Raw genomic sequence first — 67,750 nt, forward strand, 5'->3', positions numbered from 1 at the left:
TTGACAATGAAAGTATGCCACTCAAAATATTATTTATCCCTGTTTTAAAACTCGAGCTCTGGCACCTCTGCAAATCCCTGCTTCCCTCTACGAAGGGCCTATCTATTTACTTTTATGTTGAGTCATCATCCTCTTATTAAAAAGCACCAGTTGGATAGCACCATTGTCATTTGCATGCATTACTATTAATTTACATTGAGTATGATTGTGACTGGATCTCTTTTGCCATGAATTACAATGTCTAGTCAGTCCTTGATCTTCAGGGGTGCTCTGCATTTATGTTTTGCGGTCTCAGAAAGGGCTAGCGAGATACCATCTTGTTATATCATATTATGATTGTTTTGAGAAAGTGTTGTCATCCGAGATTTATTATTACTGCTCGCTAGTTGATTATGCCATTGGTATGAGTAAACATGAGAGCTAAATGTTATTGTGAATATGGTTAGTTCATAATCTTTGCTGAAAACTTGAATGCTGGTTTTACATATTTGCAACAACAAGATCAAACAGAGTTTATAAAAGTTTTTTCTTTATCACTTTCGGTTTGTCAACTGAATTGCTTGAGGACAAGCAAAGGTTTAAGCTTGGGGGAGTTGATACGTCTCCAACGTATCTACTTTTCCAAACACTTTTGACCTTGTTTTGGACTCTAACTTGCATGATTTGAATGGAACTAACCCGGACTGACGCTGTTTTCAGCAGAACTGCCATGGTGTTATTTTTGTGCAGAAATAAAAGTTCTCGGAATGACATGAAAATCCACGGAGATACGTTTTGGAATTAATAAAAGATATTGGCGAAAGAATCAACGTCAGGGGGCTCACACCCTATCCACGAGGGTGCAGGGCACGCCCTCCCCCCCCCCCAGGGGCACGCCCCCCTACCTCGTGGCCCCCCTGGAGCTCCACTGACCTCAACCCCAACTCCATATATTCACTTTCGGGGAGAAAAAAATCAGAGAGAAGGATTCATCGCGTTTTACGATATGGAGCGGCCGCCAAGCCCTAATCTTCCTCGGGAGGGCTGATCTGGAGTCCGTTCAAGGCTCCGGAGAGGGGAATCCGTCGCCATCGTCATCATCAACCATCCTCCATCACCAATTTCATGATGCTCACCGCCGTGCGTGAGTAATCCCATCGTAGGCTTACAGGACGGTGATGGGTTGGATGAGATTTACTATGTAATCGAGTTAGTTTTGTTAGGGTTTGATCCCTAGTATCCATTATGTTCTAAGATTGATGTTGCTATGACTTTGCCATGCTTAATGCTTGTCACTAGGGCCCGAGTGTCATGATTTCAGATCTGAACCTATTATGTTTTCATGAATATATGTGAGTTCTTGATCCTATCTTGCAAGTCAATAGTCACCTACTATGTGTTATGATCCGGCAACCCCGAAGTGACAATAATCGGGACCACTCCCGGTGATGACCGTAGTTTGAGGAGTTCATGTATTCACTAAGTGTTAAGGCTTTGGTCTGGAACTCTATTAAAAGGAGGCCTTAATATCCCTTAGTTTTCAATAGGACCCTGCTGCCACGGGAGGGTAGGACAAAAGATGCCATGCAAGTTCTTTTCCATAAGCACGTATGACTATATTCGGAATACATGCCTACATTACATTGATGAACTGGAGCTAGTTCTGTGTCACCCTATGTTATAACTGTTGCATGATGAATTGCATCCGACGTAATTGTCCATCATTGATCCATTGCCTACGAGCTTTTCACATATTTTTCTTTGCTAAGTTACTTTTCCGTTGCCACTGTTACGATCGTTACAAAACTGCTACTGTTATTTTTGTCACCGTTACCGTTAATTCCATACTACTTTGCTACTAAATACTTTGCTGCAGATATTAAGTCTTTCAGGTGTGGTTGAATTGACAACTCAACTGCTAATACTTGAGAATATTCTTTGGCTCCCCTTGTGTCGAATCAATAAATTTGGGTTGAATACTCTACCCTCGAAAACTATTGCGATCCCCTATACATGTGGGTTATCACCCGGGCTGCCAAAGCAGTGCCGGTGCCCGGGCAGTGAGGCCGGAGCGACCAACGTAGCAGCGGAGCCCGAGCTGAGACAGTCGACGAGCCTGATGCCGCCGGGGACGAGGCCGGTGAGGTAGACCGCAGGGCCGCCGTGCAGACGTGGCGGAGGCAGGTGGCGTGGATCAATGGGCGGATCGGCGCGCGTATAGCGGCTATGATGGGCCGCCGCATGGCGCGAGATAGCCGGGTCGGGGCGATGCAGGTGTCCCGGCCGAAGAGGGCGGTGACAGTCGGCGTAGATTGACGAGCGGGCCGGCGCATGGACGACGGCCATGAGGGGCCTCATGTCGCGCGAGGCCGCCATGTCGGATTAAAGGCGCACGGGGGTCGATGGCAGTGGCGGGGGACGCAAACCGATCAAGTGTAGATCGGAAGACCAAAAAGAAAATGCCGATCAAAGCAACCAGCGAGAGAGAGAAAACCCGTATTAAAAGATCGGGCAAAAGACTCTCTAGGGCAGCCGGTCAACATGACCGGCGGATGAACCCTAGGTACGGGCTGCACAGCCCTCGGCGGCAGTCATGGAGGCCGACCGCCCCAGGGCGGCGCGCAGGTGCGGAAGGGGCGGCTAGAGTTTAAGATCGAGGTAAGGCTGATACCATGTTAGAAGGAAGAGAGAAAGAGATTGTTGCGGAATATGATGGATGTATTATTGAGCCTCGAGGGCGACTATATATTGAGTACAAGACTTGAAAGGCAAGACGCCTCTGATAAAGATAAGATTGAAGACAAGTTACAATTTCTAGACTACCAAATAAATGTATCCCAAATATATATCTAACACTCACAAACTTAAAGCTGCCCTTGGGCTTGAGAACGAATAGCGTCCGAGCGGGCCATTTCCAAGGAGTTGGTGCCGAGAGGGTGCAATGCTGCACATTGGCCTTATTAACTCCCCGCTGCCAGCAGAGGTGGGCATGGCGTGCTAACACGCGGATGCTATATGGTCAGAGGCGTGTGGAGCAGACATGCCATCTGTTGGTTCTCGTAGAGAAGAAAACTCTTCACCCTCTCGTTGATTTACATCCAAACTACACTCACACCCTACTCGTTTCACATCCGTCTCACATCTCGCAGCCTCTCATCGGGCCAAGCTTTACAATGTTTCTCAACGATACAAGCGTTAGGTTCGTTAGTGTTGCCATTGAAATCGACAGGAGTGTCCTAGGAGGTTTGTCATGGTCTACTCGCAGCTCTGGCGACCGACGCTTCAGGAGCCAAGTGCGACCGGCCAATGAAGTAATCACGGGGTCCACGCAGATGTGGTGCAACCTGGGCCGCTGGATCGAGTATATGATTATCCACACGAATATATTATTAAAGATAAGTAGATTGAAAGTTTTAAAAAAAAACATGAAATCCTATATCTAGTTAGGATCGGTTTAATGTTATCAAACCAGTCAAGGCCGTTCGTGGCCGTCGGCCGCCACGCAAACATGGTCGCCCCTAATTTTTCGTAGCCTCAAGCACTCAAGGCACGTCACTTCAATAATAGTAGTACAGCGAATATAGAAGTAATAAAAATTACATCTAGATCTGTAGACCATCTAGCGACGACAATAAGCACTTAAATGAACCTCTTAAAATACGCTATTAGCATGCTATTAATAAGACATTGTACATTAATTTATTTAACGAGACATTGCTTAAAACGCTATAGTGTGCAATTAACAGTGCTATAACGCATTATTTTTTTCACTGAGTTTGACAACAAGTCCGTTCTTATTAAATGTTGTAACTAACAATGTGGGCTTGGACGAAATCAACCTGCTGGGATGTCATATATTCCCTGTTGACTAGGATAGCACGAAGCTATCTAGCCTATCCGAGTTCGAGTCACAAAGTGACATGTGGTGCTTAAAGTCTCTTCTATAAAAATATGCATCCATGGTAGTTCTGGATGGTCTAGTTTTTTGGATGTCATATATTTATGTGCCAGTGTAATTGACAGTCTCACTTTTGAGAACCTTATATATACTTCCTCAGTTCCGTGATACAAGCCCTTTTAGCTTTTTCTATGTATGTTCAGTCATTTTAGTACATGTATGTAGTCAATATTTTGACGACACATTTTAGTATATATGTTCACTCATTTTATTATGTATGTAATTAAAATTTTGAAATAGCTAAAAGGTCTTATATTTTGAAATGGCGAGAGTCTGAGGATAATTAGTTTGATGCCAACATTTGGCATTACCAATACTTTGCTAGCCAACTTCCTGTGAGGTTGGCAAGTAAACTTGATAACCAACCAAATACTAGCCAATATCTGGCATTTGCCAAATGTTGGCATTGCCAATTTTTGGCATCAAAACAATCATGCTCTATATAAAGTAATATCAAGAAGATAATTGCACCTGATATCTCCACCCATGAGAAATCTAGAGATAATTAAGATATCGAGAATGCACACACTCAAAATTACGACAAAATGGTAGACGAAGAAAAAAAATGTAATCAACGGAAATCAGGCATCATCATGATCTAATGCTTATGTCTGCCAACTAGGAACCAAATGTCCTCCAGTCATTGTCGCATTTGATTGATCATTCCGCCCCCTTTTATTGGACACCAGGGAAGCTGTAATGAACCTTTCAGTTTCGAGCTTTCACTGGTAGAAAAATGGCCTTTAGTCCCGGTTCGCAAAGGCCTTTAGTCCCGGCTGTGCAACCGGGACTAAATATGCGCGACTAAAGACCCCCCCTTTAGTCGCGCCTCTTACGAACCGCGACTAAAGGCTTTAGTCCCGGTTCTCGTGGCTAACCGGGACTAAAGGCCCGTCCTTTAGTCCCGGTTCTCGTGGCTAACCGGGACTAAAGGCCTCCTCCGCAGGTTTAAACCTTGTTTTTTTGCGAATTTTTTTATTTTTTTTTATTTTCAAATTTCTGAATTATTTTAACCTCTAATCTCTAATCACCACCCCTCATCACTGCTCAATTTATCCTCTAATCTCTAATCACCCCTCATCATCTAACTTCCCGGACGGTCACCCATCCTCTCACTACTCCAGCCTGAGCACGCTTAACTTCCGGGTTCTATTTTCCCTCGTTTCCAAGTCTGCACTTGTTGTTTTCCTGACAATAGTAGGATGTCAATTTTATTAACCCTCAGTAATTTAGCTTGAGCATGAAGTGACACATTTCACTGTTTGAGTTTGAAACTATTGTTTTAAAAAACAATAATTATTTAGTAACACTAATATTTCTGGAATAATTAGTTTGACCATTGTTTGACCACTGTTTGACCAGATTTGACCAAAATTTAAAAAAAACTGAAATAATTATTTAGTAACACTAATATTCTAGAATAATTAGTTTGACCATTGTTTGACCACAGTTTGACCACAATTTGAATTTTTTTGCCTCTCCAGATCTTAAAAGCCCCTTATCTTTTTTTCTGTTAGGTTTTTGAGGATTTTGAAAATGTTTAACGGGGTCCCCCCCCCCCCCCCCCCCCCCGTTAAATTCGGATGTAACTTTTCGAGTAGATGATTTTTCATATAAAAAACTTTTTCATCCGAGTTCGTATGCAAAAGTTATGCCCATTTTAAGAAATTCCAGAGAGATTTTGCAAATAAAGTCGAAATTCATATTTGTTAATTTTCCCAACAACTAGACCACATATCACATGAGAAACTTATTTTATTTTATTTTTTTGACATTTCCATCATTTCTTTTGGTTTTTCTAAAACTGAAAAGGCGGTCGGGGGGGGGGGGGGGGGGGGGGGGGGGAGAGTTTGATGGGCCCTTTAGTCCCGGTTGGTCTGGCCAACCGCGACTAAAGGACTAACCTTTAGTCCTGGTTGGTCTGGCCAACCGCGACTAAAGGCCTTCGGGCCAGCCTGAGGACCTTTAGTCCCGGTTGGCCAGGCCAACCGGGACTAAAGCCCCTCCCGTCCGCCAGCTGTCGACCGAGCGCGCTGGGCCCAGATAGTTAATCGCGGGTCTCCTCCCGAACCGCGACTAAAGACCCCTTTAGTCCCGGTTCGATTATTTTGGGGACTAATGGGGGCGTATGGAAGCCTCTTTTTCTACTAGTGTTTGGATAGTTGATCTAAACAGATTTGTTTGATATATGTCCGATTTTTGAAAAGTGTGCGACAATTGAGGAAGTGATACATTGACCTGCTCTAGCTCCTTAGATTCTGCGCTCGGCATTTTTACTTCAAGAGAATCAAGACACGATCTATAAACTTGTAGGTGGCTAGTGGCTCTCCGGGGGAGGCGATGCTTTCCTCGTACAATGCAGCCTGTTGTGAAATCATGCTATCAATAGAGACCAAGCCGCTGCTTCCACCTAGAAGGTTGTCCATGTCATCGATCACGGGGATGTATGCACACATCTTGAAGCTTAGATCGATGTAGTTGCTTGGTCGTATGACGATGCGGTGACCATCGTCGACAACGGCGAGTATCCCCATCCACCCGGAGTACAATAAATTGGAAACCTTCAAGGGCAGGGAATACACATTGATTTGACAGTGTAGATCCCAGACACCGGTAGCATGGTCTTTCAGCAGCCAGACGTTGTGTCGACAAGGCGTCAAGCAAATCATCTCGGTGTGAAAGATGCACAGGCGTCCGCCAAACCCAGTCAAGCTGTAGCGATGGTGACTGCATCCTCTATCCATGACGAATGACGGCAACGACGGCATGGATCCAAACGTCTCATTGTCGAGGTTGAAGAAGAAGACGAACATGTCTTCCGACTGAGAGGCAAGCTTATGCCTGGCCAACCAATACACGTGCCCTTGCGTAAAGACGCTCAGGTCGTAGCGGTTGTCTACCCAGTCCAGCGGTGGTTTCTCTGGAGCACAACCCTTGGCCGGCCTCCAAAGCGCTGGGACGGAGTTGATCTCATAGACCTCGTATTTCACGGATTCCGGGAGGCAGCAGACGCGCACAGCTTTGTGCGTCATGGTGCGCGTGTCGTAGCCTAGCCCTAGGTGTCTGCTACGGTGGTCGCCCTTGTCCGGGCTCTCCAGGAGAGCTGCCATCCTGCCGGTAGACGGGTTGAGCATGTACTGCGTCCTTCCGGCTTGGAGGATGAAGAGGCCACGGCACTGCTGCGTGACGAGGCGCGGGAGGAGGTTGCCCGTGGGGCGGCCGCCAACATCGTGAGTATGGGGGAGCTCCATCAGAGTGGTACGACCAGGGTTATCCGGCGACCACACCTGCACTTTCGGACGGCTGTGGTAGGTTGAGCCCCACTTCTCCACGAAGAGGATCCTTGGGCCGCCGTAGCGGTTGGCGAGGCGGAGGTGGAGGTTGGCGAAGTCGCCGGAGGCGAGCGTGGCGGACCAGGTGCGAGAGAGGCAGCGGCATCTGTGCACTGCCTTGGCCGGCAACCGCGCCAAGATGTCCTCGATGACGTCGTCGGGGAGGACCGGGCATGGATCCTCCACGGACGACGGCCGCCGGCGGCGGGTGTTTGTTTGGAACATGCCCTAGATCGCGAGAACGATGGATTACGCACACGAGAAACGACGGAAGCACGCGAGAGAGATTGAGATCGACCGAAAAGGATTGCACAGATCGATCGATGCGCTTTTGTTTTGTTCGTTTGTTTGCGGTTTTATTTTTTTGCCCCGTATTCCCGTCCACACATGTATCCTCGTTTAGGTGGACCCCGCCATAAAATACAGGTACCAAGTGTACCATATACGATGCTAATTAAACCTGATTGCAATTTCCGCTGTCAATTTTTTGATGGGAGTTCGGGCTAACTTCTCCCCAAGCATTTGCAACTCGCTTTTTCTTTGAGACAATCTAACATTACTTGTATCAGTTATAAAACAAATTAATTATTCCTTCCGCTCTGGGCCTTTCATCTAAAAATTAACAAATTATTTCAGATAGAACAAATAGAAACACACATGAACAATAACGACCTTTGATAAATCTAAGGTTCTCCTCGCCCTTGCCGTCGGAGGGCTTTATTTTCATATGTTCTTTTGAGTTTTGTTAGAATTTGTATCCTGTTCAGAAAGACGGGACGGCATCGGCTCTCAGAAGGTGGAATAAGATTCTCCTCGCCTAGCCCCCGTTCCGGATGGTGTGTCTAGCATCGTCGGTGGGTATGTGGTGGTGTGTCGCTGGTGGAACTGTCCTTGGTGGATTTGCTCGGATATGGTCATAGTTCATCTACGTTCGTGTGTCTTCAAGTTGAATCCTTCCGATCATTGCTACTCTTTTTTGGCGATGGTTATTGTTCTGTTGCATTGGTCCTATGGTGCCTTAGCACGACGAATTTCTGACTGCCTACTACAATAAGTTTTGCACGGCTTCGGCGACAGAGGGGCGACGACGATGACACGCATTCGGTTCGCTTCAGTGTTTGTAGTCGTCGCTAGATAGTCTACGGATTTGGATATAATTTTCATTATTTCTGCTGTTTGATATACTACCAATTAAATATGAATAAATCAAAAGTTTCTTGTAAAAAAAGTAACAATGCAAGTCAGTCTGCAGAACCATTGCTCCGTTGTCTTTTTTTTAACACAGTACAGACAAAAACGCTATACATACGCAGGGGCGGAGCCAGGATTTAGATATAGGGGGGCCAAGTTAAGTTGATACAAAATAAACTCTACAGCAAGATGTTCTGCCTTGATCCTATAAAATTATGGCTACACTGTAGTAGTTTACCTTTGTGATTGCAATATAGATACAAATGTATAATAATTTCATCCCAATCTGCTAATTACCTTTGGGGTGCTTTTCTATCCATAACTGATGAACTAAAGGTTTCAGAACTAGTATGACAAGACAGCCAAAAGAATTTAAAATTTGGCATAAAATTTCACACACGTATAAAATATCTAAAATCGGACGTATAATCCGGAGACTCGGTGCTTATAAGAACTAAAATAACTTTCAGAATAATCATCACAACACACGAATTGAGAGAAATTCGCACGATAGTCGCTAGTGCTACGGCTAACCTTGGCTAGTTCGTTGGCCACACCGGAGAATTGAGGAGCCCAGCCTCAGGATAGCTCGTCGCTCTGTCGCGGCACAGCCGATTTAGCGATTTCGATCTGATCAATAGCACGGAGGACTGGAGCGGACGAGACCAAGACCATCTGGCCGTGGGCTGTCTCATGGGCCTTTATTCTCACTTTACGCTTGAGATGATGGGATTGGGAGGGGCCGAGTGCCTCTGTTAATTACAGGAGTTACCTTGCCTCAAAAAAAAATTACAGGAGTTACCGCTAATTATTTTCTACCTAATAGACTTTCCTTCGATCGCTTAGGAAGGGGGGTGCATACAGTCACCTTTATAAACGCACACACACTATCTCTATGAGCATCTTTGTATGGTTGTTAAAGAACACCAACAGCAGAAAAAGTTCAAACGAGAGAAACACTAAGATTGCCCACGGCCAGATGGTTCCTTTTTTCTAGCCAAATGTTTAATAGTGCAGTTGTGCAGTTGTACTATTTGTCGATTCCGAGCGCTTGCTCTTTCACTTCGTTCGATTGAAAGATGATCTATGATGGAGACATAGGAACCAGAGTCACGTAGGGAAAATATTAATACATGTGATTAGGGGAGTATATATACATGTGCTGATGTCGTCTCATTTTATTCTGTTCTAATTCTTTCCAAAAGCTACAACTTTCGAACCGATTGTCAGAACAAAGATCCATTTCTACCGTTAGGTTTCTCGCAACAAGCTCTTCAAAACTGGATCCCATATGAACATATTTCATTGATCTTTTTTAACAAGCAACTTTGATGATAGGTGAGGCAATTTTAGTGCTAAACAGAAGCAACTTCTTGCATCATGTGTATAGTGAATTTACCTAGCAATTATATTTTATACAACATAGAAATCATGGTTGACAACTTTTCATCATATATAGGCAACTGAGCATCATCGATAGGCAACTTTCGCATATGGAGGCAACTTTCAGCACAAAAGGATGAAACTTGCATTATTAAGGTGCATACAATATATATTATGCATACATGGTCCTATAATCATCTATCCATGTTTTACAAATGCATTGCAAATATTTCTCCTAAGTTGTCTACCATGGTTATAAAGTTGCCTATAACATATGTGAACTATATTAGGATTAATGTTAAAAACAAATGAGATAGGCAACTTCACTCCATTTAAAAGTAAATAATTAGCAATGGTAGACAACAAATTAGCAATAGTGAACAACTTTGAAACAGACGTATGTAACATCCATCAGTTTTCATAAGCAACATTCCTTCTACAAGAGGCAATGTTAGTGCTATAAATAGGCAACTTCACCACATTTTGTGTCATAGTTAATTTTGTTTAACACTCTTCCCCCTTTCTCACTGCTACTTCTAAGTTTCTACCTTTGTGCTTGGATTTAGTTGCTTCTAAAATGCCTACAATCATATGAAGTAGTCTAGTGTTGATGCTGAGTTGTTGTCATTGCTAGTTAGTTTCTTATCATGGTTACTGTAAGTTGATCGGCATTGCTATAGTTGCCTGCTGGTGATTCCCAGTTGCATGTCATTGCTAATTAGTTTCCTATAATACCAAGTTGTCCATCATTGTTGCTTAAGTCGTCTATCTTTGAAGCATAGTATTGGTATACTCCTAGTTATATTAGAGAAGTTAGAGGTGAAGCTAGTCAACTCAGTAGTCATGGTGGCCAACTTAGAAGGGCTTTCCGCTCATAGACAGTCACACTGACAAACTAATAAGAAGTTGCTTTCTTATAATACTAAAGTTGTCTCAGTAGCATTTAAAGTTGCTCGTGAAAAAAAAGTTCATTGAAACCTACCGATATGAGACCTAGTTTTGAAGAGCTTGTCAAAAGAAACCCAACGGTAAAAAGGGCTGTGAATTTTTATGCTCGAATCAAACGTTATGGCTTTTAAAATTTTTGAAACCCCTAATAAATGCACATGGAACAATATCTTATCCTTTTGTAGCTGGAATCTGCAGACTAAGTGAGCGACGGGGGATAGAGATCACATGCTTTTTCAAATAAAGTGAGGAATTCCTTTTTTGATAGGTGTGCTCGTTGCGTCCAACGAGTGCATGGGTGCCGTGTAGCCACACCCTTCCTTTTTCTAATATGGATTAGGGGAGACTAGCACTTTCCAAACCTGTCCAGCGAATTAAGTAACACCTGTTCACTCGCAAACAGGAAAAAATAACACTAGTCAGTTACCTTCCGCCTAATATTTTAATTTGCACATCACTCTCGTGCTAGTCCATCTTGTTGAGTTGATTTCTGGTTTACTCGGTATGTGTTGAGTTGTCTTCTTTGCATTCTCATTGCTTGGTTATTTGTATTATTTCTATTTATAGACCAGCTTGCTTTAAACTAATGTAGAGTATATTAATTAAACTAATCAATTTGCAGCTGCAGCCTGCCCAAGCTTGGAAGCACCGTACCCAACATATGAACTCGCTTTCATACACACCCCACAACTTAATGTGGATCAACATGGCTCAACTATGAACGGCAAAATATATACTATTTGTGTCTATATGTATTCCAAATGGCGCATGTATGAGCCGCCGTATGTAGGAGAGCCTCCACTGTCCACACACTACATATACACATTGCGCGCAAGTGGTTTGCATCAGACGGCTAATTAGCGTCTCGTTAGCTTAATTTGTAGTTCGCGCCAGTCAATCCACATAGTTACTATTATTCTTACTACTTAGCGTGTCATCTGTTAGGTTTTACTGGGTGACAAACGAACTAAGTGGATCAATTTGGTTTCAAGCATAGTTTTAAAAACCAAACCGGAAATTGAACCGAAAAGGTGTTCAGGTTCTTACCGGTTGGACTGCTAGTTCACGGGTTCGATTGTCGGTTTTTTAAGCAATAAAATAATATATGTTGCATAATATATTTGCTAATATAGTGTGAAACAATAGTCAAATAAAATTATTTTCATGCAGTGGACAACAAAGTAGCACAGTCGAGTTGGTTATTGGACCATCGGCAAGCCCCGCGTATTGCTCACACGACATGGGATCGAATCCACTTCTCCCAATTTCTATTAAAACTTTTTCCTAGTTTTTCCCGGTTCAATGGCCTGGTTCTTTCACCGGTTTTCTAGAAAACCGGCCGGTTCGACCGGTTTTCTCCGGTCTGATTGCAGAACGGTCTTATTAGCTTAAAAAACCGCTGAGGCCGCTGGTGCTAGTTTTTTCGGTTCGGCCGCCGTCCGGTCAGGTTATTAAAACTAGGGCTTCAAGGTTGATGTCAAACAATCTAACTCAGACGCCATATTCGTTTTAATGGAGGTTAATCACTAATGGTGTCTTTACCGTAAAAGTATATGTATACGGATCTTATGGATTCTGGATCTATTTTTCGTTGAAAATATATTTGGAGAACAAAGGTTCCTCCCAAGATCAAAGTTTTCATATGATTTTTATAGATGGAGGTTGTTCTTACCAAAGATAACCTTGCTAAACGTAATTGGCATTGTAGCAAAAATATTGTTTTTGTCATCATGAGTAGACAATTCACCATTTATTTATGCCATGTCCATTTACTAACTTAATCTGGCCCACAGTTCATGTTACTTACAATTTCGTACTGCCAGTGAGTATTCAAATTTCTATGTGCCCGTGCGTTTATTCACTTGACAGATGACAGACAATGATCGATCAGTTGGTAGCCGGTGCATGGGGTGCTGCCGGGAGCAATACTACAAATGCAGGACAGAGGTGACGAACGCAAGTACGATATGCTGACTGCTAGTAACAGAATAATCAAGAAGATGACGACAAGTGGTCGTTATCACTGCTGAACTCGTCTTAACTGAGGATTCTATCTAGTACTATTAGTACAACCTGCCGGCTAGTAGGCCTTAGTATCACTTGCCAAATGTCAAGGATCTGCCTATAAATTTGAGGCCCATAGACCACTCATCCACTCAGACACAAACTAAAGCATGATGAAGCACCTCACTGCAGTGTTCGCTTCTTTACTCGTGGTCGCCGGCCTCGCCACCACGGCTGCCGGCGTGAGGTTCGAGGCAACGAACAACGCGTCGACGACCCCCGGCGGGCAGCGCTTCGACGAGGAATACGGCGTGGGCTACGCGGTGCAGGTCATGTCGGAGGCCTCCTTCTTCGTCTGGAAAATCTTCAACCAGACGGCGCCCGAGGACCGCAGAGCCGCCATGGACGACCGCGTCAAGCTCGTCGTCAACTTCATAAACACCAACATCCTCGCCTTCGAACGCGACAGCGAGAGCAGCATCACGCTCAACGCCGGCTACGTCAACAACATCACCGGCGACGTGAGGACGCTGGTGACGGGGCTGCTGTACCACGAGGTGACGCACGTGTGGCAATGGGGGCAGCAGGACACGAACCAGACCCACAGTTGGATCTACGAGGGGGTCGCCGACTTCGTCCGGCTCCGTGCGGGCTATGCGGCGCCGTACTGGTTGCAGCCGGGGCAGGGGGACAGCTGGGACACGGGCTATGACGTGACGGCGTGGTTCCTGGACTACTGCGACCAGTTGAGGCCGGGGTTCGTGGCGGTGCTCAACCAGAGGCTCAAGGACGGCTACAGCGACGACGACTTCCTGCAGATTATGGGCAAATCGGTGCAAGAGCTGTGGAGGGATTACAAGGCCAAGTACGGTGGCTAGCTGATCCATCGATGTATTGGTTGTGTGCTTAATATCATCCATGTTTCGTATTTTCCTACCTTTTATGGCCTTTATTTCCAAGGTTTAGAGCAAATCTAGTAGATGCCCAATGAGTATAGCCTCAAAAATATGTATTGGAACAATCCCTATAAAAATTTATCTTTTGTTTCTACTATTTTATTTTATTTGCGCATAGAAACACCATTCTAACTCCAGTTTCACACCATAATAACTTCAACGTTTGTATTTAAGCACACAATTCAACAACATTTCAGATCCATAATTTTAAAGTTTTCAAATTCAAAATTTAAACACGACATATGATCTAAGAGCAACTCTAACTATTTCCTCCAGATAGTTTGATGGGTCCGGTTGGGTTGTAGATCGACTGCTAGGTAGTTGGTCAGGATAATAGACGAAGTTGCACATCAGCTACGTAACTGACCTGGGTTTCCCCAAATTAGAATTTTGTAGGGGAGCAGTAAGGAAGTTGCACGTCCAAAGTTATACATGCATTGCTAGGCAGTTGGCCATGGTCACTAGCAGGATAGGTGGGGCAGTCGGCCCTAAACAGGGAAAAGTGTACATTTTTAGGGTAGAGGAAGGTTCCACATCAATTACGAGGCAATTGGGGGTCAAGTGATAGGAAAAATGTGTACAACAACTATGACACGGTTGCACCTAACAAGGCCTAAATTGCACATAAAAAGTTCATCGAAATATATTCATGTGGGATCTAATTCTGAAGAGCATGTCGCGAGAATTCCGACAGTGAAAACAGATCTTAATTCCAATGCTTGGTACAAAAGTTATGAATTTTAATTTTTTTTATCATGAAAACTAAATGTGTTCACACCTGTTCACATGATTATCTATTTTTCTAATTATAGATTACGGGAGACCAGCACTTTCCAAATCTAGCCGGCCACTCGATGTTACACACATCTGTTTAATTAATCCCTGGTCAGTTACCTACTCCCTCTGTTTCTTTGTGTAAAGTGTATTATTTTCGGCTCGGTGACCAAGACGCATAGTTATATATACAGGTGTTAGGACAAAATTAACCTTGGCAAATTTGTTGATTAGTGGCAAGTAAACCAGCGAGTCCAGAAAAGTAAGGGATACATGCAATTAAGAAAGAGATCATTTTCTTCTTTTGATACAAGGAGAAATACAAGAAATTATGAGAGAGATACTATCCTCCTTTTTAAGGGATAAAAAGGGAATTATATTAATTTTGAAAAAATGCATCTTACATTGTGGAATTTTATGAAAAATAAATACACCTTATATAAAGAAATGGAGAGAGTATCCCCTAATATTTTAGTTTGCGCATCATCTCACGCTAGTCCGTCTTGTTGAGGTGATTTTTGGTTTACTCGGTGTCCCGTAGCTAGTGTATGTTGGGCTGTCTTCTTCGCACTCCCTGGTTATTTGTAAAGTAGTTTCGTTTGTATTATTTCTATTTATAGACCGATTAGCTTTAAACTAATCTACTGTATATTAATTAAACTAATCTATTTGCAGCTGCGGCCTGCCCAAGCATGGAAACACGGTACCCGACATCTGGACACCCTTTCATACATGCCCCAACAACTTAATGCCTGGCGTGGATCAACATGGCTCATGTATGAACCGCCGAATTAGTCGATGGTTCTCCATATGTACGTAGGAGAGCCTTCACCAGGGCCGGAGCCAGAAAATTTAACCAATGAGTTCACTCGTTGAGTCCTTTGCGGAGAGTTTGTACTGTATGAATTAAGGGAATAACAATGTGGAAGTTGTGTGGAAAATTTCAGGTTCAATCGATTTCTTCCTTTTTTCTATCCATGGCGTGGCTATGGTGCCACTCCCATGTACCGCTCCCCATATATAGACCGTTGAACCGCCGTCTTACGTCACCTAGGGCCGGCGTCGCTTCCATGCCGCCTCGCTTCCCTCCCTTTCTGAGTCACCTCCTCCATTGAGTCGCCGTTGCCCCAACTGTTCTCTAACCAACCACATAAAGTATCGTGCATGCCAACTAAACAATTTTAATGAGGTGGCACATAATTAAATGAAGAAAGAGATGCTTAAATATCATAATACAGCATCATATTAAATAATGTTTTACTTTATGTCATGCATAACAATAAATGTAGTACTCTGTGATACCAACATATAATATTATGATATTATAGATATAATATCATACACCAATATCATACATGATATTGGTATATGATATTCCCATTACAACCAGCAGCCTAAGGAGCAAGTGTTGGATAAGAATCAATCGAGTCAACCCAGGATACTTGGGCTTTTGGTTACGCTAATTACACTAGAATATTTTAATTGAGCTAGTCTAAAAGGCATTAAGCCTGTGCATTATAAGTTTGATGGGTTCAGCCTTGTTATTTTACTGGGTTCATACCAATCCGGTGGTGTCTCAGAAAAATTTCCGGTGTTCCAAGCACCTTTTAGAGCAACTCCAACGCAGCGATCCATTTCGTCCGTTTGCGTTAGTCTTAGTCCGCGCAGGCAAAAATCAGTGCCCAATGCAGTGATCCATTCTCATTTTCTGTCCGGTTTGTACCCATTTTCGACGCAAATTTGGGACACGTATGGGACCAGACGTTTTCTTTGTCCTCTTCATCCTGTGTCTAGCCTAGCCCATCATCACCCACCTCTCCATTTCATCTCTCTCCTTCTTTTCTGTTCCCTTCCTGGCCCGCCACACCCACCACCCACCCACCCACCACGTGCCAACGGCGCTTCCTCTGGCGCCCTCCAGTGGTGTGGCGGTGCTCAGCTGGATTCACGTAGTGGCAGGCGGCCGGAGGCTCTCATCCCTGCAGGAGCTCCTCCTCGCCGACGACCGTCCCGCACAAGCGGCCGGAGGCGCCCATCCCCGTAGGAGCTCCCCCCCTCCGCGCTCGTCTGCAGGAGGAGGCAAGCAGGCAACGCTCGTCCCGCGCAGGCGGCCGGAGGCGCCCGTCCCCTGTAGCAGCTAGACCGGCGCGGGAGCTTCTCCCCGCCAGCGCTCGTCCCCGCAGGCGGAGGCAGGCAAGCACCGCTCGTCTCGGCCGGCAGCTCTTGTTTCTTTTTTAAAAGAAAAGGCTATGTTCGCTTGAAATGGAGTGCTCGCGTTGGGTGCACAGGCCGACCCAAAACAAAAAGAGGACAATACCGTCCGCTTGGCCGACCCAAACAGACAAAACACAGGCAAAAACAGACACGATTTGGGTCGTTGTGTTGGAGTTGCTCTTAAACCCACCTACCCCGACACGGGGTGTGAGTGGCGCGACTGCGCGAATGGTTTAGATTGCATCGGGAAATATACATCACTCCGGCCCACAAACGCTGATATGCGCGGTGCATGTGAGCAACCTTCGGCTCATACTCCTACTCCTACTCCCGAGGAAGTACACCCTCAGAAATTTACAGAACCCTATACTCTCTCTGGTTACTCTTTTTTTAGTTTTTGAACCATACATGTTGGTTGAAGTTCAATGGACAACCCAAGTGGAACCTATACATTGCCAAGACCGTTGCGAAGGCACCGAGAAAGAAACAGGTGGCCCAACCGACCCAACAAAAGAACCGCCCAAAAAGGTTAGAAAAGGGTTCCGAGGAAAGAAGTGGGAGGAGGAGAGGGCGAAGCGAGAAGGTGTGGTGGCCAAGATGATGGAGAGGTTTAGATTGTCGATGGAGGCGACCGAGAAGAAGCTCAAGCTCGAAGTGAAGAAGTCCATGATCGAAGAGAATATGCGATGTTGAAAGAGAAGAAGGTAAAGATTGCAGCCGATGCAGAGGACGCAAAGATGTGACTATTGATGTTGAATTTGGCGGCTTTGGACGACGATGCAAGAACAATTATGCAAGCCATCCGTTTCAAGACATTGCTGCGGCAGAAAGATGAGTTGGAGAAAGCGGACAAAGAGCAGATGGAGGCGGCGGAGAAGGAGGTGGAGGCAGCCTACACGGCGGTGACGGCCGATTGAGCGTGGAGGCTCGAATTGCCGGTCCAGTAGGGCAGGTAAGTTTTTGCACGGACTGCCGGACCGATATTTTTTTGTGATCGGGCATGCGAAAACTAAGCATACTTGTCTCTTTTTGGTTGTGCTGGGCTGATGATGTGATCCGGCGTGTGCTATGGATCAGACTTATTTGAATTTTAAATTACCCTTTATTGGCGGACATATACATGATAGTTTTGGATGACGGGCTCTTGCATCAGTATCCGTAGACTGATTTTCTCTGTCCGCGGATAGATGTGGTGTCCGGTTTGCGGGTCAGGTTGGAGATGCCCTAAGGATTAGTCGACGATGGTTTTACTATTTGGAAAAATCGTAGATAAAAATGCTATATGCAAACTTGCACCTTGTATGCACCCAATAAACCTGGCCAAATGGGCCGGCCTAGTCATGCCAGCCCGATAGCCCGCGTACCTGGGCCCTCATGGGCCGGCACGACACATGGCTTAATGGGCCGTGCCCGGCAGGTGGCGAAGCTAGTGTCGTGCCTAGGCGCGAGGCTGGGCACGCGTGCCGGCACGACCTGGACAGTTTATTTTTTTAGTTTTTGTACATCACATTTCAGCCCATATAGCCCAAAAACAGCCATTCAGCCCATGCGGGCTAAATGTGCCGCCGGGCCGGCCTGTGAAGCCAGCACGCGTGGCTGGCATGGGCCGTGTACTTTCCATGCCTGGCTAGGTGGTACCGTGCCTGGCCCATATAACCCTTGCCGGACCGGCCCATCTTGCTAGGTTTGTATGCACCTGCGTCGGAGGGGAGCAGCAGCGATGGCTTCTCCTCCTCCTGTAGATCCACAACTCCCATCGATCTGAAGAATCCCTTTCTCGGTTAACCTGCGGTTCCTCCCTCCATGCAGCAACCCATGGAAGAGGGGCCGGCGGCCAAGCGGAGCATGTCGGAGCACCACCACGGCGCCGACGACGCGCCGTCCTTCAAGATGGAGGACCTGCCCATGGTAATTTCCATTCCGTCAGTTCAGTTCCTCTTTCTCGTCTTCTTGATGTGTTGCCTGTGTCTTCTCCAAGGACAACAGATCTGCAACTTTGGGACATAAAAGACTGGTGTTTTCTGGGATTTGTAGCTTGAGGCTTCCACTGTTTTAGGGTTCACTCTATCTTTTTTTCTAAGTGAGGCTCAATGTTCTAGGACATCTTTCTTAACTTGTTTTCGGCGTCAATCAGACATATTAACTTGCCTGAAAGGATCATGAGAGACTCAGTGAAACTGCAGCAAAAAAAATGCAGTTTGTTTCAGATTTCTCTTTCAAATATATGCACTTTCAGTTCACTGTGTTATAATGTCAGTTCTAGTCAAAATTCAACCGTCCTGAAAATACATGTCCTTTCTTGTTACAGGATGTTCAAGCTGTTATAATGTCGCTTCTGCCACTGAAAATGGCTGTGAGACGTTCTCCCTCTGCCCCAGATTTCGCTTCGAGACGTTCTGGCTTAACCAGAACGGTTTCGTTGAGGCTGTGCCCGGCCGCTGGCTGGAAGCCCGCCTTGCATCTCACCGATCCATCTCGGCGGTGGATGACTGGCACTTCTGCGTTAAGCGCACCCGTCAGTTCATGAAGGGCTGGGGCGCGAATCTCGGAAGGGACCTCCGTCTCCGTAAAAAGACCCTCCTTGACTCCATTCAGGCCCTGGATCTTCGGGCCGACTCGGTGGGCCTCTCTCCTGACGAGTGGATGCAGCGTTATGGCCTTGAAGACCAGCTTATGGTCATATACATCGACGAGGAGGCGTATTGGCGCCTTTGAGGTACCCAAAAGTGGGTACTCCAGGGTGACGCCAACACCGCCTACTTCCAGGCAATCGCCAATGGCCGGCGGCGACGTAATACCATTCCCCTTCTGTGGGATGGCGCGACGCTCCTCCAGCGGCCCGCTGACATCCGTGCCCATGTTGACGGCTTCTATCGAGCCCTGTTTGCAGCCCCCCCTAGAGGGGGCTTAGCTCTTGCGCCACACTTCTGGGTTGGACCGCAGTGTGTCTCGGCCGCGGACAATGCGGCTCTCACGGCCCCGTTCTCTGAGGAGGAAGTGTGGCTGGCAATAAAAGGGATGAACCCATCATCCGCCCCGGGTCCTGACGGCTTGCCGGTTAAGTTCTTTCAGACCTTCTGGTCCGCCATCAAACAGGAGATCATGGCCATCTTCGAGGAGTTTTATGTCGGTTCCATCGACCTCAAGCGCCTCAACTATGGCATTATCACTTCGATCCCCAAGGTCCCGGGCGCCTCCGACATCCGCCAGTTCCGCCCTATCACAGTGATCAATGTGATCTTCCCACTACTAGGAAAAGGGCTATAGATGATATGGCCACTAATGGCGCACCAGACATGTGGTGCGCCATTACTATATACTAATGGCGCATCATGTGTTGGTGCGCCATTAGTAATATTACTAATGGCGCACCTGGTGTTTGGTGCGCCATTAGTAGTTTTGAAAAAAAAATATTACTAATGGCGCACCGTGGTATAGTGCGCCATTACTAGTTGACATAGTAATGGCGCACCACACCCACCGTGCGCCATTAGTAGTTTTGAAAAAAAATAAAAAAAATTTGTTAGTAATGCCGAGCCCCACCTCCCCTCGCCCCGTCGCCCCCCTCCCCTCGCCGCCCCCTTGCCCCACCTCCCCTCGCCCCGTCGCCCCACCGTCCCAACCACCCGCCGCCGCCGACGCCACTCGCCACCGCTCCCTGGCCCCACCGCCCCTTGCCCGATCGCCCCCACCACCCGCCACCGCCCCGGCGCCCCGTCGCCCGAACGGCGCCCCACTGGTGCCCCGCCGCCCCCACCACCTGCCCGTCGGCCCCTGCGCCCGCGCCGCCCCCGGAGCCAGGCTCGTCGCCGCCCCTGCGCCCGCGCCGCCACCGGAGCCAGGCTCGCCGCTGGCCCCCTGCGTCCGCCTCGCCCCCCCCCCCCCCCCGGAGCCAGGCCCGCCGCCGCTGCCCTAACCGCGGCCGTCCACCACCACCCCTACCCCCGGAGCCAAGGTGAGCATTTTTTTTCTACTGTTTTTCTTTGCTGTTTAGGTTTAATTAGGTTATTGATAGGTTTAGGTTAGTGGTTGGTTTAGGTTAGTGCTAGATTTAGGTTTAGATAATTAGAAGAAGAAGAAAGTTGAAAAAAAGAAGAAGAAGTAGAAGAAGAGGAAAAAGGAAAAAAAGGAAGAAGAATAAGAAGAAAGTTGAAAAACATAACAAGAAAGGAAGAAGGAGAAGAGGAGGAGGAGGAAGGAGAAGAAAGAAAAAGGAGAACAAGAAAAGAAGAGAGGTGGAGAAGAAGAAGATGGAAAGGAAAAGGAAGAATGCATCATTGTTTAATTGTAGAGGATGATGATCGAAAAGTTGACCTTTCTTAGGAGTAGCATCTTCAAATAAGTAACCCTTCATGTCTTCAAATAAAATACCAGAACAACATAACTCAGAACAGTAATATAACCAAGAAATCATACAAAACATTAAAACAGTGGAAACTACGGCAAGGTTTTGACATCATTAAACCCACCCACATGATTGAAATAAAAAAAACATAACTCTGCATATGCAAAGACAGAAGGCATAACAGAGAAAAAAATCATTATAAAGAAACTAGTTGCTGACATTAAGCTTGCACATTCAATAGTGTTTATTTGCTGCTTCCTCATAAGCAACAAGACATCTCTGAGGACAGAACATCATTTTAGTAGGATGTAACAATCATTAGTCTTCGAGAAGAATGATATTAAATAACATAGTGGCCTGTGATGTATTTTCGTACCGAAAATGCATTTGGCACTAGTCCTCGCTTAACAACATCATGGATGGGAAGCGGGAACTTCGGAAGTGCATTGGTGTAGTTGATTATCTTCTGCTCAAAATTTATGCTGCTATGATGTTGTATGATAATGTTGTAAGGGTACTAATTGGTCTCTTCTGCTGCTTATCAGAGATGGGGGGAAGCAGCCACCGCCGCTCTGCCTCACCAGAATACGAGTTGGATGCTTTCGAGTTCTTCAGTATCATACTTGGGACTTCAGTATCAGCCACGAGGCAGGTATATAAAACGAGAGATCTCCCCTTCACCCATCTCATTATGATAACTCTGTTGTTTGCTACATCACTCCTTGTCCCAAATTGCAGAGGCTGCCTGACACTTTTATGAACATGCTGGGTGAAGATCCGCCAGATAATGTGAAGCTCCGACAGGCCGGCAGCGGGGTTCGCAGGCTGTGGGACGTGGAGTTGGTGATCGAGGAGGGCCACATGTACCTGTGCCGTGGCTGGGAGAAGTTCTACAGTGCCTACGACCTGCGGACCGGGTACTTTCTTCTCTTCAGGTACGACGATGACGCCACAATGCTCATTGTGAAGGTTTTCAACACGACTATGTGTCGCATGCGCTACGCTGACGACGAAGATGCCAGTGCGTTCTGCCTCTTCTTATTCCTCTATATTTGGCTTTGTCTCACATCGATTGTTAACGGTCATTGTTGCATTTGGACAGGCAATGGGAGCAGCAGCAGCGACACTGGCTACAGCCAAAGCAGCAGCGATTATGGCTGTAGCAAAAGCAACAGCGATTCTGGCTTTAGTGAAAGCAGCAACGATTCTGGCAGCAGCAAAGACAACAAGAAGGATGATCCGGACTGGAGTGGGGGAGAAGAGGAGCAGCGTGGGGATGAGGAGCTGCAAGATGACGATGGGCATCAGGCTGAGGATGACCTAGCGCTGGTGGTGGCTGACCAAGGGCAAGAGATGGTCGTGGCTGACCATGGGCAAGAGATGGTGGTGGCTAACCATGGGCAAGAGATGGTGGTGGCTGAGGATGACCTAGCGATGGTCGTGCCCGTCCTGCCTGAAGGTGGCCTCGCGATGGTGGTGGTGCCTGACAATGATCACGCACCGGTGGTGGCGCCGGCGATCCCACAGCTGGGCGACATGACCACGCCAATTGTGGTAGAAGACTACATCCCACAGCTGCCTCCACCGCCTCGCCGCTCTTGGCGCATCAGGCTGAGAAAGGAGAAGGAGAAGAACAATGAGAACTGAACTATGTCAGGTGTCAGATCTCCAAAATGATATATATATATATATATATACTTAGTTACCTATGTTATCTCTAATATGCTTAGTTTCCTATAGGTTAGCTCCAAAATTACTTATGTTAGCACAAAATGATCAAGTTTGCATAATAAGCTTATAGTCTTCTTATTCTTCTTCTTTTCCAAAATGACATATGTTAGCTTCATTTTACCTAAGTTGGCTCAAATATGCTAACTTAGAGCTTATATGCTTAGTTTCCTATAGGTTAGCTCCAAAATAACTTATGTTAGCACAAAATGATCAAGTTTACATAATAAGCTTATAGTCTTCTTCTTATTCTTCTTCTTTTCCAAAATGACATAGGTTAGCTTCATTTTACCTAAGTTGGCTCTAATATGCTAACTTAGAGCTTATATGCTTAGTTTCCTATAGGTTAGCTTCAAAATTACTTATGTTAGCACAAAATGATCAAGTTTACATAATAAGCTTATAGTCTTCTTCTTATTCTTCTTATTCTTCTTCTTATTCTTCTTCTAGTATTCTTCTAGTGTTCTTCTTCTTCTAGTATTCTTCTAGTCTTCTTCTTCTTCTCTTCTTCTTCTTCTTCTTCTTCTAACTTCTTGTTTATCATTTTGCAGATTTGATTTAATTCACGGAAGCTTGCATGGATGGAGTGCTTCTTTTCCATTTGTGTTTTTATTTTGTATCAATGTGAAACTTTTGTGAATTGATGGATAACGGTGTTGGATGAACAATGTGAAACTTTTGTAATATGTAACGATGGAACTATGTGTTGGCTATGTATGTATATATGATGAAACTTGTGTGTTGGATATGATTGTAATATGGATGCTTGTTGTATATATATGTGTTGGATATCTCATATGTGAAATAGTGACATGAGATTAAGAAAAAACGAATTTTTTTAAAAAAAATTGTTACTAATGGCGCACTTCCATGTGGTGCGCCATTAGTATACCAGATACGACTGGCGCACCTGTGGGATACTAATGGCGCACCTGTGGTGCGCCATTACTAAAATATACTAGTGGCGTGGTGCTAGTGGCGCACCAGTAGTGCGCCATTAGTAGGCAAAACTGGTGCGCCACTAGTAAGCCTTTTTCTAGTAGTGTCCGCATCCTTGCCAAGGGGTACGCCAATAGGGTGGCCCCTTTAGCTGACCGCATAACCCACCCGAATTAATCCGCCTTCATTCAGGGCCGATATATCTTGGATGGGGTCTTAGTCTTCCATGAAATCCTGCATGAGGTGCGATCCAAAAACCTCAAGGCGGTTTTCCTGAAGATTGATTTCCATAAGGCCTATGACACGGTTAGTTGGCCCTTCCTTCGGGAAGTGCTGCTTAGAAAAGGGTTCGATGATCGCTGGGTGTCCCGGGTCATGCAGATGGTGTCTTCCGGCCATACCGCGGTGAACATCAACGGGGAAATCGGGCCCTACTTCCCCACTTCCTGTGGGGTTAGGCAGGGTGACCCCTTTTCCCCGTTTCTGTTCAATATGGTGGTTGATGCCTTGGCCTCGATCCTGGATAAGGCCAAGGCCGCCGGCCACATACTAGGCATTACCCCGCACTTGGTGGAGGGAGGAGGCGTCTCCCTTCTCCAATACGCTGATGACACCATCATCATGGTCCAAGGCTCGGCGCCTGAGATCTCGAACCTCAAATTCCTCCTGCTGTGTTTCCAGCACCTGCCAGGCCTCAGAATAAATTTTGATAAAAGCGAGGTGATGATTCTGGGCTATTCGCCCGATGAGAGCCAGAGCATCGCTAACCGGCTTAACTGTCGGTTGGGGACATTCCCCACTACCTACCTGGGGGTCCCCATTAGTGACTCCCGCCTGACCGTGGCCGACCTACGACCCTCGGTGCTCAAGCTCCAACACCGCATCGAGCCGTGGCAGGGTCGTTGGCTCTCTAAGGCGGCTCGTACGATCCTCATCAACTCATCCCTTTCCAGCCTCCTCCTATTCATCATGAGCTTCTACAGCTTCCCCGAGACTCTCCACCATGAGATTGGTTCGGTCCAGGCCCAGTTCTATTGGGCGGGCGAGGGCGACAAGCAAAAGTACCATATGGTGCGCTGGTCTGAAATCTGCAAGCCCCGGGATCAAGGTGGTCTTGGTATCATGTCCTCCAAGCGCATGAACCTGGCACTCCTCACTCGTTGGCTCTGGCGCATTGCGAATGGCGATGGTGGCCTGTGGTTGCAGATCGTGCGCCAGAAATACCTGCGTGGTCAACCCCTCGCCTTCTGCGCCCGGACCGGAGGATCCCAGTTTTGGCAATCTGTCATTCAGCTCCTACCGGTCCTCCGTATTGGGACATCCATCTCGATCGGAACTGGGTCATCCACGCTGTTTTGGCTAGACCACTGGGCTGGGGACCTCCCCTTTGCTGCGAGATTCCCTGACCTCTTCTCCATCGCCGTTGACCCGAGGATTTCCGTTGAGACGGCCCTTATTGACTTAGGGCGTCTCGCGTTCCGGCGGCCTTTTGGCCCCCCGGAAGTCGCCGCTTGGCACGATCTCCTTGATGCTGTCGCTCTTCATGAGCCTGACCTCTCTCAGCCTCTTGACCGGTTGTCTTGGCGCCTGGAACCTTCAGGCCGCTTCTCCACGCAGTCCTTATACCGCGCCATTGCCCCTTCTCCTAGCCTGGCTATCTTCGAGTATATCTGGACCATCCGTCTGCCACTCAAGATTAGGATTTTCATGTGGCAATGGATCCGTGGCCGTGTTCCCTCTGGCGTGGAGGTGATTAAGCGTCATGGTCCGGGTGACGGTCTATGCCCCCTTTGCGGGGCGGAAGAAACTTCGAATCACATCTTCTTCTCGTGCGTGTCCGCCCAGTTCCTTTGGGGTTGCCTCCGCGAGGTGATCAGTGGGGTTTGGTGCAACACCAACTTCCCTGACCTCCTTGCCGAGATCCAGGCCACCCCCATATCGGGCCGCCACATTAGGTGGCTGCTCATTGGGGTTCTCGCCTGGACGATCTGGACTGTGCGTAATAAGCTTGTCATTCAGCAGGTTCCTCTCCGACGCGCTACTAATGCTGTGTTCAAATTATGTGGTTATTTGCAGCTCTGGCGGCCGCTTAGCCGTCACCAGGACCGAGATGCCATCACCACCATCATCTCCGACCTTCGCGCGATGGCCATCCGCTTGGCGCCGCCGCTCCCTCCGCCACCGCCCGAGCCAGATTAGCTCCCCTCTGATGTTGCGGTTGCGGTTGTCTCGCAGTCGTTTCTTTGTTTTTCTCTTTTGTGCTTGTTGAGCTGTGCCCTCAGCAGAACCTATTCATACTCTTTGTCCGTGCGACTGTGTGTGTGGGTGAACTTATGTGTACCATTTGGCTGTGATGGTTTGCTTTATTTATAAAGCGGGGCGAAAGCCTTTTTCGGTAAAATGGCTGTGAGGACAAGCATTGTTTCAAAAATATGGAGAATGCTCTGGACATTCCGCTGTAATTTATCTTTTAAAGGCCCACGTTATCTATATGAGAATGATACCAAAATACAACATGCAAAGTGCATTCAGACTGTAAATTGCGTTATTCAGCGCATAGTCGGATAGGAATCAATAAGTTCAGCATCAGGTGTGGCCCGGTCATGGAGGACTCTGATCATCTTGACAGGTGGATTCGGTTTGCCGCTTCATCGAAGGCAAATATAATACATCTTGATCTGAGGTTCAAGGACGAGTTGGAAGAAGTAACCCACTTGCATCTTGAGGCCTTATTAGATGCTCAAGGTAGCTCATTTGTACGGTCCTTGTTTCTTGGAGGTGTTCTTATAAAGCCACACTCAGCAATATGTGGCTTTACAATACTCAGAAGGCTTGTTCTGCAATCAGTCACGATATCCGGAGACTTTACAGGCTTTTTGGCTAATTGTGCAGCACTTGAGGACCTAGAGATGATCGAGTTCTCCGGTGTAACTAATTTAAGCATACCACACCAACTTGATAAACTCCAGCATTTGCGAATTGATGGAATGGAAGTGGAGATGGTCGAGTTTCATGCTGCAGATCTTTCTCATTTTGAGTACAAAGGGCAAGTGGCCCCCATAGTGCATCATGGTTGCTCAAAATTAGAGAAGGCAACAATAATGTTTCGTGGCAAGAAAGGACTGGCCAGTGCATTCACTGCAGTTCCAAGCATTTTGCTAGTGAAGATATTAAATGTGCGATCTGTTGCTCTATCAAAATATTCACCGGTTAGTTGGATTTTTTTTCTTACCTCGCGGTTCTTGAAAATTAGTATTGCTGCCAATGTCATCTTATTTGTTCGGGTAATATTTCAGTTGCAGAAACTGCCAACAAGACCTGACGGAATGTTTATGCATTTGAGGCACATGACTTGTACAATAATTGTCCATTCAAGACCACAAGAAGCCAATTACGATATTGAAGTTCTTCAACTGGCCTATTGTTTGGATGCTGCACCCCGACTGGAGACATTGCACTTGAATGTGAGTGCCATTTTATTTATTACAAGTTTTACAGTAGTTGGCATTTTTTGGAGCCGTTCGTTTGTCTCGATCTAACGGCGCATACATACGTAGTACTCGAAAGTACGCGGATGAAAGTACTCGAAAGTACTATTAGTCTAGGGGCATTTTAGTCCTAGGAAATATATGACAAGGTGGGGCCCTCTCGTCCAATGCAAAACCGCCGCCCCTCTCCTCCAATGCAAAACCGCCGCCCCTCTCGTCCAATGCAAAGCCGCCGCCGTGCTCCTTCCCCTCTTCCATCACCATTGCAACCGCGGCCATCTCCTAGCCTTCTCCTCCTTCTCGCGGCCGCAACTTTGCTCTTCTCATCTTCCACATCCACCCCCCTCTTCCATCCACGCAAGATCCTCGATGGAGCAGCAGATCGAGCACATCGGCGGCGGCGAGAACGCCGGCGGCGAGAACACCGACTTCATGGAGATCGCCGGCGACGACCAGGTCAAGATGGCCAGGTTGACGGAGATCCGTTCTTGGTTTCACAACATATTGCAGATGAACTGGACGGCAATGGCCACTTTGAAGCAAATGACGAGGAGGGAGAGGGCAAAGCTTTCCCCCCCACCCGCACAACCGATGCACAAGGTCGAGATCCTCCTCTGGGCGATGGAGCAGGCCGATTCGTCCAGCCCGTGGACCAGGCGTAGGTGGTGGGCGTTCAGATCCAGGGTAGAGCATCCACTGGATCAGGAACCCACGGTGCACGAGGTGCCGTTGCAGATTGTGGGGCCTCCAACCGAGTCGGAGATGACTCCGAAGCGCAAGAGGAGGAGGACAGTGGTCGCGACATCGCTTCCCCGCCGTTCTCCACGCTTCCCTCGCCGCTCTCCTCGTCAGAAGGGCGGCCGTAGCTATGTTTAGGGTAAGATTGCTGAATTTCATTCATCATTACTTGCCACTTGCTTAATTTGATTCTCTGCAATATGTTCTTGCTACCTGTGTACTTGAATCCGTAGCCTCTGGATGGCAGCTTAGTTTGATCGACGAGGCTGTAATGAGTCTAGGCATATAGCATTGCTATGTTTACTTGCTACGTTTTGATGTGCTGGAGTTGTATCCATGATAGGAAATTTTGTCTGTCACCTCAAGAGTTGTATTCAAATGACGTGATGCAATCTGTGTAAATTGAACTTGCAATATTTTGGCTGCAAGCAGTGCCTCCAGAAAAGTTCAGTACACAGTTTAGAGTGATAGACTCTGGGTTGACACTGAAATATTTCAATACTGCAAGTTTAGTAGATAGTTGTAGGCATTGAAATATTTCAGTACTGACAGGTTCATACTGACATATTTGAGTAGTGCAATTGCAGTACACACGGGTACACACTGAAAAATTTCAGTAGTGCAATGCAATTTCAGTACACACGGGTAGACACTGAATATTTCAGTACTGCAGTTCCAGTACACGCACGCAACCCCAGAAATATTTCGGTGTAGCAGTTTCAGTACACGCGCGTAGCCACTGAAATATTTTGGTGGTGCTGTTTCAGTACAAGCACGTAGCCTCTGAAATATTTCGGTGGTGCACTTTCAGTACACGCACGTACGAAATGAAATATTTCAGTGGTGCTGTTTCAGTACACGCATGTAGCACCTGAAATATTTCAGTGGTGCTGTTTCAGTACACACACGTAGCCACTGAAATATTTCAGTAATGCACTTTCAGTACAGAGATGTAGACACTGAAATATTTCAGTAGTGCCATGTCGGTGATCTTGCATCCAAATATTTAGGGCTTCCTAATGATTCAGCAAAAAAAATAGACATAAGCAGTGAAATAATTTTTGTAGGGATGTTGGCTTACTCATGTTTTAGAGTGGTTGGGCTTTTTTAGAACTGTTCGTTGATGTCGATCTAACGGCAGACAAATACGAAGTACTGGGTAGTACTCCGATGCCATATCAATGTTGCTGATACGAATATGCATGTTTTCACCAAGTGTTGTGTCTGAATTAGAACTGAGCATTTTTTTCTTGATGGTATCCATGGATCTAGAACTCCTATGAATTTGCTCATGTTGGATGTTTTGTTCTCCATCATTTGTACTAGCATTCCGTGCGATTAGCTGCCATGACAAGACCCCTGGCAAATTTATTTTCTTGCCTCCAACATCCCAGGTGTGTTTTGCAAGAAAAAACCTGGAGTTCACCAGGCTGGCTGAAGTTGTGAGGCTGGGAGGCTGATGGTGCTGCTACTGGCTGATCCTTCTTATTTCAGCTTTTGTTCGTCCTTTCTCAAGCCGTTGGACCAGGGCTACTTCCCTATGTGATGTTAATGTATTAAGTAGTTCCTTCGAATTTGTAGTATTAGTTAGTTTGAATGTGGAAGTACCTTAATATTAGGAACGAAATGTTGCTTTGTATGACCAAGGGTTTGATACCTTAATCTTTGGATAATTAATTATGTGAACTGTTGGATGTGGCGCACAACGAAACGCCTCTACCATTGATACTAGTTCAACATGTCGGTCCAATTAGAGACCAACCACTACCATATAGAACAGTTAGCATTTCATACTACAACCTGGCACGTACAAAACATCACACAGTGGAATAATCCCAGCGAGTAGACCGGTAAATACCGAAAACATCACAACATGTCAGAAGTGTTTTAAGCATTTTATCGTTGCAAAAACCTTAGAAAATCCATACAAATGCCGACAACCTTAGCAAACTAGTCATGATTGCTTTTCATGTTGATACAAAGATGTAGAAAAATATTGGGTCCGTTTACAACCTTAGCAAACTTGCTTCTCATGTTTACATCACGGCCGCCGGGTGAAGGAGGAGAAAAGCCCACCTACCTAACATGAGTTTTCTCACACACCACGGCCTGCATACGACTACAAACCCAGTGATATGGGCCACGATGCAGGCCCGTGGGTGGTTACAGAATGGAACACGAACAGCACGAGCCCCACGACCCCCACGATCACGATAACGACGAGCGCCTCCCTCACGCGACGAACCGCCTCCCCCAGAACTCAAAAAGGCACCTTCTCCTCCATTCCTCCCTCATTATGCGAACCACGTCCATCTACTCCACAAACTGCAAGCACCGTCTCTGTCTCAAAACCGCCGTCGCTGGAGAAGGGCAATGGCGGAGGAGCCGTCTACCAAGCGTCGGTGTGGCGAGACGTCCGACCAGAGCATCAAGGAAGAGCAGAGCATCAAGGAAGACGACGTTTAGGTCCCCGGTGAGAAGCGCGACTACACCACCAAACTTGACAAGGTGGAACTCCACGGCCAAGAGACGCTGGAGGTCGTCTGCACCAGCAATCCAGACACTGCCGACGAAATGCTCAGGAGGCTCTTCATGAAAGCCGCCGGCATGTATCCTAGATTCATCGGCGTTGATGTGGAGTATACCAGGGATGACGAACCTCCGCAGTACGCAGCAGTTCTGCAGTTATGCGTGGAGGAACTCTGCCTGGTGTACCACATCGCTGCGGCCACAAAATGGTGAGCCATCCTACTCATATACCCTAGTTTCTCAACTACATGTACTAGTGTAGATTGTGAAGTGGACGCACTAGTGTAGTTTCTCAAGTACATGCACTGGCATAGATTTTTACCTTGATGCACTGGATTAGTATCTTAAAATCTTGCACCAGATTAATCACCAAACTTGATATACTAGTGTAGTTTCTGCACTTGATGCATTAGTGTTATTTTCTGAAGTTGATCCACTGGACTAGATGTATTAGTGTTGTGTCTACTAGTGTAGTTTCTGATATACTAGTGTAGTTTCTGATATTGATGCATTAGTGTTGTGTCTACCGGTGTGGATGCACTGGACTAGATGTATTAAAAGTTGTTTCTGAAGTTGATGTAGTGAAGTAGTTTGCTGTAGTGTTATTTTCAACTGTATGATCCAATATGTCTCTCCCCTTGAAGGCCCAAGCGCCTCAAGAGCTTCCTCTAGGAGAAGAAGTTGTTCACCTTTGCCGGTTTCAGCATTCATAATGACAAAGAGATGCTGAAGATGTCTGGTTTGGAGATCAACCCCGAAAAGTACATCGACATTCAGAAAAACTATAGAGTTCCATATGGCTGCAGAAAGAAGCCGTACGACTCCTTGGCTGATGTTGCAGCCAGCGTCATCCACCCATTTTACCAAAACAAGAAGAAGAAGATCAACAGGACCGAAGACCATAAACTGTGGGGGATCAGCCCGCTGCCAGACTACCTCATCGAGTACGCAGCGAAGGATGCGTACGCCACCTACAAGGCTTGGAAGATAATAGACAACATCAAATCAGGTGTGGAAATTTCAGAAGCACAGGAGGCTGACCCCTACTACCACTGCCACTACGCGGCATGAAGAGAGATCAAAGTCTGCCTTCAAGTTGCTAGCGCAGTGTCCTTTTATGATATCTATGTTTCTTTCTTGTTAGGTGTGTCTGAACTTATGTCCTATGGTGTGTCTGAACTGATGCTGTGCGGTGGTTGATCTGCCGTTTATCTTAAGAGTTTGCATTGATACTAGTTGAACATGTCGGTCCAATTAGAGACCAGCCACTACCATATAGAACAGTTAGCATTTCATACTACAACCTGGCGCAACACTGAAGCGCCACTACCATATAGAACAGTTAGCATGTCTGAAGCAACACTGAAGCGCCATTTGTGATAATTGCACCATCGAAACAACAACTAAACATGAAGGAAGCATTCACCACCAATAAAGTTAAGGCCACACATATAGATAGCATTCTAAGTTACCACCACATGTACCAGGAAGTTCACCACAGATCCAGTTCACACACACAATACATTACACTACATTACGTTAATAGAAGTTCACCACAGTTTCCAAAAGTAAAACATCATCAAATATAGTGATGATGAGTACGGCTTCCAGCTTCTGATGATCAGCATGATGTAGGACTAGAGGTTAGGGTTTTTCAGGACCTTGTGGAGGGCAGAATGCTGAGCACTGATCTTGTAGTCATGACTGCTGATGGATGTAGCCCGACAATGCTCCATCAGATGCTCCTGCAACCCAGACCTGGGCTTGGGCTTACTGCAGTAGGGGCACCTGTACTTGTCCTTCCTCCAGTTGTAGTACATGGCAGATCCTTGGGCCCTGATCTTCTGCACCTCCTTCTCTTCAAAGGACTCGACGTTCCCCTCGTCCACATCATCTCCAGATTCATACTGCACACATTAATGACTGACATTAATACATTATGCATTCAAAAAACTATAAACACGTAATACTAACTCAATGCACAAATAACATTTCAACTAGGCCTTACCTCGTACGGCTCATCTTCATCAGAGTCATATGGGTAGAACCCAGTCTTGTCCCACTTCCTCTTGTTGCCCACTAATTGCTCCTCCTCCTGCTATATTGTCAAACAAGCACATCAATTACAATGAATTGAATTGCAGTTAACAGAATGTCATTACAAACAAAATTGTGAATGTGAACCACATTGGTATGTTGCAAGTGACCAAATGCTTTCCTTATAAATAAAGAATCTAAGCAATCAATGAAAAGACAAATGATTTCCTTCATAAATGCTAATGAAAATGCAAGCTGGATTCTTGACATTCCCTGAATTTACCCAACACTTTTCTTTTGAGGGAATTCCCCCCCACACTACTTAATGGAAACATATAGTATATTTTGTTGCTAGGATCCTGCCTTGGAATGTTTACTTCACACTTTACATATAGTATATACTAATTACATAAGCCAACTACAAATTTCAATATGCACAGATTACTGTTTTTGGGATAATGCAGCAAAGCTCCTACACATATTAACATAATGCAGTAGTTAATTAGGTACAACTTCAACTATAAATGCATACATCTCCAACAAACATCTAAAATTTCATTACTTACCAAAACAACAACAAATTATACTATAGATGAATGTTGTATCATCTAAATCAATTCATTGGCACATCAAAATTAATGCATTCGAAATCAAATATGTTTCCATCCAGTATCATTGAACCACAGATCAAATCAAATAATCATAAATGTCAGCAGCATTGAACTACAGATCTAATAATCATATGGCATCTATCTGACCTTAAATTCCCCCTTATATAAGGTATTCAACCTCATACTAACTAAAATCTAACAAGAAAAAATTGAACTACTAATCTAATAAGCATCTGAAAAAACCCCAAGATGCTTTTATCTCTGAAGCAACGACATTGCAGAGGATGTTCAATGCTGTCAATATCTCTGAAGCAACAACAAAATTCCACAACTAACCCAAACTAAATAAGCATAGACTGCCCCTTCCCCTCGACCACGCTTCCCCTCTCCTTCAGAAGCCCCAATCCAGCACAAAAAAATCCAGCCCTTGAGAAGCTCTTTTTGATTAACATGACAACACCCAGTACATGAGCACATCCTTCACTATATTTACAACCAAACTAATGCACCATCTAATCACCTCACGTAGACAATTTCCAAAAACACAAGGCCATGCACAAATCTAACCAAACAAAGTTCTGGCCACAAACACTACAATCTAAAAACTACCAACTAAAAATGATAAGCAGATACCTTCTGCTCCGCCTCCTCCTCGCCGGAGCCGGCCTCCACCTTCTCCACCTTCTCCACCTCGTGCGCCTCGCCACAGCCCGCCCCCACCTTCTGCGCCTCGCCAGAGCCCGCCTCCACCTTCTGCGCCTCGCCGGAGATCGCCAGAGCGGGCGCATCTGGCTGGACCGCGCTGCTGTGGCCCGGCCCCGCCTTCTCTAGATCTCCAGCGAAGGGAGCACCGCGCTGGACGCCGGCACGCCCCTCACAAAGGTGCCCGCAGCGACCTGCCGCGCCTGCTCCACCAGATCTGCGCCCCAATCGGGGCGCTCGCCTCTTGCGTCCGCCATGGCGATGGAGAGGATGCGGTGAGGGAGACGAGCAGGTTGGAGAGGAGAGGGTTTTGGGGAGTGGGGAGTGGAGAGAGGGAGACGATGCGGCGGGGGGAAATGGTGGGCGATGCGGCCGGAGGTGGTTGCCGTCCACATTTATATGATGGGACAGTTTTGGCAACTACCCGTGACACGTGCTGCCCCACGCGCGGGCGGCTTCACGCGTGCATGAAAGGCCGCCGTATACAAACAAATACGTATACGGCCGGGCATACGATCCTATGTGACGACCAACACGCCCGAAACCAAGGAAGCGTGCACCCGCCCTCCCTCGTGCGCCCTTAAGGCCAGCCCATGTGAGGGGCGGGAAGCCCCTTTTGTTTTTCCTTTTTATTTTTTCTGTTTTCTATTTTCCTTTTGAAAGTAATTCAGGATTTCTACAAAGTTGCAAATTGCGAAAAAATGTTCGCATTCCAAAGTTCTTCATGGCTTCAAAAAATGTTCAGGACATGATAAATCTCACAGATTCAAAAAATGTTCGTGATTTCAGAAAGTGTTCATATGTTAAAAAAATGTTCATGAATTTTTAGTAAATGTTCAAAATATTTTGAAAAATGTATGAATTTTTCAAAAATGTTCATGAATTCGTAAAAGATATTAGGAAATTTAAAAAATGTTCACAATTTCAAAAATATATTTCTGAATTTGGAAAATTTTCCTGATTTCAAGAACAGTTCATCGTTTAAAAAATTGTTCCTGAATTCAAAATATGTTTATGTTTTTCTTAAGAAAGCGTGAATTTTAAAAAAATTCGCAATTTCTTAGTAATACGAATATTTTTTGAAGTTGATGAAAAAATATAATTCAAAAGTGTTCACCCATTTTTTTTAAAAAGGTTCAAATCTAAAAAATCAAAAATTAAAAAAATGTTCTCGAATTTCAGAAAATGTATGTAAATTTCTTCGGAAGCTTCAGCAAACATATATAACAGTTACCATGTCACACTACAGCCTATAAAACATCACACAGTGGAATAATCATAGCTAGTAGAGCATTAGTTACCAGTTAATAATAGTTGTAATCCATCACAAGCAATAGTACCTAGATATGAGTACATATAGGTACGGTAATACACGACAAGTACTCGCAAACAAGAGCTAACATAACAAGTTCATTTCACATTGATACATGGCCCACCCCAGTTCTAAATGAGGTGGATGGTGATCATCATCCTCAAGTCATGGCGACGGGTGTTCGCAACAGTGAGTAGGATGGCCTGTCCTACCCGAAGATTCTTGGCACGAAGGAACTTTTTCCACCCTGCCCTGCTCAAGACAGTGCGACCGTCCGTGTCCACTGCATAGGCACAGCTGGTGATGGAGCCCGTTCTGGTAAGGCGTAGTCCAGCAGCCATGCCTTCTTCGTCCGGGTCGATGCCACAGCTATCAAGTAACCTCTTAGGTAATTTCTGAAAACAGTTGACATGATATATGATCATGTTACGTGCAATTATCAACAAAGCATACACTTCAAGACACATATATCATTGGATTCAACACTGAGCATATATATCATCACATAACTACACTATACGCCAAGCATCAAATTACTACAGTAATTAGGCATATCATTAGATTACTGCGTACACTAAGCATATCATCGCATATTACTACACTACATGCATGTCATAAAATTCTTCAGTAAATGAATTCTAAACTAGGCCTCTCATCACACTACTACAACATGCATATCATATGAAGTAGTACACTAACTAAGCATGCATATCATGTAATTACCACACTAAGTAACATACCATGATATGCCGTTTAACATTCGTCCTTGTGAGGCGGGTCACGAATGGCTTCCCTAGGTAGTCTTCACGTAGCGGAAGCATGTCCCAGAGGTTGTCGATTTCCTCGTCGCCCAGTCTGAGTCCTTGGGCATACAGGTATTCAGCAAGTGGGTTCTCATCATCATCTGAATCGTCATCATCTGAATCAGCACCATCTTCCTCCTCATGAACTTCATCCTCACTATCCGGAATCAAATTTAGATAGATAACAGAAATCCTGGGCCTATCTCTTCTGAAGGAGAAGCAGATCAATTCGCCCCCACTAAGACGCATGCGGGCGATGAAACGATCCCAATCATCTTCTCCTATCTGGGTTATCTTTCGCCCCTTCTCGACCTGCATAGTGTATGGGCCCCCAAGAGCGTCGAAGGTCACGGTGTCTCCGATGAGCTCATTGAATGCCAATCTCACATTGCATGATACGATCTGTGTAAGATAGAAACAAATAACACACACAATACATTAGTGGAAATAGCAAAAAAAAAGAATGTACTGTCAGAAGGTTCATATAAATTGTTACCGCTGCAACAACAAAAGAAGGCTGGAAGTAGATGCTGAACAGCATGGCAGTAGAAAGGCTGGTCCGGCACCGTGAGTTGCAGCGTCCACATGGTGCTTCCTCCATTCTACACAGAACATGTTGAACTCTAAGTTGAATTGTACATAGTACAATACAAAGATCATACATATAATAAATCATAGTGATAACCTATACTGTCAATGGCAATGCCCGTCTCATCTAAACCTGGGAATAGTTCGGCATCCAAACTAAAACCAGTCCAATCCACGGCACACATCAAAACTAATCTAGACCAAACCGAACTATACATGCTCGTCATCCAACCCAGTCCAAACCGTTTTCAACTTTTGGATTGAATCCAAAGGTTCAAACCGTGGACAAAGCCATATGCGAGGGCACGTCATGAATCTAGATCAGACATGACATCGAGAGATCCGACGAGCTCCGGCCGGCAACAGCCAATCGGCTCAGATCCGCCTCCGTAGGGAGACGCGGTTGGGGAAGGGGAGAAGAGGGAAGATCTCACGTACTTGCCGGAGTTGGCGGCGGCCGCGCACCGGCAGCGTAGAGAGGGGTCGTCGGGAGATGGCGGCGGCGGCGGCGCTGGTCGAGAAGGGGAGAAAGAAAGATGTGGAGTGGTCGAGAAGGGCAGAAAGAAAAATGTGGTACATGTGGTGGCGTGGTTGTGTGGATGACGAGGGGACCCACTTGTGAGACCGATAGCAATGCAAACCGCAGGAGGTGCACGACCGCCACGTCCCCACGTGGAATGGGGACGGCCGGGTGGGTGTGTCAAGTCAAATCGGCACCCGCGGCTTCTCAGTAACTCCAACAGGCAGGAGCAGTGCATTTCTTCCCCAAATCTGTTTTTTGCTCTGTTTTTTTCATGACATTGGGGTTTTTCACACAAGGGATACATTAATGAAAGAAGTGGGGTAATGAACCCAAATACAAGAAAATGTTCATGGCAGGGATACATTAATGAAAAAAGTGGGTTAAACAATGGATATATGGCAGGATTCTCCATTGGCTTCCCCAGGACAGTGACAAAATGCTGCAGTTCCTGATTCATTTTAGTTTATGTAGATGAATTGATTTGCACACATGTTCTTAGATGATCAGTTTGCACACATGTTCATAGATGATCCATTTGCAAATTCTGTACAGATTTCCATTTTGCAAAGGAAGTGATTGCTCCCTTAATAATTATGGGCTGACACAAAATCAAAACATTTCATGTAGCCAATTTTCCCCAGTATATTATCTAGATGATCATAGCCACATCTCTCATCAATATGAGCAGTGAGACACCCCATAGCTCCTTTACCAATTTCCTTCTGAAACTTATCAGGGTCTTAGAAAAATAAATAGGGTTTAGTATTCCAAGTTGTTAATACTATTTTGGTGATGCATGTTAAGCCTTGTACAATGCTAGATGGTTAGGGTGGTGCTTAGAAAAATAAATAGGGTTTTTCTGAAGCACCGGTGCCTATTTCTACATGAGAGACGCCTAGTTATGCGTCTACCCTGTACAAATAAGCACCTGTGCTTAAGAAAAGCCTGGTTTATGACTATGGTAGTTATAGCTTGGCATGATTATGTTTAGTGTATAACTCAGTATGATTATAGCTTCACAAAATTAAAGCATGCAAATGATTGCCGATTCCACCTATTGCCAAATCAAGCTTTGTACTGATGATGCATTAGATATTGCCATAAGTAGAGGATGCTCATGATTGCCAAAAGTACCTATTTGCACTTTCTGATAAGAACTAAACGTGTATGAAATGATGCTAAAAGTAGAGCATGAGCATGAGCATTTATTAATTGGTGATCAATTGATGCTACCTATTTGTGTTTGAATGGGCTCAATAAAGCTGGTGCTGGTTTATGCTCTCTGCGTGACCGTGATGATAACGAAGACACTTGGTTGGCTACGGTCTTGCTGTCAAATTTACGTTTCAGTTCTTTAAGACTCTTTGTTTTTGCTGCTTCGTCGGTATTGACTAGCTTTCTCGGGCGTCCACGTGCTCTCTTCCTTTTTGGGGAGTTGGGTGCACCACTTTTGGGGGAGTCGGGTGCACCGGTATCCTTCTGGGAGTTGGATGTGTCGGGTTCGTTGGAACCATCAGGATTGTTGACTAATTGTACGTCGTCTTCTGAACCATCAGGTAGAACTGCTTGCTGGGCATCGTACACCTCCTTCTGTATAAGAGAGAGTGCTGCGTTAGTTCTAATCATGAGACTTATGAAATAAATGATATATTCTTGATGTATCACTAACCGTTATGGGGAACTTATATGATTCGAGACGAAGCGCGTTGCAATTTGAATGCAGTAAGGCTGTACATATTTTCCACCTGAAAATATCTATCCTTGCCTATATTTGATAACCGACACTTACGTCAGGATAGCTTTCAAGCTAAACAAAGTACAAATGTAAATTAGGCATTCAATTACCTGGTTAAAAATATCGGTCATTTCATCCCCGTTCCATGACAACATGTACTGCAGTGTCCAAACCGCACAGGAAGTCCTGCGATGTTTAGTTAAAGATCAGTAATCTTATTCGTGTAGGCAAATAATAATTTATGAGGCCATGCGTACCCATCGGTCTGTTGTGGTATGTTCTCATAGCGTTTTTTGGTCCATTCGGCAAAATTGATGTTCTTAGCTGGTGATATCAACCCATTCTTGACAGCTTCGTCGATGCAGAACTGAATCGAATCCACCTAGGGTACGACGAGTTATACATAGGGTTATGGTACTTTGGGAGCTCATGTGCCATGCGGATCAAAAGAGGCAGCAAGAGAACACTTACAAGAGAATCTTCCTTGGTCTTCTCGCAATGATAATTCATGGAGTTCAGAGTCTGAATTTCTTTTTTGTCAAAATTAAACATCATTAGCATCCAATGGTTTTGGTGTACATTCAGTGGGACATGCACCTGCAGTAACATTTGGGTTGGGTTGAGAACCGAAATTTGTCATGTACAGTTTGTACATAAACTATGAAAGTGAGGAAAACATGTACCTTTCGGCGCCCTACAAATTTTTCTGCTACACGAGCTAACCATGAGGCTGCACGTCCAACAGGAACCACCCCCTTCATTTGTAACAGCTTTTCGGTTTCTTCAGGGGATATGATTGAGGTAGTATCATTCTCAATTTGGCTAATGCGAGCATATGCCATAATAACCTGCCAAATTTTCAATCATACAATAATAAGAAAGTTGTTACAGTAATGATGTAGACTAGAGTATAATGGGCTTACATCACCATAAATGTATTCGTCGTCCAGATTTCGCTTCAGTTGTTCTGCTGTCAGGGTAATGTCTCCGATTCTAGCTATTTCAACAGGGTCGTATGTTCCGCGGATGTAAATGGCTGTCTCTATGTCCTCATCCGTGAACTTGTAATCATTACCAAAGACAGGCTTCATCGGAGTTAATTGTGGTTTCTCATTGTTTTCCGTCATATGTCTTGCACTTGGTGTAGTCGAAGTCCCTGCCGTGAATTGGCTAGCCCTAGGAGTTCCTGTCAGGGATGAATTGCACACATTGACTTGATCCTACAAAGAACAAAGGTAGTTCATCATTAGTTTGTTACTTTTAGATATTAACGTGTTGGGCCATAAAGATCACCTGCACGCCTCCTTTCTGTGACACTGATTGTCGGTTGCTTGTAAATTCGTATTTTAATTCCTGTAACAATGCAAACAATAATGAACATGAAGGAACATATTCATACAAAATACAAAATGCACAGTATAACATACATGTAGTTCCCTCCTTAAGTCTTTAATTTCGTCCTCGGCCTTCGACAACCTAGGATTAGTGCCAGTTTTAGTCTTCATGTCGATCAAGTCTTCACTTAGCGTCTAGTATTTGACATCAAATCTGTGCTCAATTTCCATTAACTTCCTGCCTACCTTCTTTTCATGATCAGCTAAGCGTGCATTCATGGCTTCAACTACCATGTCAATCTGTGTAAACAAAATAAAACCCCGTTGATAACAATAGCTAAATGAATGAGGTTCCATGACACCTATTTGCGATATTGCAAAAACAAATAGTCTTTGGAGTACATACTTGCTGGCTACTAAATTGCTGTCCTTGTGATGGTGCTCGATACGAATCATGTTGATGCACATGTTCATCATTTTTTGTTGGAAAATTATTAGAATTCTCAGACGGTCGTTGAGGAGCACAAATTTCCATGACAGCCTTTTTTTATAAAATATAATGAACCATTAGTACCAAATAAAAAATCGGATATAGAAAGTTCAATTGTAGATAGGTACCAGCCCGTTATGAAGACCTCCTTTGTCGTAAGCATCGCTTCTTAAAGTAGCCGTCATTTCGTCCCATCGTGCGATCAATGGAGGGGGTCTAGAAGCATACATCAATCGGCCACTACGCACGTGCTCCCAGTACCAATACTACACAATAAATTAGTTCATCACCATACAGATATGCAACAGAACAATAATTAAAGGACATTAAGTAGTGATCTAGCACTAACCTGGAGCAGAATTAGATTTCCTTGTAGATTTACGTGATCTCGATTTCTAAACTTGTGAACGGACTTGAAGAAGTGATTAAGTGTGAAACATCCCCAGTTAAATTTCCGAAGGTTTTGAAGATCTGTAACAAGGTTGAGAAATTTCGAGTCCACATAATGTTGTGTTGTTGGTGCTAGAACAGTACCAATTGCGTATAGAATGAACCGTCTCAGGAAATCGCCGTCTGGGGCTTTGGAAGCTCGGATCGCCGTTTCAAGGTCAGAAATCAAAATTTGCCCATTGTTTGCATAGGCGGTAAACAATTTTGTGTCGGTTTGCATTTCCAGATGTGGCTCTATATCCTCCCCTTCTGTCGGAATGCCAAATATACAGTGCACGTCCTCTTTTGTTATAGGAATTGGCGTTTTTCCGATGGTAATGGATTGGGTGTCCATATCTATGCTCTTGGCTAGTCTAACCAACATTATGCGCCGTAGAGTCACTTCATGCATCTGGGTTAGACCGCCAAGACTGGTTTCTGATATGATGTACTTTTTATGGTCTGGTGACAACAGTTTCATGGTTTTTCCGAACCTTGTCTGTGAGCATACTAACTTCATATGACCATGCTTTTCGCCGAGTTCTTGTTACATGCCATTAAATTATACTGAGTACACATGAATTATGTGTACGAAACGATTGTACACAAACAGTCAATTACTTACCGCATCGGTAATTTCGGAGATGGGCTTTTCTCCATTATGAAGGTTCATATCTGAAACTGACATTGTTGGCTCGTATGCAATGATAAAATCCGGCTAAATTAATCTGAACAAAATTGGAAAATGTATAACAAAATTAGCAGCAAATTAATTTTAACAAAAATAACTGGGTCATTTAACATATGATCCACTTATGGGTTTAAGCACAGAACCTATTCGGGTGCAAAACCTATGAGGGTTCAACTACTAAAGGAGCGGCCGCCAACGATTATAAAGAGTTACGATCAGGTAATACCTTCTCTCGGAGACGGTGCCACCGAGTAGATGGCGGCGGTTAGTGCGTCGCAAACTATAAGTGCCGGTATAGCGCGGTCGACGGCGCAAAGGAAAAACGGCGCGTTCACGCGAGGAGGAGGCGACGAGAAGAACACTGACGTCCGACCCCTCAGATCACGTTGGCGGTGGGTGGCGAGTGGTGGCCGCCGACTGCTGTATTCCGTGGGCGACCGGCGTCTCCGATCTGATCTTGCAGCGGTCGTGGGAGGTGCGGACGGCCCGGGTGGTTAGAATGCGGAGCTGTAATCGCGGGATTTAGGGAGGGGTGGGCCGCGTGAGTTATGTGAGATTTGGATAAATGATATAAAAAAAGAAAATCTTGTCAACTCTTTTAGGGGTTTAGGGGTTTAGGGTTATTAGGGTTTAGGGGTTTAGGGGTTCAGGGTTTAGGGTTTAGTGGGGGGGTTAGGGTTATCAGGGTTCAGGGTTTAGGGTTTAGTGTGGGGGTAGGGTTATCAGGGTTTAGGGTTTAGTGTTGACATGCAAGCCCGGAAATGCGTGTGTCAGAGATCGTACTTGCGTGTACATGTACTAATGATCCCAAACTTTCTTCATGGAATCCCATGACCACATAGAGAATGCATGCATAATGGTTTCCATGTGGGGCAAAATTTTGAATGTTTTTACGGTTTAGTGGGGGGGTTAGGGTTATCAGGGTTTTAGGATTTTAGGGTCGACGGAACTATGTTTGTCTTATATTGGACGTAGCACACACCGGACATTGGTGGAGCGTTGGTCTACAATGGATTCCCTCCGGTAGCATCGATCCGGTCCGCTGACTGGCTCGGCCGACAAACTTCGTGTCACATAGAGCATGCATCCATCCACTGGACCGGATCGGTGTTGGGTTGGTTTCATACAGGTGAGGAACCCAGCTAGTGCTTTCGGGGTGTTGACATGCTAGGCCGGAAATGCGCATGTCAGATATCGTACTTGCGTGTATAATCCCAAACTTTCTTCATGGCATCCCATGACCCCATAGAGAATGCATGCAAAATGGTTTCCATGTGGGGCAAAATTTTGAATGTTTTCACGGTTTAGTGGGGGGGGGTTAGGGTTATCAGTGTTTACGATTTTAGGGTTGACGGAACTATGTTTGTCTTACACTGGACCTATCACACACACCGGACATAGGTCGAGCATTGGTCTACAATGGAATCCCTCCGGTAGCATTGATCTGGTCCGTCGACTGGCTCGACCGACATACTTCGTGCCACATAGAGCATGCATCCATCCACTGAACCGGATTGATGTTGGGTTGGTTTACATGTACATGTACAGGGACCGGAAATGCGCGTGTCAGAGATCGTACTTGCGTGTACATGTACTAATGATCCCAAACTTTCTTCATGGCATCCCATGACCCCATAGAGAATTCATGCATAATGGTTTCCATGTGGGGCAAAATTTTGAATGTTTTTACGGTTTTGTGTGTGTGGGGGGGGGGGGGTTAGGGTTCAGGGTACATGCCAAATTGTTCACATTGTCCAATTAACACTTTGTATATATTTTTTCGGTAAAAAATGACCGAAATAATGCAACTAATCTGAACGTAACGTTTGCCATGTATCAAACCAAGTAGCCAGTATTCCTAAAAAAAACTAGTTAGCCACTAATTGCGCCAAACATATCACGTAATTACCAACGAAAATGGGTTGACAATTATTTCTGGAAATTCTTGGAAGGAATTTATTGCTCTTCCTTTTTTAGAGAACAATAAGTTACAAATTTTATTTTGGAAACAAGAAATCAGTTTTCAATTTTATTTGTCCTTTCCAATAGATTTCAAATGAGCTTTTCCTTGGTCTGGTCATACAAGGCATTAAGCACACCTGACATTGCTTATACAGAAGCTGACTGAAATAATTTGTTAACAACTACTAACGACTGATGATCAACAAGTAAACAAATCCCACAACAATTATTGAAAAATAAAATCCCGCGGCCATCAGATTTGCGTGCTTCTTCAGATCGATCAACTGCCTTAAGTTCTTGTTGATCTTCTTCAATTCCACCTTGAGTTCCGCATCCGCCACCATCGGAGGAACATTGGCATAGCCCTTATTATCCACCGCCGATGGCAGATCTACCTCTAGGGTTGCCCCGTGCCTCAAATCAATTAAGCCATCCGTTTGAAGCCTCTCAACGTATTCATCCAGCCACTCAAAATGCTTGCATGTTTTCAGCTTCTGAAAAAGGGAAGGGAAACCCTAAATACCAATTCCGAGGAAATATAAATAAATCTGGGGTCAGAATTCATAGCAAAAAGACACAACAGAACATAGATTTAACCTTCCCCGCTTCTGGTTTGCTCTCGCATTTCACAAATTCCCGCCCATGGTTTCCATTCTTCTCCGATATGGTTGTCAAACGCTTCAGTGGCGCGATGCGTGGGCAGTCGGGGCATCTGGTCATCGGTAGTGAACCATACCGCGGCCATGATGACGGAGAGGCCGAACTGGACATGGACATCTCTCGTCTCTCACCGTCCGCCGGCGATGGCAGGCTTCGTCGCTGGAGAAGAATAACAATTTGGTGGGGCAAGGGAAAGGGAGGCAATGGTGGGCCGCGGGTTGGCACGGGCACGGCGATGGCTCCGGCTTCTGTGATATGTGGTTGGACCCGCGGTCAGTGCACATGTTTTGGACGCCCCCAAAAGACCGTGCTCGTTAAAATGCGGAGCTGTAATCGCGGGATTTAGGGAGGGGTGGGCCGCGTGAGTTATATGAGATTTGGATAAATGATATAAAAAAATAAGAAAATCTTGTCAACTCGTTTAGGGGTTTAGGGGTTTAGGGTTATTAGGGTTTAGGGTTTAGGTTTAGGGTTTAGTGGGGGGTTAGGGTTATCAGGGTTCAGGGTTTAGGGTTTAGTGGGGGGGTAGGGTTATCAGGGTTTAGGGTTTAGTGTTGACATGCAAGCCCGGAAATGGGCGTGTCAGAGATCGTACTTGCGTGTACATGTACTAATGATCCCAAAGTTTCTTCATGGCATCCCATGACCACATAGAGAATGCATGGATAATGGTTTCCATGTGGGGCAAAATTTTGAATGTTTTTATGGTTTAGTGGGGGGGGGGTTAGGGTTATCAGGGTTTAGGGTTTTAGGGTTTTAGGGTCGACGGAACTATATTTGTCTTACAGTGGACGTAGCACACACACCGGACATTGGTGGAGCGTTGGTCTACAATGGAATCCCTCTGGTAGCATCGATCTGGTCCGTCGACTGGCTCGACCGACATACTTCATGCCACATAGAGCATGCATGCATCCACTGAACCGGATCGTTGTTGGGTTGGTTTACATGTACATGTACAGGGACCGGAAATGCGTGTGTCAGAGATCGTACTTGCGTGTACATGTACTAATGATCCCAAACTTTCTTCATGGCATCCCATGACCACATAGAGAATGCATGCATAATGGTTTCCATGTGGGGCAAAATTTTGAATGTTTTTACGGTTTTGTGTGTGTGTGGGGGGGGGTTAGGGTTCAGGGTACATGCCACATTGTTCACATTGTCCAATTAACACTTTGTATAGATTTTTTCGGTAAAAAATGAACGAAATAATGCAACTAATCTGAACGTAACGTTTGCCATGTATCAAACCAAGTAGCCAGTATTCCTAAAAAAACCAGTTAGCCACTAATTGCGCCAAACATATCACGTAATTACCGACGAAAATGGGTTGACAATTATTTCTGGAAATTCTTGGAAGGAATTTATTGCTCTTCCTTTTTTAGAGAACAATAAGTTTCTGGCTCGGGCTTCTGTGAGATGTGGTTGGACCCACGGTCAGTGCACATGTTTTGGAAGCCCCCAAAAGATCGTGCTCGTTAAAAAAAACTTGCATCGAAGCGCATTACTTCAAAATAACTAATTAACCCTACAATCACGGATATATATACCTTCCCATTCTACCGCATATCAAGCCTATCCTAACCACCCCCATCTACCTTGTTTCTCCTCACATAGCCATCGCCGGGATCGCGCCATCGCTTCTCAAGCGACCACGCCGACGCCGGATTAAAAAGGTCTCCTCCACGGCTCCTCCCATCTTCAATTGCAGTGCTGATTATTTTTTCCATTGATTCGACCAAGAAGTCATTTCCGAAGAGATTAGAAAATACAGCCTTTGCCATAGTTGAGTAGTTCTGGTGTAATTGGAGTACAGGATGTCATGCAAGAGCTTTTTGATTGATAGTTTGTAGTAGTTGTTCGTACGAACTGGTTATGAATATATTTTCTCGGTGATAATCTTAGGAATTAGTTGGATGAGGTTGTGGATACAGTTTTCATACTATGGGTATATGTGTTGTTGGAGGGACCATGGTCTCAGAGGCGCATAACAACCGTGCGGAGTACGACAAGTCTTTGCATGAAGCGCGCCGGGAGATCGACTTGAAGGTGCAAAAGGATCGCGCTGAGGTAGATAAGAAACTCAAAAAAGAACGTTCATACGTGGACAGGATGATAAAGGAGGAGCGTGAGGAGTTTTCCCGTAAGATGGCGAAGATGCGTCTTGAGATTGAAGAAAAGTATAAGCGGGACTGTGAGGACATGGAAAAAAAGTTTTTCCTTGGCTACAAGGAAATGCAGCAAACGTTGCAGAAGGACCGGAAGCTTGTGGACAGTATTATACAGACAGAGCGAGTCAGGATGGATGCCTATGTGTTGCAGGCACGTTTGGATATGGACAGCAAGCTGCTACAGGAGCGTTCGGACATGGATTATAAGGCCATGCTGGAGAAGGTCCGTTTGGAAGGACATATGTTAGAAGCCCGTGCGATCTCACGGCCACCCCGACAACATGTCTTCAATTTTTCTCCCCTGTAAGTATCTCGCACCAATTGTATATATTAATGACCTACGTATTCTATGATACAAACATCTTCAATTTGTGGCAACCTTATGTCGGCGATTGTATGTAGGCTAAGCATCATGAGACGGCACAGTCGCCATCGACTCGAGACATTGCGATAGAGTCACCCGTTCAATGCCACATCACTCCACCCCAACAACATATCTTCAATTCTCCCCTTGTAAGTACCTCCCAACGATGCCATACCCAAGATATGGTATGCCCTTTTAAAATTTGTGTGTAAACCCACTGTCGACGTTTCATACGCAGGATAAGAAACGTGTGATGGCAGAGTCCCCAGTCACACCACATGAAGGATACAATCCACATAACAAGGTGAGAAGGTTTGAGATGGCACAATCCCCAGTCACTCCACATGAAGGATACATTCCACAAAAGCAGGTAACAACACCGCAATGTTGCTATGCACATAAAAAATTATGTTTGCCCCTTTACTCATTGAATGTATTAACTCTGATGTGAGATACTAGGTGCTGGTCATGGAATTTATTGTTAGTAGGGATGATGAGATGTCACATGTCCCGAGAGCATACTTTGATGAACACCCGGCCGAAGTCAGAATTTTTGAACCCGCCAAAGTGACCTACGATCTCATTATGAGTGAAATGAGAGATACTTTTGGTTGCAAACTGGGAGCAGAACTGTACTACTTCTTACCCGGGTCTGCGTGGAAGCTGCCAGAAGGAATGTTCTTGATTGGAGGACCAGATGATGTAGAAAAAATGCTTTCTGATCTGAATGGCAGCAAGAAATGTCACCTGTACATTGTGTACAATAGAACTACGGGTTGGTTTCCCGAGGATGACATTGATCCAGAGGTTCAAATTTTACATGTTACATGCATCTAGTTTATGGCTACATCATTTTTAAGTTCTTCCTAATACAATTCCTATGGTTTTCTACAGGAAGTGAGAATCCAAGAAATGGAGGGTCTTGCTAGAGAGTTGGCGGAGAAAGAACAAGAACAACTTCAGTTGTATGGTTACATTGATGTTAAAGAGAAAAAGATTGAAGCACATGGGTCGTCGCCAAGCCCGACGCAATCTCCAACGTCGCAACGCAAGAGGTCACTGGATTTTGGCAGTGCAGAAGACCATATGGAGTAGGCTCAATTGTTTTTCAACCAGTTTAAGCTTCAAACCAGGATTATTTTGTTGCAAACAAACATTTTTTTTCTGTTTCACACTATGTTCGCAATTATGGTACAACTTATTCATGAGACAGTTCTTTGAACAACAATGCATGTGTTTTATGATCAATCATACAGTTGTTTCTGAGTTGTTTGTGAGATGGCATTGCATCTAAAGAAGTTTCCATCTATAAAACTTGTAAAAAATCGTTTATGTAGTCTTTGTTGAAACTGTTTTTTCGTGCCTTTCATCTACACGTGTAATCATTATCGCCTACAAAACCATACAACGTCGCAAAACAATTTCCAGTTTGCATGGATGCTTGTCATGTTGGTACAAGGGTTTCAAAAAATTTTTGGGTCCATTTCAAGCATGCCGAAAAAATCCGTCTTCCCAGACGGAACACCAATTTTTTCCATCAAGCGCGCAAGCACACCCCCGTGGGCCGCGTGAAATCTGAGCTAACCCCAAAACTTGCTGGTTTTGACGTCAAATAAGATAGAAATATCAAGGGAAGAAGATAGAAATATCAACGGAAGAAGATAGAAATAGCAAGCAAAACACAGATAACCAACGTCGGCCACCCGCGCTCGCATGCATGCACGTCCGCCACCCGCGCATGCAAACCCACGTCGCCGCCCTTCCCATGCATGCAGGCCTCAGGCGCAGACAACGAGATGGCCCAACGGTCCGTCCAGCGACCCAACGGGTGAGGCTGGCGTGGGACGGCCCACCCGAATTAGGCCCAAGCGAGCTTCGCGCCGGGCACATCCCAGGGGTGCAGGGAGTTTAATCCCACCTCGCCGAGCGAGGGGAGCTAGCACCGGTTTATATAGCGCGCTGAGCTTTCCCTCTCAAGTTCCTTTCTAAAGCGGGCAGCACATTGCCTAACCGTCTTCGTCCCTACCCTGTGGGGCCTACTTGCTACCTGTTTTCACAATCTGGCGGGCCTCTGCATCCTGGCCCAATAAAAGATTGGGTTACTAGTCGTATCCAGGCCGTTGAATTGTGAAAGCGGGCAAGTAGGCGGGCTTTTTTTGCACCGGCCCGATTACTTTTGTACACTGGGGGTATACATGTATTGTACGTGGGCGATTCGTTTTCCCTTGTCACGTGCGGCGGTCGTGGGCGTGGGCGGCGGCGGTCGAGGGCTAGCCACGCTAGTATGGTTGTGAACTGTGAATCTGGAAGGTGGAAGTGTTTGTGAACTGTTAAGTAGTATGGCAGACTCTTAAGTATGGCAGAGACTTAATTAATCTAGTATGTCTCTGAAGTATATCAACTGTCTAGATGCAGGTCAGCTATGCTTTGTTCCAGTGTTTATATTCTGATGCTGCAATGATCACAGTAGGTGCTTCAATGCTGCTTGACTGATGAGACATGCTGCATACAGTGGGCATGTGCTTGGTAATGGTGTGTGCAAATAACAAGCCTTATCTACATAGGATAGATAGTAAAAAACATTAACTTGAGGTTTTCATAAGTTAGCATGATCGAATCTTCCATTACAAATATATTATTTAATATAGAAAATGTTGAAAATAAGTTTTTGTCAATGTTCTTAAGGTGAATTTTTCGACCACCTCCAAATCACCTCAATTTTGGCACACATGATCTCTTGCACAAACAATGCTAGGTTTCCAAGGTTTTGTATTTTTTTTGAATTTTTTTGAATTTATAATGCCCTCTAGACTGACTGCTGAAAACATCGGTCTATGCCTCAAGGGGGCATTGTAAAATAATTTTTTTCAAAAATTTCTTTCATAGACATGTTTGGCACATGTGTGTCACCATGTACAAGAAAATTGGGGTGATTTGGGGGTGGTGGAAAAATTCACCTTTTTTCAAAAACTGGCTTAAGTTAAAAGACCAAATGGTCCCTCCGGAATGCGGGCATTTTTTCGACCACCTCCAAATCACCTCAATTTTGGCACACATGATCTCTTGCACAAAAAATGCTAGGTTTCCAAGGTTTTTTATTTTTTTGAATTTTTTTGAATTTATAATGCCCTCTAGACTGGCTGCTGAAAACATCGGTCTATGCCTCCAGGGGGCATTGTAAAATAATTTTTTCCAAAAATTTCTTTCATAGACATGTTTGGCACATGTGTGTCACCATGTACAAGAAAATTGGGGTGATTTGGAGGTGGTGGAAAAATTCACCTTTTTTCAAAAACTGGCTTAAGTTAAAAGACCAAATGGTCCCTCCGGAATGCGGGCATTTTTTCGACCACCTCCAAATCACCTCAATTTTGGCACACATGATCTCTTGCACAAACAATGCTAGGTTTCCAAGGTTTTGTATTTTTTTGAATTTTTTGAATTATAATGCCCTCTAGACTGACTCCTGAAAACATCGGTCTATGCCTCAAGGGGGCATTGTAAAATATATTTTTTCCAAAAATTTCTTTCATAGACATGTTTGGCACATGTGTGTCACCATGTACAAGAAAATTGGGGTGATTTGGAGGTGGTGGAAAAATTCACCTTTTTTCAAAAACTGGCTTAAGTTTAGACCAAATGGTCCCTCCGGAATGCGGGCATTTTTTCGACCACCTCCAAATCACCTCAATTTTGGCACACATGATCTCTTGCACAAAAAATGCTAGGTTTCCAAGGATTTGTATTTTTTTGAATTTTTTTGAATTTATAATGCCCTCTAGACTGACTGCTGAAAACATCGGTCTATGCCTCAAGGGGGCATTGTAAAATAATTTTTTTCAAAAATTTCTTTCATAGAAATGTTTGGCACATGTGTGTCACCATGTACAAGAAAATTGGGGTGATTTGGAGGTGGTGGAAAAATTCACCTTTTTTCAAAAACTGGCTTAAGGACCAAATGGTCCCTCCGGAATGCGGGCATTTTTTCGACCACCTCCAAATCACCTCAATTTTGGCACACATGATCTCTTGCACAAACAATGCTAGGTTTCCAAGGTTTTGTATTTTTTTGAATTTTTTGAATTATAATGCCCTCTAGACTGACTGCTGAAAACATCGGTCTATGCCTCAAGGGGGCATTGTAAAATATTTTTTTCCAAAAATTTCTTTCATAGACATGTTTGGCACATGTGTGTCACCATGTACAAGAAAATTGGGGTGATTTGGAGGTGGTGGAAAAATTCACCTTTTTTCAAAAACTGGCTTAAGTTTAGACCAAATGGTCCCTCCGGAATGCGGGCATTTTTTCGACCACCTCCAAATCACCTCAATTTTGGCACACATGATCTCTTGCACAAACAATGCTAGGTTTCCAAGGTTTTGTATTTTTTTGAATTTTTTTGAATTTATAATGCCCTCTAGACTGACTGCTGAAAACATCGGTCTATACCTCAAGGGGGCATTGTAAAATAATTTTTTTCAAAAATTTCTTTCATAGACATGTTTGGCACATGTGTGTCACCATGTACAAGAAAATTGGGGTGATTTGGAGGTGGTGGAAAAATTCACCTTTTTCAAAAACTGGCTTAAGTTAGACCAAATGGTCCCTCCGGAATGCGGGCATTTTTTCGACCACCTCCAAATCACCTCAATTTTGGCACACATGATCTCTTGCACAAACAATGCTAGGTTTCCAAGGTTTTGTATTTTTTGAATTTTTTTGAATTTATAATGCCCTCTAGACTGACTGCTGAAAACATCGGTCTATGCATCAAGGGGGCATTGTAAAATAATTTTTTCCAAAAATTTCTTTCATAGACATGTTTGGCACATGTGTGTCACCATGTACAAGAAAATTGGGGTGATTTGGAGGTGGTGGAAAAATTCACCTTTTTCAAAAACTGGCTTAAGTTAGACCAAATGGTCCCTCCGGAATGCGGGCATTTTTTCGACCACCTCCAAATCACCTCAATTTTGGCACACATGATCTCTTGCACAAACAATGCTAGGTTTCCAAGGTTTTGTATTTTTTTGAATTTTTTTGAATTTATAATGCCCTCTAGACTGACTGCTGAAAACATCGGTCTATGCATCAAGGGGGCATTGTAAAATAATTTTTTTCAAAAATTTCTTTCATAGACATGTTTGGCACATGTGTGTCACCATGTACAAGAAAATTGGGGTAATTTGGAGGTGGTGGAAAAATTCACCTTTTTTCAAAAACTGGCTTAAGTTTAGACCAAATGGTCCCTCCGGAATGCGGGCATTTTTTCGACCACCTCCAAATCACCTCAATTTTGGCACACATGATCTCTTGCACAAACAATGCTAGGTTTCCAAGGTTTTGTATTTTTTTGAATTTTTTTGAATTTATAATGCCCTCTAGACTGACTGCTGAAAACATCGGTCTATGCCTCAAGGGGGCATTGTAAAATAATTTTTTCCAAAAATTTCTTTCATAGACATGTTTGGCACATGTGTGTCACCATGTACAAGAAAATTGGGGTGATTTGGAGGTGGTGGAAAAATTCAACTTTTTTCAAAAACTGGCTTAAGTTAAAAGACCAAATGGTCCCTCCGGAATGCGGGCATTTTTTCGACCACCTCCAAATCACCTCAATTTTGGCACATATGATCTCTTGCACAAACAATGCTAGGTTTCCAAGGTTTTGTATTTTTTGAATTTTTTTGAATTTATAATGCCCTCTAGACTGACTGCTGAAAACATCGGTCTATGCATCAAGGGGGCATTGTAAAATAACTTTCCCAAAAATTTCTTTCATAGACATGTTTGGCACATGTGTGTCACCATGTACAAGAAAATTGGGGTGATTTGGAGGTGGTGGAAAAATTCACCTTTTTCAAAAACTGGCTTGAGTTAGACCAAATGGTCCCTCCGGAATGCGGGCATTTTTTCGACCACCTCCAAATCACCTCAATTTTGGCACACATGATCTCTTGCACAAACAATGCTAGGTTTCCAAGGTTTTGTATTTTTTTGAATTTTTTTGAATTTATAATGCCCTCTAGACTGACTGCTGAAAACATCGGTCTATGCATCAAGGGGGCATTGTAAAATAATTTTTTTCAAAAATTTCTTTCATAGACATGTTTGGCACATGTGTGTCACCATGTACAAGAAAATTGGGGTGATTTGGAGGTGGTGGAAAAATTCACCTTTTTTCAAAAACTGGCTTAAGTTTAGACCAAATGGTCCCTCCGGAATGCGGGCATTTTTTCGACCACCTCCAAATCACCTCAATTTTGGCACACATGATCTCTTGCACAAACAATGCTAGGTTTCCAAGGTTTTGTATTTTTTGAATTTTTTTGAATTTATAATGCCCTCTAGACTGACTGCTGAAAACATCGGTCTATGCATCAAGGGGGCATTGTAAAATAATTTTTTCCAAAAATTTCTTTCATAGACATGTTTGGCACATGTGTGTCACCATGTACAAGAAAATTGGGGTGATTTGGAGGTGGTGGAAAAATTCACCTTTTTCAAAAACTGGCTTAAGTTAGACCAAATGGTCCCTCCGGAATGCGGGCATTTTTTCGACCACCTCCAAAGCACCTCAATTTTGGCACACATGATCTCTTGCACAAACAATGCTAGGTTTCCAAGGTTTTGTATTTTTTTGAATTTTTTTGAATTTATAATGCCCTCTAGACTGACTGCTGAAAACATCGGTCTATGCATCAAGGGGGCATTGTAAAATAATTTTTTTCAAAAATTTCTTTCATAGACATGTTTGGCACATGTGTGTCACCATGTACAAGAAAATTGGGGTAATTTGGAGGTGGTGGAAAAATTCACCTTTTTTCAAAAACTGGCTTAAGTTTAGACCAAATGGTCCCTCCGGAATGCGGGCATTTTTTCGACCACCTCCAAATCACCTCAATTTTGGCACACATGATCTCTTGCACAAACAATGCTAGGTTTCCAAGGTTTTGTATTTTTTTGAATTTTTTTGAATTTATAATGCCCTCTAGACTGACTGCTGAAAACATCGGTCTATGCCTCAAGGGGGCATTGTAAAATAATTTTTTCCAAAAATTTCTTTCATAGACATGTTTGGCACATGTGTGTCACCATGTACAAGAAAATTGGGGTGATTTGGAGGTGGTGGAAAAATTCACCTTTTTTCAAAAACTGGCTTAAGTTAAAAGACCAAATGGTCCCTCCGGAATGCGGGCATTTTTTCGACCACCTCCAAATCACCTCAATTTTGGCACACATGATCTCTTGCACAAACAATGCTAGGTTTCCAAGGTTTTGTATTTTTTGAATTTTTTTGAATTTATAATGCCCTCTAGACTGACTGCTGAAAACATCGGTCTATGCATCAAGGGGGCATTGTAAAATAACTTTCCCAAAAATTTCTTTCATAGACATGTTTGGCGCATGTGTGTCACCATGTACAAGAAAATTGGGGTGATTTGGAGGTGGTGGAAAAATTCACCTTTTTCAAAAACTTGCTTAAGTTAGACCAAATGGTCCCTCCGGAATGCGGGAATTTTTTCGACCACCTCCAAATCACCTCAATTTTGGCACACATGATCTCTTGCACAAACAATGCTAGGTTTCCAAGGTTTTGTATTTTTTTGAATTTTTTTGAATTTATAATGCCCTCTAGACTGACTGCTGAAAACATCGGTCTATGCATCAAGGGGGCATTGTAAAATAATTTTTTTCAAAAATTTCTTTCATAGACATGTTTGGCACATGTGTGTCACCATGTACAAGAAAATTGGGGTGATTTGGAGGTGGTGGAAAAATTCACCTTTTTCAAAAACTGGCTTAAGTTTAGACCAAATGGTCCCTCCGGAATGCGGGCATTTTTTCGACCACCTCCAAATCACCTCAATTTTGGCACACATGATCTCTTGCACAAACAATGCTAGGTTTCCAAGGTTTTGTATTTTTTTGAATTTTTTTGAATTTATAATACCCTCTAGACAGACTGCTGAAAACATCGGTCTATGCCTCAAGGGGGCATTGTAAAATAATTTTTTCCAAAAATTTCTTTCATAGACATGTTTGGCACATGTGTGTCACCATGTACAAGAAAATTGGGGTGATTTGGAGGTGGTGGAAAAATTCACCTTTTTTCAAAAACTGGCTTAAGTTAAAAGACCAAATGGTCCCTCCGGAATGCGGGCATTTTTTCGACCACCTCCAAATCACCTCAATTTTGGCACACATGATCTCTTGCACAAACAATGCTAGGTTTCCAAGGTTTTGTATTTTTTGAATTTTTTTGAATTTATAATGCCCTCTAGACTGACTGCTGAAAACATCGGTCTATGCATCAAGGGGGCATTGTAAAATAACTTTCCCAAAAATTTCTTTCATAGACATGTTTGGAGCATGTGTGTCACCATGTACAAGAAAATTGGGGTGATTTGGAGGTGGTGGAAAAATTCACCTTTTTTCAAAAACTGGCTTAAGTTAAAAGACCAAATGGTCCCTCCGGAATGCGGGCATTTTTTCGACCACCTCCAAATCACCTCAATTTTGGCACACATGATCTCTTGCACAAACAATGCTAGGTTTCCAAGGTTTTGTATTTTTTTGAATTTTTTTGAATTTATAATGCCCTCTAGATTGACTGCTGAAAACATCGGTCTATGCCTCAAGGGGGCATTGTAAAATAATTTTTTCCAAAAATTTCTTTCATAGACATGTTTGGCACATGTGTGTCACCATGTACAAGAAAATTGGGGTGATTTGGAGGTGGTGGAAAAATTCACCTTTTTTCAAAAACTGGCTTAAGTTAAAAAGACCAAATGGTCCCTCCGGAATGCGGGCATTTTTTCGACCACCTCCAAATCACCTCAATTTTGGCACACATGATCTCTTGCACAAACAATGCTAGGTTTCCAAGGTTTTGTATTTTTTGAATTTTTTTGAATTTATAATGCCCTCTAGACTGACTGCTGAAAACATCGGTCTATGCATCAAGGGGGCATTGTAAAATAATTTTTTCCAAAAATTTCTTTCATAGACATGTTTGGCGCATGTGTGTCACCATGTACAAGAAAATTGGGGTGATTTGGAGGTGGTGGAAAAATTCACCTTTTTCAAAAACTGGCTTAAGTTAGACCAAATGGTCCCTCCGGAATGCGGGCATTTTTTCGACCACCTCCAAATCACCTCAATTTTGGCACACATGATCTCTTGCACAAACAATGCTAGGTTTCCAAGGTTTTGTATTTTTTTGAATTTTTTTGAATTTATAATGCCCTCTAGACTGACTGCTGAAAACATCGGTCTATGCATCAAGGGGGCATTGTAAAATAATTTTTTTCAAAAATTTCTTTCATAGACATGTTTGGCACATGTGTGTCACCATGTACAAGAAAATTGGGGTGATTTGGAGGTGGTGGAAAAATTCACCTTTTTTCAAAAACTGGCTTAAGTTTAGACCAAATGGTCCCTCCGGAATGCGGGCATTTTTTCGACCACCTCCAAATCACCTCAATTTTGGCACACATGATCTCTTGCACAAACAATGCTAGGTTTCCAAGGTTTTGTATATTTTTGAATTTTTTTGAATTTATAATGCCCTCTAGACTGACTGCTGAAAACATCGGTCTATGCCTCAAGGGGGCATTGTAAAATAATTTTTTCCAAAAATTTCTTTCATAGACATGTTTGGCACATGTGTGTCACCATGTACAAGAAAATTGGGGTGATTTGGAGGTGGTGGAAAAATTCACCTTTTTTCAAAAACTGGCTTAAGTTAAAAGACCAAATGGTCCCTCCGGAATGCGGGCATTTTTTCGACCACCTCCAAATCACCTCAATTTTGGCACACATGATCTCTTGCACAAACAATGCTAGGTTTCCAAGGTTTTGTATTTTTTGAATTTTTTTGAATTTATAATGCCCTCTAGACTGACTGCTGAAAACATCGGTCTATGCATCAAGGGGGCATTGTAAAATAACTTTCCCAAAAATTTCTTTCATAGACATGTTTGGCGCATGTGTGTCACCATGTACAAGAAAATTGGGGTGATTTGGAGGTGGTGGAAAAATTCACCTTTTTCAAAAACTGGCTTAAGTTAGACCAAATGGTCCCTCCGGAATGCGGGCATTTTTTCGACCACCTCCAAATCACCTCAATTTTGGCACACATGATCTCTTGCACAAACAATGCTAGGTTTCCAAGGTTTTGTATTTTTTTGAATTTTTTTGAATTTATAATGCCCTCTAGACTGACTGCTGAAAACATCGGTCTATGCATCAAGGGGGCATTGTAAAATAATTTTTTTCAAAAATTTCTTTCATAGACATGTTTGGCACATGTGTGTCACCATGTACAAGAAAATTGGGGTGATTTGGAGGTGGTGGAAAAATTCACCTTTTTTCAAAAACTGGCTTAAGTTTAGACCAAATGGTCCCTCCGGAATGCGGGCATTTTTTCGACCACCTCCAAATCACCTCAATTTTGGCACACATGATCTCTTGCACAAACAATGCTAGGTTTCCAAGGTTTTGTATTTTTTTGAATTTTTTTGAATTTATAATGCCCTCTAGACTGACTGCTGAAAACATCGGTCTATGCCTCAAGGGGGCATTGTAAAATAATTTTTTTCAAAAATTTCTTTCATAGACATGTTTGGCACATGTGTGTCACCATGTACAAGAAAATTGGGGTGATTTGGAGGTGGTGGAAAAATTCACCTTTTTTCAAAAACTGGCTTAAGTTAAAAAGACCAAATGGTCCCTCCGGAATGCGGGCATTTTTTCGACCACCTCCAAATCACCTCAATTTTGGCACACATGATCTCTTGCACAAACAATGCTAGGTTTCCAAGGTTTTGTATTTTTTGAATTTTTTTGAATTTATAATGCCCTCTAGACTGACTGCTGAAAACATCGGTCTATGCATCAAGGGGGCATTGTAAAATAATTTTTTCCAAAAATTTCTTTCATAGACATGTTTGGCGCATGTGTGTCACCATGTACAAGAAAATTGGGGTGATTTGGAGGTGGTGGAAAAATTCACCTTTTTCAAAAACTGGCTTAAGTTAGACCAAATGGTCCCTCCGGAATGCGGGCATTTTTTCGACCACCTCCAAATCACCTCAATTTTGGCACACATGATCTCTTGCACAAACAATGCTAGGTTTCCAAGGTTTTGTATTTTTTTGAATTTTTTTGAATTTATAATGCCCTCTAGACTGACTGCTGAAAACGTCGGTCTATGCATCAAGGGGGCATTGTAAAATAATTTTTTTCAAAAATTTCTTTCATAGACATGTTTGGCACATGTGTGTCACCATGTACAAGAAAATTGGGGTGATTTGGAGGTGGTGGAAAAATTCACCTTTTTTCAAAAACTGGCTTAAGTTTAGACCAAATGGTCCCTCCGGAATGCGGGCATTTTTTCGACCACCTCCAAATCACCTCAATTTTGGCACACATGATCTCTTGCACAAACAATGCTAGGTTTCCAAGGTTTTGTATATTTTTGAATTTTTTTGAATTTATAATGCCCTCTAGACTGACTGCTGAAAACATCGGTCTATGCCTCAAGGGGGCATTGTAAAATAATTTTTTCCAAAAATTTCTTTCATAGACATGTTTGGCGCATGTGTGTCACCATGTACAATAAAATTGGGGTGATTTGGAGGTGGTGGAAAAATTCACCTTTTTTCAAAAACTGGCTTAAGTTAAAAGACCAAATGGTCCCTCCGGAATGCGGGCATTTTTTCGACCACCTCCAAATCACCTCAATTTTGGCACACATGATCTCTTGCACAAACAATGCTAGGTTTCCAAGGTTTTGTATTTTTTGAATTTTTTTGAATTTATAATGCCCTCTAGACTGACTGCTGAAAACATCGGTCTATGCATCAAGGGGGCATTGTAAAATAACTTTCCCAAAAATTTCTTTCATAGACATGTTTGGCGCATGTGTGTCACAATGTACAAGAAAATTGGGGTGATTTGGAGGTGGTGGAAAAATTCACCTTTTTCAAAAACTGGCTTAAGTTAGACCAAATGGTCCCTCCGGAATGCGGGCATTTTTTCGACCACCTCCAAATCACCTCAATTTTGGCACACATGATCTCTTGCACAAACAATGCTAGGTTTCCAAGGTTTTGTATTTTTTTGAATTTTTTTGAATTTATAATGCCCTCTAGACTGACTGCTGAAAACATCGGTCTATGCCTCAAGGGGGCATTGTAAAATAAATTTTTCCAAAAATTTCTTTCATAGACATGTTTGGCACATGTGTGTCACCATGTACAAGAAAATTGGGGTGATTTGGAGGTGGTGGAAAAATTCACCTTTTTTCAAAAACTGGCTTAAGTTAAAAAGACCAAATGGTCCCTCCGGAATGCGGGCATTTTTTCGACCACCTCCAAATCACCTCAATTTTGGCACACATGATCTCTTGCACAAACAATGCTAGGTTTCCAAGGTTTTGTATTTTTTGAATTTTTTTGAATTTATAATGCCCTCTAGACTGACTGCTGAAAACATCGGTCTATGCATCAAGGGGGCATTGTAAAATAACTTTCCCAAAAATTTCTTTCATAGACATGTTTGGCGCATGTGTGTCACCATGTACAAGAAAATTGGGGTGATTTGGAGGTGGTGGAAAAATTCACCTTTTTCAAAAACTGGCTTAAGTTAGACCAAATGGTCCCTCCGGAATGCGGGCATTTTTTCGACCACCTCCAAATCACCTCAATTTTGGCACACATGATCTCTTGCACAAACAATGCTAGGTTTCCAAGGTTTTGTATTTTTTTGAATTTTTTTGAATTTATAATGCCCTCTAGACAGACTGCTGAAAACATCGGTCTATGCATCAAGGGGGCATTGTAAAATAATTTTTTTCAAAAATTTCTTTCATAGACATGTTTGGCACATGTGTGTCACCATGTACAAGAAAATTGGGGTGATTTGGAGGTGGTGGAAAAATTCACCTTTTTTCAAAAACTGGCTTAAGTTTAGACCAAATGGTCCCTCCGGAATGCGGGCATTTTTTCGACCACCTCCAAATCACCTCAATTTTGGCACACATGATCTCTTGCACAAACAATGCTAGGTTTCCAAGGTTTTGTATTTTTTTGAATTTTTTTGAATTTATAATGCCCTCTAGACTGACTGCTGAAAACATCGGTCTATGCCTCAAGGGGGCATTGTAAAATAAATTTTTCCAAAAATTTCTTTCATAGACATGTTTGGCACATGTGTGTCACCATGTACAAGAAAATTGGGGTGATTTGGAGGTGGTGGAAAAATTCACCTTTTTTCAAAAACTGGCTTAAGTTAAAAGACCAAATGGTCCCTCCGGAATGCGGGCATTTTTTCGACCACCTCCAAATCACCTCAATTTTGGCACACATGATCTCTTGCACAAACAATGCTAGGTTTCCAAGGTTTTGTATTTTTTGAATTTTTTTGAATTTATAATGCCCTCTAGACTGACTGCTGAAAACATCGGTCTATGCATCAAGGGGGCATTGTAAAATAACTTTCCCAAAAATTTCTTTCATAGACATGTTTGGCGCATGTGTGTCACCATGTACAAGAAAATTGGGGTGATTTGGAGGTGGTGGAAAAATTCACCTTTTTCAAAAACTGGCTTAAGTTAGACCAAATGGTCCCTCCGGAATGCGGGCATTTTTTCGACCACCTCCAAATCACCTCAATTTTGGCACACATGATCTCTTGCACAAACAATGCTAGGTTTCCAAGGTTTTGTATTTTTTTGAATTTTTTTGAATTTATAATGCCCTCTAGACAGACTGCTGAAAACATCGGTCTATGCATCAAGGGGGCATTGTAAAATAATTTTTTTCAAAAATTTCTTTCATAGACATGTTTGGCACATGTGTGTCACCATGTACAAGAAAATTGGGGTGATTTGGAGGTGGTGGAAAAATTCACCTTTTTTCAAAAACTGGCTTAAGTTTAGACCAAATGGTCCCTCCGGAATGCGGGCATTTTTTCGACCACCTCCAAATCACCTCAATTTTGGCACACATGATCTCTTGCACAAACAATGCTAGGTTTCCAAGGTTTTGTATTTTTTTGAATTTTTTTGAATTTATAATGCCCTCTAGATTGACTGCTGAAAACATCGGTCTATGCCTCAAGGGGGCATTGTAAAATAATTTTTTCCAAAAATTTCTTTCATAGACATGTTTGGCACATGTGTGTCACCATGTACAAGAAAATTGGGGTGATTTGGAGGTGGTGGAAAAATTCACCTTTTTTCAAAAACTGGCTTAAGTTAAAAAGACCAAATGGTCCCTCCGGAATGCGGGCATTTTTTCGACCACCTCCAAATCACCTCAATTTTGGCACACATGATCTCTTGCACAAACAATGCTAGGTTTCCAAGGTTTTGTATTTTTTGAATTTTTTTGAATTTATAATGCCCTCTAGACTGACTGCTGAAAACATCGGTCTATGCATCAAGGGGGCATTGTAAAATAATTTTTTCCAAAAATTTCTTTCATAGACATGTTTGGCGCATGTGTGTCACCATGTACAAGAAAATTGGGGTGATTTGGAGGTGGTGGAAAAATTCACCTTTTTCAAAAACTGGCTTAAGTTAGACCAAATGGTCCCTCCGGAATGCGGGCATTTTTTCGACCACCTCCAAATCACCTCAATTTTGGCACACATGATCTCTTGCACAAACAATGCTAGGTTTCCAAGGTTTTGTATTTTTTTGAATTTTTTTGAATTTATAATGCCCTCTAGACTGACTGCTGAAAATATCGGTCTATGCATCAAGGGGGCATTGTAAAATAATTTTTTTCAAAAATTTCTTTCATAGACATGTTTGGCACATGTGTGTCACCATGTACAAGAAAATTGGGGTGATTTGGAGGTGGTGGAAAAATTCACCTTTTTTCAAAAACTGGCTTAAGTTTAGACCAAATGGTCCCTCCGGAATGCGGGCATTTTTTCGACCACCTCCAAATCACCTCAATTTTGGCACACATGATCTCTTGCACAAACAATGCTAGGTTTCCAAGGTTTTGTATTTTTTTGAATTTTTTTGAATTTATAATGCCCTCTAGACTGACTGCTGAAAACATCGGTCTATGCCTCAAGGGGGCATTGTAAAATAATTTTTTCCAAAAATTTCTTTCATAGACATGTTTGGCACATGTGTGTCACCATGTACAAGAAAATTGGGGTGATTTGGAGGTGGTGGAAAAATTCACCTTTTTTCAAAAACTGGCTTAAGTTAAAAGACCAAATGGTCCCTCCGGAATGCGGGCATTTTTTCGACCACCTCCAAATCACCTCAATTTTGGCACACATGATCTCTTGCACAAACAATGCTAGGTTTCCAAGGTTTTGTATTTTTTGAATTTTTTTGAATTTATAATGCCCTCTAGACTGACTGCTGAAAACATCGGTCTATGCATCAAGGGGGCATTGTAAAATAATTTTTTCCAAAAATTTCTTTCATAGACATGTTTGGCACATGTGTGTCACCATGTACAAGAAAATTGGGGTGATTTGGAGGTGGTGGAAAAATTCACCTTTTTCAAAAACTGGCTTAAGTTAGACCAAATGGTCCCTCCGGAATGCGGGCATTTTTTCGACCACCTCCAAATCACCTCAATTTTGGCACACATGATCTCTTGCACAAACAATGCTAGGTTTCCAAGGTTTTGTATTTTTTTGAATTTTTTTGAATTTATAATGCCCTCTAGACTGACTGCTGAAAACATCGGTCTATGCATCAAGGGGGCATTGTAAAATAATTTTTTTTCAAAAATTTCTTTCATAGACATGTTTGGCACATGTGTGTCACCATGTACAAGAAAATTGGGGTGATTTGGAGGTGGTGGAAAAATTCACCTTTTTTCAAAAACTGGCTTAAGTTTTAGACCAAATGGTCCCTCCGGAATGCGGGCATTTTTTCGACCACCTCCAAATCACCTCAATTTTGGCACACATGATCTCTTGCACAAACAATGCTATGTTTCCAAGGTTTTGTATTTTTTTGATTTTTTTTGAATTTATAATGCCCTCTAGACTGACTGCTGAGAACATCGGTCTATGCATCAAGGGGGCATTGTAAAATAATTTTAGTTTGACCAAGCTATCATTGTAGAATGCTTGACCTAGCATTGTATCACCATGTACAAGATAATTTTGGTGATTTGGAGGAGGTGATTTGGGTGATTTGGAGGAGGTGGTGGGCAATGTCAGTTCGAAAACTCTAGAGATACTTCCTCAACCAATGATGCGACCCAGGGACCTTCATGCAAAAACTAGGCACCTGCATGCAAGAGTCGGGGACCTGCATGTGAATAGTGATTCATCAAGGCCTTGACAGCTGCTACCACAGCGGCTGCCGCCCGATTTGCATGCAGCAAAGATGAACGTGCATGGAGGTTTCTCAAATATTTCCAAGCACACCCTACTGGGCCCCGCTTATTTAAAAAATACGTCAGTCATTAATGATCTCTAAATGAAGAATATGCATGATGATTATGAATATGCATGACAACCATAGTAAGGGTGAAGATTCATATTCATCCTACAATGAGGACCAACGCTTGCTAAAATCACCTCGATGAAGGTATTTAAGCAAGTAAAGGAGCTGGTCGAGGGGCGAGGTGGGACTATTTTTAGTTACACGAGAACAACGCGCGAGATCGTACGCGACGTGGGTCGTCCAGAGCTACAACCTCGGATGGGCCGGTGTTTGGGTCGACGTAGGAAAATGGCCTGCCATGCATGAGCCATGCAGACCGTGGGATCGCGCGGGAGATCCGTCTGGTGGCCGTGCGTGCGTGCAGAAATACATCACAAAAATTATTCTACTCGAAAATAACAAGTGCTCCATGCTAGCCCTTATTCCTGTTCGAAATACATCATCATTCTTAAAGTTGGACATCAAATGATACACACAGAAAATGAAAACGAAAGATGTCGAACTAATACAGTAACATGGCAGTACAACCGCACTTCACTAAATTACTGTCACGATGAAATAGAATGTAAAGACCACGTCACACAAAGCTGAATGGCACACGACTTTCTCTGGCTCATCGTCAATTCATGCTGTATGTAGACATCACAGTTTAGCCTCGAGATCCTACACAGAAGAATAGAATAAATCACATGGACATCAATTATGAGTAAAACACATGCAAAAAATAAATATGAACATATTTCGTACCTCTAGCAATTTAGCGCATTTACGTCGATTGTGACCAGGATTCTTGCAATAGCCACAGATATTCTGTGATCTTGACTTCTTTGTCTTTGCCTGCAGCCTTTTCTTCGGTGCACCTCGGCCTGGCACATGCACGGGATCAAGAACCTTATCAACTTTCTCCGAGTGCGGCATCAACGGGCCAAACCTAATGCTGTTATGCTGAGCATTAGTTGACTCCTTGCTGTCAGCTTGTTCAAAACTTGATTGCTTGCCATGATGTTGTGCTTGCAAAAGCATCTTTAGACGGTGATAGTCCTCATCAGAGTGGCATGCCTTGAAACTTGCAGTGTGACTACAATTCCGCAACTCGCGGTACCTCTGCAGGCTTACCGAATAGTCATACATCTGGTTTTTTCTGGTAGGTGCGTATGCACATTTTGCATTCATAGTCCACCTAGTGGGAACGCAACAACTGGGCAGAATTGTTTGTTTTAAAATCCCCAATATGTAAAAAATGTGGGAACATGGTGTGCCTGCGCATTCCAGCTTACGGCAAGAACAACTCACCCTGTGCAAAAGACCTCCTTGCTCTTCAATGCGCACTCCAAACTTTTTATCCATTCTTTCCTACTTGGACACAACATAAGTGGAATCTTCTGATCCATCTAGTATCTCTCTGATCTGACATTTGCTGACAGCATCTATGCTCCATAAGACCATCTTAAAGGCACTAGGTGTGAAAACTGTTGCGGCGTGTTTCTCAAGCGGCGAAGCATTTTCCTCTGTAAATGGAACGGATTGCAAGGCTTCGACGTCTTGGAGAGCTTCGTTAATCCGTCGCGACGCAAGGCAACGCTCATAGTGCTCTAGCATTTCAAACAACGACATCTTACCCTCAAGATGCGTATGTAGCACAGAGTTCAAGCTCTCACTCCTCTGATTGCTGCTCAATCCTAGGAAACAACGCCCCTCAAGATATGGAGCACACCACAACTTTCTCATCTGATACATCTGATGCAGCCAAGACTCCTCACTGGTTACTTTATTCCGTTGTAAGAAGTGTATCCATTCTATCTCATGCTCTTCAATGGAAGAAGTATCATAAATGAAAGATCTGAATTCCTCCTTTATGTCATCATCATGCAGATGGCGTACAATGTTCTGCTGAATGTGCCATATACATAGTCTATGGTTTGAGTCTGGCCAGACCACCCTGATTGCTCTCTGCATTGCAAGGTCCCCATCTGTGATCACAGATATCGGATGCTTCTGTGCCATGCAATCAGAAAAGGTCCGCAACATCCACTCGTATGCCTGGCTTGTTTCATGAGAAATTATACCACAGCCAAAAATAACAGTGCTGCGGTGGTGATTCAACCCGACAAACGGCACGAATGGCAGATTGTATTTGTTGGTTTTGTATGTGCTATCGAAAACAATGACGTCTCCGAAAGCCTCGTAGTCAAGTCGCGATTGACTATCAGCCCAGAACAGTCCCTTCAGATGGCCATGCTCGTCTACCAAGTACTTGAAGAAAAAATCCACATCTCGCTCTCGCCTCGCCATCATGTGCATGATCACCGTATTAGCATCACCGGCACTGATTGTCTCCTGCTTATTAGCATGGCAAAAATTATAAATGTCCCTCTTTATGCATCCAACCTTATCAAATCCATCGTATTGAAAGCACAAAATATCCATAATACGGTATTTGCGGATCCCACATTTTTCCATGTCCGCAATGTCCGCTTTCTGCTCATCGCTAATTCGTCTGTGCGAACGCAGCAGACAAGAAAGATCCCGTGGGGCTAGAGGATGGCTGTGCTCATCGATGAAATCCTTGATAAACCACCGACCGGTTTCCTCCTGTCTCGTAATGACCAATTTAGCATTACACCCAACACGAGTTAAACTTCGTGGCCTCCTCTTTCTATCTTCCATCTTTGTTTTCATGTGCTTCTCTTCGCGAAACCCTTGACGACTACACACAATTTTCCTTAAAATTATGTATTTGTTGGATCCATCCCACTCAACGTAGCTTCTCCTCACACTAAAACCTTTTTCAAGAGCATATTTGTTGTAGAATTCATACCCTTCAGCCTCACTATCAAACATCTTGCTGACAACATTTAGATACTCGAACATACTCTCATCACTTGCATACGCCATGTCTTCCTGCATATGACATGTGAGGGAAACCAATCATCAACATCTTTTTGTTTATCAATGTTGCAGGTGTAAAATAGCTCATAGGCAAAGACAAGTGCATGGAAAAGACTTTGCTCGTTTGACATGTGAGGGAAACCAATCATCAACGCCCAACAAATACTATCCTAGCATGGATGATGACTCTAATAAACTCAAGTTTAATTCCCCGCAAGATCGGATCGGACGTGATCAGAGATGTAAGTACTGCTAAATTAAATTGCATGCACTAGGGAAACCTAAATCGATGATGACTAAACAAATCTAAGTAGGAAGTGCAGGCTACGAATCAAAGTAAGTTGAGATTCAGGCGATTCATACCTTAAGATGCAAGTCCGGAAGCGATGGGATCAGTGGGGGGCTTTCTCATATACCGCCGCCGCCGTCGCCACCGACACTACCGCCGCAGATGTCACGCCTTATTCTTCTTCCTGCCGCCGACCACGTCTTTTATAGTGAAGGGGACCAGGAGGAGGACGAGAACGACGCCGACGACGGTGAATTGGTTCCTCTCGCCGGGCTCGTCGGACAGAAGGAAGAGGACGAGAAGGAGGACTTGACCGAGCTACTAGATCTAGACGTGGTACTAGATCTAGACGTGGTTCTGGTCGTGGACTTGATCGGTTGAAAAAAAATTACCCTGGACCATTATGCCCTTCTCTGATTAAACTAATTAAGTTAATTCATTTTTAATCCCCCACCAGATCGTACGGCCAATAAAAATCGAAGGGGTAAGTACTTGAAAGTACTCCCAGTACCGCCCCAATCACCGTAAAAGGGCTCTTTATTTATTAAGAAATATTAATATGTGTGGCGGCGCTGGAAGTGCGCCGTCCAAAGCGCGTGGTTCTCCAGTGCGAAGCGCGGTTGTTGGCATGCGTCCTCCAGCATGGCGGCCTGAATCGCCCTGATCTCGGCGGGGCGGTCCGCGTCGGAGGGTGGCGGAGGTACGAGGACGCCGTCGACGCTCAGACGCCATGCGCCCGGCACGCGCATGTCGGGCGGCGTCGGATCGTTTGCCTCCTGCAGCAGGCGAGCTTCCCACTTGTGCAGCCATCGGCGGCTGAAGCCGTTGGCCGACGCCCCATCGCCGGGAAACCTCTCCGCTATGGACAGCGCTGGAAGCAGTGTAGGCGAAGAGAGAAAGGAAAGAGAAGAGACGGTAGCCGCTGGGCGGTGTAGACTAAGAGAAGACGATGGCGGGTGTGCGGCGGGCGGCGGTGAAGCTCGGCTTTTATAGCGGCGAGAGGGCGTGAGCGGTGTGGACGCGTGGCGGGAAAGGCCGGGTACGTGCGGCGGTGGCTCGCCTTCACTGTGCCGCCGCATCAATGGAAGGCTGACCGGCGACAGCATTGAATCATGCAGGAGCCGGGGCTAGGCGATGAGGACGACGAAGCCCGGTCGCTGACACGGTGGGCCCACAGGGGAAAATCTGGCGCGGTTTGTTTTCGTGCCATTT

The 67,750-nt window shown here is 44.0% G+C and overlaps 3 protein-coding genes across 3 annotated transcripts; 2 read left to right on the forward strand and 1 right to left on the reverse strand.

Annotated features, from left to right (window-relative positions):
- Positions 1-6,210: 6,210 nt before the first annotated feature.
- Positions 6,211-7,494, reverse strand: LOC109762579 (putative F-box protein At3g10240). Its single transcript, XM_020321446.1, has one exon. It carries the CDS (start codon positions 7,492-7,494, stop codon positions 6,211-6,213), a length of 1,284 nt encoding a protein of 427 aa, XP_020177035.1.
- Positions 7,495-12,965: 5,471 nt separating this feature from the next.
- LOC109762580 (uncharacterized) lies at positions 12,966-13,673 on the forward strand. Its single transcript, XM_020321447.1, has one exon. The coding sequence runs from the start codon at positions 12,966-12,968 to the stop codon at positions 13,671-13,673; it is 708 nt and encodes a 235-aa protein (XP_020177036.1).
- Positions 13,674-26,214: 12,541 nt separating this feature from the next.
- Positions 26,215-27,621, forward strand: LOC141026368 (uncharacterized). Its single transcript, XM_073502792.1, has one exon. It carries the CDS (start codon positions 26,355-26,357, stop codon positions 27,288-27,290), a length of 936 nt encoding a protein of 311 aa, XP_073358893.1. The 5' UTR covers positions 26,215-26,354; the 3' UTR covers positions 27,291-27,621.
- Positions 27,622-67,750: the final 40,129 nt, after the last annotated feature.

This window comes from Aegilops tauschii, chromosome 1 (assembly GCF_002575655.3).
Source record: "Aegilops tauschii subsp. strangulata cultivar AL8/78 chromosome 1, Aet v6.0, whole genome shotgun sequence".
Classification (NCBI taxonomy): Eukaryota; Viridiplantae; Streptophyta; class Magnoliopsida; order Poales; family Poaceae; genus Aegilops; species Aegilops tauschii.

What these genes read in the sequence shown, in the direction of transcription:
- LOC109762579 (XM_020321446.1), bottom strand. Translation starts at nt 7,494, where the DNA reads ATGTTCCAAACAAACACCCGCCGCCGGCGGCCGTCGTCCGTGGAGGAT.
- LOC109762580 (XM_020321447.1), top strand. Translation starts at nt 12,966, where the DNA reads ATGATGAAGCACCTCACTGCAGTGTTCGCTTCTTTACTCGTGGTCGCC.
- LOC141026368 (XM_073502792.1), top strand. Translation starts at nt 26,355, where the DNA reads ATGGAGGACTCTGATCATCTTGACAGGTGGATTCGGTTTGCCGCTTCA.